The 55296-nt window shown below is 41.5% G+C and overlaps 3 protein-coding genes across 3 annotated transcripts; 1 reads left to right on the top strand and 2 right to left on the bottom strand.

Moving 5' to 3' along the window:
* Window positions 1-1765: 1765 nt before the first annotated feature.
* On the top strand, window positions 1766-8550 carry gtpbp10 (GTP-binding protein 10 (putative)). The gene is made up of 10 exons (XM_072679033.1): window positions 1766-1930; window positions 2563-2756; window positions 2972-3063; window positions 4201-4345; window positions 4699-4772; window positions 5379-5431; window positions 5771-5878; window positions 5959-6036; window positions 6712-6835; window positions 7747-8550. The coding sequence occupies exons 1-10, from the start codon at window positions 1898-1900 to the stop codon at window positions 7995-7997; spliced, it is 1152 nt and encodes a 383-aa protein (XP_072535134.1). The 5' UTR covers window positions 1766-1897; the 3' UTR covers window positions 7998-8550.
* Window positions 8551-17195: 8645 nt separating this feature from the next.
* On the bottom strand, window positions 17196-33357 carry LOC140556649 (meprin A subunit beta-like). The gene is made up of 15 exons (XM_072680724.1): window positions 33301-33357; window positions 33167-33185; window positions 32764-32805; window positions 30917-30948; window positions 30252-30333; window positions 30039-30156; window positions 28617-28792; window positions 28180-28398; window positions 26923-27069; window positions 26768-26803; window positions 25543-25767; window positions 24863-25309; window positions 23300-23461; window positions 21811-21913; window positions 17196-17262 (listed from the first exon to the last, which is right to left on the bottom strand). The coding sequence occupies exons 1-15, from the start codon at window positions 33355-33357 to the stop codon at window positions 17196-17198; spliced, it is 1932 nt and encodes a 643-aa protein (XP_072536825.1).
* A 6704-nt stretch (window positions 33358-40061) lies between these two features.
* LOC140556648 (meprin A subunit beta-like) lies at window positions 40062-51908 on the bottom strand. The gene is made up of 13 exons (XM_072680723.1): window positions 51852-51908; window positions 51724-51748; window positions 50264-50307; window positions 48724-48811; window positions 48503-48620; window positions 47871-48046; window positions 46239-46457; window positions 44766-44936; window positions 43341-43577; window positions 42087-42533; window positions 41759-41935; window positions 41499-41607; window positions 40062-40152 (listed from the first exon to the last, which is right to left on the bottom strand). The coding sequence occupies exons 1-13, from the start codon at window positions 51906-51908 to the stop codon at window positions 40062-40064; spliced, it is 1959 nt and encodes a 652-aa protein (XP_072536824.1).
* Between the last annotated feature and the right edge of the window lie 3388 nt (window positions 51909-55296).

Genomic DNA, 55296 nt, shown 5'->3' with positions numbered 1-55296 from the left:
TTAGTCGATTCCATAAAGCTCCAGGCATAAAGACAGCAATAAGGCTTGCAACTAAGGCCCGAATCATTTCACATTCTGCGTAACTCGTCAGTCAGATGTCTGAGAGGCTGTAGGCCACACAAGGGCCAAGACCCTTCCACTTTCAGTTGGCCAGGGCAGCTTTAGCAAGACCCAGTGTTTCAGACTGCGTGGCTGTACACTTGATGTTCTGCACCGGTCAGCACTGCGTGTGGCTGATAAAAGGCCCAACCCACCAATCAGAGGGGTTGTCCACAACTTTTGGACGTGTAGGGTATCTAGTTATCTATTTATCAAAGGCTGTGCTTAAGCAGGGACACACCTTTTAAAGTGCCCCTTTTTGTCCCCATTAAGCAGAGTGTCCCCTCTGTCCTGTGCTGTGGAATTATTAGAGAGGAGATTAATTAGGTTAGCATGTTATAAAACACTGCAGTTTAATGGGGGTTCCTCTGCACTGTCTGTAATCATGGCTTTATCCTAATGATGGCTGAGGTGAGTTGGTTGAATGGGTTCTTAATTTAGCGCATCAGTAGCTACTGCCCTACTGCCACCCCAACGGGAAACACAGGAGCCCCACTGACCCAAAACAACCTAGGCAGACGTCAACAGTCAGACGCTCGGCGCTATCTTGGCAGTGAATTGTCAACACGGGCACGTGCAGCCCAGCGCTCGTACACCCCCACTTTCCACCATGCATTAGTCAGCAGACGCCAGTGACGGCCAGTACCGCACTGGAGTGATGTGGGGAGAGAGATCCAGCTACCCACCCTGGAGACACCCTACTCTCTCTGGACCCACGGCTGCCGATGGCTAGCAGCATGACCTGGATTCGAACCCAAGTGTCTGGTGTGGTAACGGTAAATACATTCACTCAGGCAATGTTAGACAATTGTGACAAATGTCCCAAGCTACCGTACTGTCAGTAGAGCATCACAGTGATTTTGAAGCTGTTATTTGAAAGTAAAAAAAAACAACAAAACACAAACAAATATGTTGCTTTAGTTGTGCTTTAATGTTGCTTTAGTTGTGCTTTTGAGAATCCCAGCCTTAGCTGATCTACAACATAGAGCAGAAGAAATTTGAATCAAATTAATTGTCAAATTAATTACAGAATTATATTAATATGTTTAAACTAAAGATTAGAGCTGAACGGATCACATCCAAATACAGAACAAATATGATTATTATTAGAACAACAACAACAACAATAATTAATAAATAAATGTCATTTTTTCTCCTGAAAAAATAAACAGGAAGGAAAACTTTTTTGGTGGTTTTGTACTTTGTGTAAATGTATGTAATAAACATACAATATTATTACATTATTATTATTATTATTATTATTTAATATGACTTATGCATTGTTATTGACAATAATAATAATAATAATAATAATAATAATAATAAATAAAATGTCATTTTTTCTCTTGAGTAAAACAGGAAGGACAACTTGTTTTTGTACTTTGTGTAATGTATGTAATAAACATACAATATTATGTATTACTAATAATACATTATTATTATTTATATGACTTATGCATTGTTATTGGAATTTATTATATTTATAATAATAATAATAATAATAATAATAATAATAATACGCCTCCTCTCCTCCTCTTCTGTTACTAACAGACAAAAGGGGGCGTGGACTGGATCATGATTGACACCGTCATCGGCCAACAGTAGGAGCACTCTGTACTGCCTAGACCAACCCCCTCCAAACCGGACTGTTTCCGCTTCCGTTTCTACACACATGGCCGGTGCTCGCACGCTGCTGGGTTCAGCTGAGCGGTAATGTCAACACACCGCCCTTAAGCACGCGCTGCACCGCGCGCGGCCTCTCAGCGAGCGCGTCCAGGGAGGAGCTGCGTGGCTCGGTATGGTCTGGATCAGCAGAGCGTGTTGGCGGAAGGTCGGTAGGCTGTTCTCTTTAGTGGAGAACCCGCTGCGGTTCTAGATAGGAAAACGGGTTTATTAGCCGTGCCCTCTAATTCACTCCCTACAGCTACAGCAGCTTCCTTTTCCAGTTCCCCGTCCTGCGTGTAACCCAGTAAGACACCCCAGTGTCACCACGGGCTCGACTCGCCTACAACGTTGTTACAACGTTATCAGGAGCGGTTCTGTTTACGACGTCTCAAAAAGGTCACGACGTTTTAGCTAGCAACTTCAACCATTAATTAGCAGAAAATACTGGTTCTTTAATACTGGTGTGTTTTTGACTTTTGACCAATTATTATAATAAAAAAAAATAATTTGCACGTAGGGCTTTTAATTTGTAACTCATTTGATACATCCGGAATTTATTGCTCAAGGCAGATTTGATTAATTATAGAAAAAACGAAAAATTGTTCAACCCCCTGTAATGATATGATATCATAAATAATATGATAATAAATATATATTGTGTGTATACATATTTATTGGATTCATTCTTATTGCTATGCATTTTTAATTTATGATTTTGTGTAATTATTTTAATATTACACATTAGGTTTATTAGCAAAATGTACAAACTTTCTGCTGTTTCCTTCTCTCTGGTGACAGTATGGGAACTTTGTGGATAACCTGCGGCTCCATGTGCGAGGCGGGAGCGGAGGCATGGGCTTACCCCGTCTGGGGGGGCAGGGTGGAAATGGAGGAGACGTGTGGGTGGTGGCAAAACAAGACCTCACCCTGAAGCGGATAAAGGACAGGTATCCCCTGAAGCGCTTTGTCGCTGGCGTGGGCTCCAACAGCAGGTTCGTGTGTTCAGTCGTCCCTTTTTTTCCCCCCCTTGTGTAGCAGGAATACCCTTTCTTACAGTGAAACTCATGCAAATTTGGTTTGGAGTCAAGCAGAAGCGAAAGTTTGGGCACCCTTTGTTCTCGTATATTACTCAGTCTGTTCATGTTCTGTTACTGGAGTGTTAACACTGTGCATTTGATGTGTGATCTGGGTCTTGTTGTTTTGTCAGTATCCGGGCACTCAAAGGGGCGAAAGGGAATGACGTTCAAGTCTCTGCTCCGGTTGGAATCTCCATAATAACAGATGAAGGGAGGATGCTAGGTAAGTCTACACCTGTTCATGTAGTGTAGTCAGTTGCTAGTTTCTATGCTAGACTGTGTCTTTGGTAGGGTTGCAAAGGGGTGAAAAATTTGATATATTTACAGTAAATTACCGGTAACTTTCCATGGGAACTTTTATAAACTTTTCATTGAAATTTGGGGAATTTATTGGAATTAGTAAGAAATATTGGATAATTTAAAGGATCACTATCATCTAAGGTACTGTTTTTATTGTCAACAGCAGACATGAAGCATGCATAACAAAAATACATTTACCACAGGAATAATTGAGTAATTAATAGGCATAAAATGGGAATATTCATAGCTAAAGGTAAGAAACTTTAAATATAGTTGGTCAATAATATACTAAAGCATAATCTGGTTAAAAGAATTGATATGATACAAAAACAGAATAGCAAAACTGCTCCTCAATCCCAGGCACATTACACACTGCAGGGCTGTTGAGACCACACCCCCAGCATATGTCCAAATGATTTCTAGAAACCTTCCCATAATTACCCGTTAATTCTCATGGTAAATTTAGCAATCCTAATCTTTGGCATGGCACACGTTACAGGATGACTCTTGGCTTGCACTACTAAGGGTAAGTCGGCCGGTTCTGAGGCCAACGGGCTTAACCATTGGGCCAAAAGTGTTTACACACTTCTGTTACCAGAGAATAGCCCCACCCATTTGTACAGAAGTCCCTGTAGTTACTGAGTAATACAGCTTGGAGTGCATCTTTCCTAATTATCCTGTGATTTGGGGTGAGCATAATCCTGTATGAACACGGTGATTCAGAATCGTTAAAACTCTTGCTGTATCTAAATTTATGACACAGTGGCACAATGAAAGACCATTAAGACCATCACTAGCACCCCAATGGAATTGGAGTGTTGTGTTACAGCCAAGCTAATTATCAGTCGCCAAGAACCCCAGAGCCCAGTTGACTTTGCCCTCTCTGGGTGGGTAGGATGGCCCACCCTCCCACCCCACCACTCATAGTGATACTAGCCATCACAGGAGTCTGTTAGCTGAGCTCCCATCAAGTAGATGGCTGGTTCACGTGTCTTAGAGGAAGCACATGCTAGTCCACCAGGACAGTAGTTCAGGATTTTCTGCTTGTCTTCACCTGTAGGAGAGCTGAACCACGAAGGGGACAAGGTTTTGGTGGCGAGAGGTGGTAATGGGGGATCTCTTCACTCTGGCTTTTTACCCAGTAAAGGCCAGATCCGCCAGATCCGTCTGGACCTCCGGCTCATCGCGGACTTGGGTCTAGTAGGGTGAGAGTAAATGATCACACTTTTAATCCATTACAGCTGAAAGCGGCAGCTCTGGAGCTCTTTATTGCTTTGGGTGCTGGAAATGACCAGAGTACATCTACATCTACTAAGCCATATGAACTCCTGGAGGTTTTAACATTATGCTAGCATGCATGGATATCCCAAAAAGATGACGATATCCTAAGCTTCATCAACTCCTGTAGATTTTAAAATGATGCTAGCTTGGATATCCCCAGGACTAATGAATAGTTATTTGTGTATTTATTTATTCTTTTTTAAATGCTTTCATTTGTCTTTGGTATTTTGTGTGTATACTAATAAACTTGTCTTGTCTTGCCCGTTTATTCAAACAGGTTCCCTAATGCAGGGAAGTCCTCCTTACTGACTGCCCTGTCTCATGCCACCCCTCAGATTGCCAGCTATCCTTGTGAGTACCCCCAAAGTTGCAGCTCTCTCTGCATACAGTCTCGATTTGCCTCGCCGGTTTAAAATTCAACCATTATGTCTGAACACGCCATTAAACTCGATTTAAATAGTTAAGCTTCTCATTTTTCCAAAACGTCTGCATAATTCAATGGTTAAAATGTCCCAGAGTGGTCCAGAGGAAAGAGGCACTGTCGCTATGACCAGAGAATTGCGGTCATGCCACTAGCTAGTCATGAAGAAAGCACAATTGGCCTTGCTCTCTCCAGGGTGGGTTAGATGGCACCCCCCCAAATATCATCGGAGCCGCACTCCCACAGCACTCACTTTCCATGGTTGCCCGGTGACCTCACATCTGCAGCAGTTCGGAAAAAGAGGCGCTGGGTGGCTGCACATGTGTTGGAGGCGGTGTGTGTCAGTCCTCATCCTCCCAGTGTTGGGAGCATTGCATGTGATAGGTGGAGGGCATGCATGGGAGGGTTTGATTGGAGGAGGCTTGGGTGGTGTTCTGATGTCTGGATCCATTCACCACCACTGTGATTTGTTATTCTGAGTTCCTCCAGAATAAACTGGTGTCTTCAGCATCGCTTTCTTCCTTCTTCTGTTTCAGTCACAACTCTGCGGCCTGAGATTGGGAAGATCATGTATGAGGACCATAAGCAGGTAACGGCTGTGTTTGACAGCTGCATTCTGTCAGTCTTATACTTAGTCTTTCTTTATTTACCGCCTGTAAAGTGTTGCAAATTGACGTCGCTATGACAACCAACACGATCACTTGCAGGGTCCTTGTGTGCCCACTGATCAGGCCGCTCACTACGGTTCGAAATCTGGATGCTTTTGCTTCTTCAAGTTGTTCTAGTCGATTCCCTGTATATTGGGTTTTGTAGTAAGGTTGTGATTGGAGGAGGGGGCTTCTTGACGACTTCTTACTGGTTGGAAATGGTCAGCATATGCAGCCATTTGACCTTCTGGGTGACATTTACCCCTGGTTTCCTGTCTTAGGTGTCGGTGGCTGATCTGCCTGGCTTGATAGAGGGCGCTCACGTGAACAAAGGCATGGGCCACAAGTTTCTGAAGCACGTGGAGAGGACGAAGCAGCTCCTGTTCGTGGTGCGTTGGAAGGTCCAGCCTCGCCGAGTTTGTGTAGAACCTGTGTGCATTTTCAAACCTGTCCTTCTCTCCTGCTGCAGGTCGATGTGTGTGGGTTTCAGCTGGCCAGTAACACGCCGTTCAGATCTGCGTTCGAGGCGGTGCAGCTGCTTACCAAGGTGAGGCCAGCAGTGTTGGGTCTGGATGGACTTTCTTAGAGCCCAACACTGAGTGTGTTCTGTAAGCTGTACTTATTGATAGTATTTTGAGCATAGCAGTATTACAGTATAACCAAAACTGTAATCAACAGACTACAATCCACCTTTCCACCCCAGCTACTTTAAGCTGCACCCATTGCTGATACAGATGTGCAAGTGCACACAACCACAGCTTGTCTAGTTGCTGTAGAGAAGTACTGCCAATAGAATAGGACTCTCTCGAGCAGAAGAACATGAACATATTGGCACCATACTGCCTAATGCCAGACGAGGGCTAGAGGGGTATAGAAGACCTCCGGCATTGAGCTGTGGAAGAACTCTGGAATGATGGATGGTGCTCTTTTGGGAGGAGTTGAGGCATCCATAAAGCCCAGCACCCTGACCTTACTAACACTGTTGTCACTGAATGCAGTCAAATCCTCACAGCAATGCTGCTCCAAAATCTAGTAGAAAGCCTTATTCCCTGGACAGTAGCAGGATAGACTCTTGATATCAGGAGAAACTGTTAATAAGCTGGTGTCCCAATACTTTTGTCTATGTTGTGTGTGTGTGTGTGTGTGTGTGTGTGAGAGATTATATATATATATAAATTTATTTATTTATTTTAATTCATGGGTAATTTTGGCTCTTTGTTAGGAGTTAGAGTTGTATAAAGAAGAGCTGCTGGCCAAGCCGGCCATCCTCGTAGTCAATAAGATGGACCTGCCTGAGGCTGAAGAGAAGCTCAGAGAGCTGGAAACACAGATGGAAAATCAGGAGGGTAAGCACAATATTAATATTCATTTATAAGACAAAAATGGCATTTTAATTGAATTAAAAAAGTTATTATAGTTAAATTATTAATAAAATCAGGTTTGATATGAGGCAATACCAGAGTCCATTTACTCTAATAAGCCAAAGCATTATAAAAACTCTTAAAACCAAAAACATTGATGATCTCATAACAGAGCATGTCAGGTTCTAAGTGACCATTCGGTTCTTGTAGTTCATGCATGAGAAACGGTCAAACGTAAAGAACCCGAGTCACTCGAACAAGGACCAAATCAGCCTGCCCAGACGACTGCTCCAAAACGGCAAGGCTTGCAGAGGGCTCAGTGGTCAGCAGTGGTGTTGGACACGCAAGTCTTATTGATGGGCTACTGCTACTCCTGCACAGGTCTCAGAAATGCTTAGGTTATAAGAGGACGGTCCCACAGCACGCAGGACGGGGTCCCCTGCTGTGTATAGGGTTAATTGGTCAGAGAGCCTATACTGACCAGTGCCCACCACTGAAAGTGTCCACATGCGAGTGTCCAACCTGGACAATCAGTTACATGTCTGTTAACGCCTGATAGATACCACCTTCAGAGGTTTTGTAGGCCGAACTGTTTTGGTCAGAGTGAACAGCAGCACATTTAAGCAGGTGATGGGCCTCAGGTTCTGGTGGTCAAGGGATTTTAAGGTATACTCAGATGAATGGTAGCCATGGTTTTTAACTATTGTAAACACTAATTCTAAACTTTGAACGTCAGTGTGGAGGATGATCTAGATCTGTACCCTTTAACTCGTCGAGACAGACCTCAGTGCTTGTATCATGTCAGTGGTCTTTAGCGAATGCTTGACCCCACAGTCCTGTCTGCCATCACCAGTCTTTCCTGACTCACTTCCCTTGTTCTCTCGTCTCGCCCTCAGAACTGAGTCAACTCCTGCCTGAGGACATGATCCCCGGAAGTTTTTACCATTTCAAGCACATCGTTCCCATCTCCGCCCAGACTGGCCTCGGACTCTCCAGTCTCAAAGCCCTCATCCGCCGGTCACTGGAGGAGCAGGAAGCCATGAAAACGGAGAGCCAGCGATCAGAGAAGCTCAAGGAGCTGAGAAAGGAGGTTCCTGCAATTCCTAAGCCCACCTGGGGGCAGCCTCAGTCAGCATGGGAGCCTTAATGAGAGCCCTTAACGTGGAACTGACTCAGTGCTCAGTGGTATTTAAGGGTTCCGTTGTGGGCAAAAAAAAGCCCTCATGTACCTTGAAGATATTTTCTTGTGTGTGTGAGAGAGAGAGAGAAGTGGATGTCTCCATGTTTGTATTTCCTGAAGGCACATTTGCCTGTTCCAGCACTGGATGATTTTGATTTCGACAGAACTACGATACCTGGGCCGATATCGGTGTGGTGGGCATATTCTTTTTTTTTTATATCCCGTTTTCCAAAAGTTTGAAAATTGTTTGTTATATAAAATACATCAAAGTTGTTCTCTACAGCTCTGCACACATCTAACATCTACCCTCTGTCCAAGTGTTTGAACGTGAGTGTAAATACTGATGGCGTACATTTAAGCATGATGTTAAAATGAAACCAAAATTCAGAATTAATAATAAAAACATAGGTAGGCTGGGGCATGATTCCAATTTGTCATTGCTACACTATGGACAAAAGTATTGGGACACCTGCTCAAAAGGCTTTACCATTATTAATAATAAAATATATGTTAAATTAAATGGGCCTCAGAGTTGAGCTCTATCAGAATGTGTTATCACTGGAATGACCAGCTATTGAAGCACCATGACCATCTGAAACCACCTAGCAGCAATAGCTGGTCTTGAGCTGGATTTTATTTTAGCAGGGATGTAATATGAAGGAAAAAGAAGAACGACATGATGCACATGACTTCTTTTGGTCTTGTGAGTAGTCAGTGTTCAGGGTGGATATATACACTTGTGGAACATCTGACCATTGAAACAGCATGACTGCCATCTGGTGGTTAGGTATTATAAGTTCCCAAGTTCTAGGAGACTTCATGAGCAGTTGCTGATAGTGAGCCTCTGTGTACAAAGTAAGACTGACACACGTAACACACCTCTGAAAACTATTGGAGAGGTTTTAATGCGTTCGGCAAAATATAATGATCATATGAAGATTTATCAATCCATCATTGCATAAATAAGAGGGGACAATTGCTTGCACCTGGGGCAGAGCCTAGTCTAGAGTCTAGTATTGACAATAGAATATGACTCCCTAACACATCAACATCTACCTATTGGCACCATTGTTGGAACAGAGAAAATAGGTCAACCGCAACCACTTTTGGAAAATACACTGCTCAAAAAAAATAAAGGGAACTCAAATAACACATCCTAGATCTGAATGAATGAAATATTCTCATTGAATACTTTGTTCTGTACAAAGTTGAATGTGCTGACAACAAAATCACATAAAAATCATCAATGGAAATCAAGTTTATTAACCAATGGAGGCCTAGATTTGGAGTCACACAAAATTAAAGTGGAAACACACACTACAGGCTGATCCAACTTTGATGTAATGTGAGGCTCAGTGTGGCTTGTGTGTGGCCTCCACGTGCCTGTATGACCTCCCTACAATGCTTAGGCATGCTCCTGATGAAGTGGCGGATGGTCTCCTGAGGGATCTCCTCCCAGACCTGGACTAAAGCATCCGCCAACTCCTGGACAGTCTGTGTGAAAGCACCACCAACATCAGCCAGATACATAAAGCCACATAAAACATCAGCCAGAAAGCATAGGTACTGAGAAGTGGTCTGTGGTCCCCCACCTGCAGAACCTCCTTTATTGAGTGTGTCTTGCTAATTGCCAATAATTTCCACCTGTTGTCTATTCCATTTGCACAACAGCATGTGAAATTGATCGTCAATCAAAACCAGTTTGATTTCACAGAAGTTTGATCTACTTGGAGTTATATTGTGTTGTTTAAGTGTTCCCTTTATTTTTTTGAGCAGTGCATGTTGCCTCTACCAATTCTGTCAAGAAAAGTGGTTAAATATCCAACCAGAATTCTGCCAAAATGTTCTGGTCAAGATGCAACTTACTAGGAGAGCTGTGTCCACAAACTTGTGGCTAAAATGTAGGGTGCCAAAACCTTTGCCAAAAAAGCTCATCCAATATGTTTAACTAACAGAGCTGTGTCTACAAACATTTGGCTACAATTTGGAGTGCCAAAACGTTTGTCAAAAAGCTCCTCCAATGCTGTGAGCTATAGAGCTGTGTCCACAAACTTTTGGCTAAAATTCTATTTATTTGCGATATATGCAATAATTTTATGAAGAAAAAAAAAACTAAACAAAAAACACACCTTACAACATTTTGGTTCATGAAGCATAAAAACCTACAAATGTGTCCTGTAGAGAAGTTTACATTAGTGGTCAAAAGTTTATGGACAAATTTTAATGCATTTATATGGGGGAAAATGTGTTTGTACTGTGAAAACCACAAGTCCATTTAAAAAGCTGGATTAAGCCTGAATCACACAACTTGATCGAACAATCTAGACCTGGAACAGTATCGATATCTCCCCCAATTAACAGAAGTGTCCACAAACCTTTCGGCCAAAAGCGCCTCAAACAACTTTTGGCTGAAATTTACAGTGTCTCAACTTTTGGCCAAGAGCTCCTCCAAATATGTTTGGCTAATAGAGCTGTGTCCACCACCAGGAGCTACAGTTTGGGGCACCAAAACCTTTGTCGACAAGATGGTTTGCCCAACAGCTCCACCAATTAACAGAACTGTGTCCACAAACTTTTGGCCAAAAGCTCCTCCAATATGTTTGGCTTATAGTGCGGTGTCCACAAACTCTTGGCTAATATGTGGGGTAGCAAAACCTGTGCTGAAAAGATGATGATCTGCCCAAAAGCTCCAATTAACAGAAGTGTCCACAAACGTTTCTCCAAAAGCGCCTCCAATATGGTGGACTAATAGAGATGCGTTCACAACGTTGAGCTACAGTTTGGGGTACCTAAACTTTTGTTGAAAAGATGGTTTGCCCAAAAGGTTCTCCTGTACGTTTGACTAATAGAGCTGCGTCCACAAACTTTTGGCTGAAGACTTTGCGCTGCCAAAACTCCTCCGACACATTTGACCGTAGCATATTAATTTTTATTTGTATGTGGAATGATTTCCTGGCAGCTACACTACAAAGACTACTTGCCTGTAGATAAACTCCAGATTAGGGAAAGGAAACCGCTCCTCAAACCAGTTGTTCAGGTGCTGACAGGCCTCGACCTAAAAATCTTACCCGCATCCTCCTGTGGTCTGACAACTGCGATTCCTGGCTCAGCTTCCTCGTGCTCTGCCCTCGTCGGAAATGCTTCTCAGCATTCAAAGTTCATCAAGCTGAAACTGCATGACAGACTGCATGTATGAGTGACATGCCATTAAACCTGACCGCACTCACGCACAAAAGGGACCATGAGGGGTCAAAAACCACAACACCCACCCCTTTACTGTCCCCTTCCTTTCAATACAACGAGCAGTGTCTCATCCCACAACACAGTGAAGGACCTTTGACCCACCCCTGCTTGCAGATCTGCTTCGGCTCAGTGACCTTTGTGACCTCTGCATTTCAGTAGGGTTTAAGTACTGGCTTTAGCATTTCTCTTTTTCGGCATGTGCGATCGTTAACTCCTAGAATCATATCGACGGGTTCATGGCTGAATAACCTGACATTTTTTGGTCCAAGGTCATCATGTAACCTTCACAGCACTACATGTTGACCGCTTATAGCCATGGCCAACCTGCCTGAAAAAGAGCGCGAGCCTATTTGGCAACCTTGCACCCATGAGATACCACAGGACATCTTCAGATAGCAGGTCAAAAGCAGGTTCTAAATTTTTGTCCCCGAAACTAGATGGGCGAGACCACCACACGCCCCATCCACAACGTCCGCAGCCAAGCCACACCTCTTTCATGAACTGCCGCCAATGCAACCAGGCGCCATATACCCGGCTGTGACGCACCGGCTAGCAGATGCCAGTGATGTCCGGTGCCTCACTAGTGTGATGACAGAGAGAGAGAGAGAGAGAGAGAGAGCCCAGCCTAGAGAGCCTCTCTCAGGGCTCTTTCCAAGCAGCGTGATCAGGATTTAAACCAGCGACCCTCTGGACCACCCAGGCCCGTCGCCTTGAGCAGATAACAGTCAAGGAAGTCCACCCCTCCTCTCCACCTTCTCCACACAGCCTAGCGTTAGCTTTTTGCCTGGATAGCGTGACGGTTTTGGGAATGTGGGACCGGCTTGTTTCTCTGAACTCATTATTCAACTATGCCAAGATAGCTTTCCATCGTAGGGCACGTTTAGGCCCGATTTTGCTTCCTCATGCTCTTGTCAGAGCAGGGCTGCTGCACGGCTGCTGCACGGCTGAGTGACAGAATAGTCATCCGTGACTTCTGTTGAATGCAGTTTCACTTAGTCCGCTGTCAGTGTGGATGAGATGAATGAATATGCTGATGGCATTTCCACAGGAGTTCCTCGTAGCTCCTCGTAGTGTCTGGCTGGTTTGTGGATAGCCCAGCTGTCTGGCTAGTAGGGCCCAGCATAACAACAACAACCCCAGCCCTTAAATAAGCCTTAAACCTTGCTCAAGACTGACGAATGTCACATGATCTAAGTGAATATTAAGATTTTTTAATTTATTTAATAATAAACCATTTTTTTTTTTTAGCTGAGGGACTCACAGACCCCATCACCAGCAAAGCCCAATGACACTAGGAGGGGGAGAACAAGCCTATAAGCCCATTGCCAAGTACAACATGACTGTCCCCCTGCTTGCAGAAAATTTGTGCACCTTCAAGCATGACCCACCAAGACCCACCCTGCCATCTACCCACCAAGAGAGAGCATGGCTGATTGTGCTCCCTCTGGCTCCGGCTGCTGATGGCGAAGCAGCATGAACTAGCGGTCACTGGGCCTGTAGAATCAGCCATGGTGTCAAAGTCTGCTGAGCCCCTCGGAGCCCATGTCTGACCCTGGGTTTGATCTAGGTGATTGAAAAAAATCTTCAGATCGGATCTTGAGTCCATATTCTCCCTCTCAGGACATGAGCTGTGTACGGTTCGCTCACCTGAGCACTGGCTGCTATACCCATTACTGTACTACCTGTAGGCCTGGTTTACATACATGATGCCGTTCTCAACACCAGTCTGGTCTACCTCAGCACACACTACTGAACTCCCGGTTTAACCCTTCATTTACACATCCATCCATCACCGCTGTCCAATGAAAACCACGTATCTCCATTTTTGGGCTGTTTTGTAGTTTAGTTCGAACCCTGTAGCTGCTTCTGTACACTGTGTAAATGACTCTGGATGAATGAACCAATAGAAGCGCTCTAAACCACTTCAGATAAGCTTGTGTCTTTCATTGGACAGTGAGTCTGGACCGTAATCACCCAGACGTCATACACATATTTGTATATTTTATATTTATTTATCTTTTTGTCTAGGCACCCTGTCTCTGGTTTTGTCCATTGTCCTTGCTCTACTGCCCTATTCTGCACCGGAACCATAGCCAAACAGTGTTTTGGTTGTGCTGTGAAACCCTGTATTAGTATAATAATAATAATAATAATAATAATAATAATAAACCATAACCAAAAATGTATTTAATAACAATAAAATTATGAAATGAGGCCTAAATAAATGGAGTAAATTATTAAGTATTATTAAGTATGCATCACCACAAAAACCTTCCATTTTGGAGTATTTCTATTGGTCCATTCAGCATTCAATTTTGCCACAAAACAAGCAGCAACTGAAGGCGGCTGCAGGCAAAGCATCTCAAGTTTGGGGCTTTCTGTGAAGTCCATGGGTTCTAGACGTGGTTGAGGGTTAGCCATCTGTCGCTACAGCTGCTGCAGCTACTGTGTACTTAAGGCAGTCGAACAGTGTGTCTTAGCCAGGCCGTTAGCTAATTACCACAATAATGTCACCCAAGACACCATCAAGTCCATAAGTATTTGGACAGTGATGCAATTTTTGTGCTTTTGCCTTTGTACACCACCTCAGTTGCAGCTTTAATTTAAGGGCTTCAGTACAAACATGGTATGGGGGGGTATATAGGGCTATGGAAGAGGAGTTCAGGGCGTGGTCCTTCTCCCAAAATTGAGTCACGTCAGAAGTCCACTAATTGAAAATCTATGCCAGGTTGGCTGTCCTATCGGTTTTGCAGTATTTTATTGAATCTGAGCATAAAGAGGTTTAATAATAGAGGTTTAGCTCCACACACACACACACACACACACACACACACACACACACACACACACACACACACACACACACACACACACACACACACACACAGTCCTGCTACTTCAATCAACTGTAACAACATCAATAAACCCCAGTGACCGGATCTATTGGCATAGATGCCCATACCATTATAGTGCCTCCGCCATGTTTGACAGATGATGTGATTTTGCTTCAGATCTGGAACCATTCCCATCATTCTCCATTCTCAAGTTAATCTTGGTTTTGGGGCAGGCATGTTTTTTTTAGTGGTTTTATTTATTTATTTATTTTTTATCTGTCTGACCTGACTTTTCATTCACATTTAGGCTGTAGGCTTTGACAATGATACAGATCTCAGAGTCGTCTTCTGTGGTACAAGATTGCTGGTTTGTCCACTTCTAAAAGTTTCTGCTGTCCCTCTCGGACAGGTTTGTTTGGTTTTTCAGTTGAATGATGCATCGACCCGTGTTTGGACTTGGACAAGCCAAATTCAACATTAGATCTTACATGTCCCTAATGTAATAAAAAGTCAGTGGTCCGCCAGCAGGCTGAATCTTTTATTAAACACTATTACACCATTACCAAAGAATAGCCCCACCAGCAGAGATGTATAGTGAGGAAGTAGAACTATTTCACTGCTGTACTTAAGTACTAAAATACTGTATCTGTATGTACTGGAGGATTAGTTATCACCTACTTCCACTTTTACTTCACTGCATATTTTGGATGAGTTTAATACTTTTACTCGGTTACATTGTTTGTTTATGTGCTGCATCGTTACTCGCTACAGCTATAAAAATTGTGCAAATCATTTTAAACCCATATCATCACCGCGCCAGAGCACTAGATGGCGCTGTCAGCAGGTTCGATTAAGCCGCCTCAACATTGAGCAGAACGGGCGATGGAGCCGTAATTGAGCATGCTGCCATTCTTCCTCTCACTCCGCTGCTGCAGTGAGGACACTAACGCTAGAGCTCTGTTAGTTTATCTCCAGATGGAAAAAGAAGAACCATCAGAAGAAACTCCGCCATCTTCACCTCCTTCAAATACTCGTATGTGTCTGAACGGCCGGAGATCTTTCAGCTGTAGTGAAGCTCAGGGGTTTGAGCTGCTCTCCTCACTGGTTGTACAGATGAAGCTCTTGTATGATGCAGGTCGAGTCAGGTCTGCTCAGCTCTCTCTCTCTCTTTTGGGCGAGTTTGTTTAGAGAGTGAACTGAAGACTCGTGTTCATGAACGCTGTCTTCTACAGTCCTGTCCTTCTACTACAGCCAGAGGAACTGTGACCTGCCTCAAGCAATCTGAGCATTTAAATAATTACAGAACCTAGTACTTGTACTTTCAGTACTTAAGTAGTACATTTTTAGAATAAACTACTTGCAATACTTCCGCTTAAAGAACACTTCTACTCAAGTCCTTGAGTACTTTTACTCAAGTCTGGGTCTCTAGTACTTCAGACATGTCTGCCCACCAGTATGCACACCTGACCATGGATCTGCTTCATTTTGATTGACTCTTAAAATCCTTAGAACCACTGGTTTATTGGGTCCACTTACAACACTGGGCTTACTTATGAGGCTGTGAAAATGGATGGACTGAGTAAACTGCATTAACTGGGTTCTCAGACTCAGTTGTGGTTAAACCAGTAGCTCCTCTACTTGGTTCATCAGTGGAAAGAACATAGCTGAGAACTAGCTGATCCAACATCAGGACATTTTTTCTCAAAGCATCACAATATCCAAGCTGTTACTGTTACAGGGCGGTCAGAGAGCGGACCAAAGTGTAGGACCTTAGTTATCACCTACTTCCACTTTTACTTCACTGCATATTTTGGATGAGTTTAATACTTTTACTCGGTTACATTGTTTGTTTATGTGCTGCATCGTTACTCGCTACAATTATAAAAACTGTACGAGTCACTTTAAACCCATATCATCACCGCATCAGAGCACTAGATGGCGCCGTTACTGTTACAGGGCGGTCAGAGAGCGGACCAAAGTGTAGGGCCTTAATGTGTGATGTAAGGATGTGGCTAATGGGACTGTGGGTGCTTTTGTGTACTGTGGGAGAAAACAGTTGCATCCTCCACCCTGGCAATAGAAGTCCAACACCTTACCACTGCGCCACCAGCAAACACAGGCAATTGGTGGAGTTGCACCCCTTAAAACAACGAAATAAAAAGGCGGGAAAACCAAACAAAGGAGACGCCAAGATGGCATGGCTCAGGCTTAGGACAGTTCCAGACTCTATGGAGAGGGAACTAACTGAAACAGCCCTTTAAACAATTAAACAAAAGATCAAAGGTTTCTGTTATCTTCTCTTCCCTTTGAACCTCTCTTGTTTCTCTTTTCAAACTTCTTTCTTTCTTTTACAACCCCGTTATCTTTTCCTTTGAACCTCTCTTGTTTCTATTTTCAAACTTCTTTCTTTCTTTTACAACCCCGTTATCTTTTCCTTTGAATCTCTCGTTTCTATTTTCAAACTTTTTCTTCCTTTCTTTTACAACCCTGTTATCTTCTTTTCCCTTTGAACCTCTCTTGTTTCTGTTTTCAAATGTCTTTCTGTCTTTCTGTGTACCATACCGGTCACCCCTCTACAAAGGTGTGACAGAGAAGTGCTGTTTGTCACAGCCTTAAATGCTGTGACCACCAGGTGTGTCTGTTTGGCACTGATTCCCCCTAGGATCTCTGGGGACTGGAGTTTCCTTGGGTAAAAGTGCCTCGTGCCGCGCCCTCTGCTGGTAGGTGGCGGCAGACACTGACCCCTTACAGTTACAACGTGTTCTGATATCAGTTTTCCTAAAATTGCACCAAAAGGAACCCTGGAGCATAGTATTTACCAAATTTCCAGAAAGGAAATGTACTGTTTATTTGTTTGCTATTATTTATTTTTTTATTTGTGCATTAAGCCCAGCACCGGGCTAAATCTTCAACAAAATAATATCATGTATTTCTTACAGATTTACAATCATAAGATCAGATAAAACAATCAGAACCGTCTTATTTATTAATTAATTTAATGATGCTAGGTGATAGCTTGATTGGGTTGTCAGTGATAAAGCAATAAAGGTTTTAAAGTGGCACACTGCTGACCGAGCAGATTTGACTGCTAGTTCGCTACCAGAAGAGCCAAAGCCAGCAGCAGGGCAATAGAGGGATGCACAATAACACCTTCCCTGAAAGAGAAGAAACACAGAGAAATAAGAACATGAGGGGGAAGTTGGGATGCCCTACTAACTCAATAGACTGGGTCATTGTCCTGTTATAGAAGCTGGCCTCTTTTCAGCTTCAGTTTCCCCCTGACTGTGTCTGCTGATCTTTATTAAAATCCATTCTTCTCTACCCATGCAACCGTTTCCTTCCACTGGCTGCCACACAACCCCAATGCACCATAGATCCACCTCCACGCTTAACAGTTGGTAGAGTGATGTTTTCATGAAACACAGCTTCTTTTCCCCAAAAAACATGCCTTTGGGAACTGTGGCCAAAGAGTTCTGTTTTTACTTCATCAGTCTACAGCACTTGATTCCAAAAAGCCTCTAGCTTCTCTAGATGTTCTGCAATTTCCCTCAGCATCAATAAACTACTTCCATCAATTCATCCATCCATCCAAATTCCCTACACCATCAATAAACTACTTCCATCAATTCATCCATCCATCCATCTAAATTTTCTACAGCATCAATAAACTACTTCCATCAATTCATCCATCCATCCAAATTTCCTACACCATCAATAAACTACTTCCATCAATTCATCCATCCATCCATCTAAATTTTCTACAGCATCAATAAACTACTTCCATCAATTCATCCATCCATCCATCTAAATTTCCTACAGCATCAATAAACTACTTCCATCAATTCATCAATCCATCCAAATTTCCCTCAGCATCAATAAAGTACTTCCATCAATACATCCATCTATCTAATTTTCCTACAGCATCAATAAAGTACTTCCATCAATTCATCCATCCATCTAATTTTCCTACAGCATCAATAAAGTACTTCCATCAATTCATCCATCCATCTAATTTTCCTACAGCATCAATAAAGTACTTCCATCAATTCATCCATCCATCTAAATTTCCTACAGCATCCATAAACTACTTACACTAATTCATCCATCCATCTAATTTTCCTACATCATCAATAAACTACTTCCATCAATTCTACCCTTCTAGTTGGCATACAAGCCTCTACAGTTCCCCCTAACTGTCATTGCTGGAAAAGTTCTGAAATCTTCTTACCCTTATTCCCTGATGTGAGGCATCAATTAGCTTTACTTTCAAAACCCATGCCTGCTGCTTAGAAGAGCTTCCTGCCTGCTGTTTTATGTTTGTTTTTTGTTTTTTTTTTCAGATTTTTTAGTTGTAGTTTTAATAAGTTATTCAAATGGAAGGTAATACTGCATTACATTTGTAATTTATTTAAACTATAGACGTCTATCGTTGTTTACAATGCACAACATCCCAACTTTTTAAAAGGTTTTTACTTTGTGTTTATCATTATTAGAAAAGCCCAGTGGGAATATGCGTACCCGGTCGTTGACGCCATGGTTGTAGGAGATGTTGAAGAAAGTCTGCCAAAAAAAAAGTAGGGAAAAATCAACTATTTGTTGCCGTGTGTTAAAATGTTTCACAAAGAACTTGTGTTTACCTTGAAAGTCAGACAAAAATCATAGGCCTGGATATTACCATTTGACTGACCACCCAATACAACAATTTTGTTTTATTATATTATTTTAGATTATTTCAAACCACATTCTCGACAGAGTCACATTTATGAGACAGATTCAGTTTGGAAACATCCACTTAATTAACTTTGACTAATTATCTGCAACCAAGTTTTATTTGATTGAAAACTACTTTATTTATAACTTATTCAGTCCAATCTTTTCATTGTTGGATAGCAGTGTGTGTTTTGCTAATCCTTAAAAATAATGGTGACAGCATTAGCAGGTGCCTGTCCTGGTAATTCAAAAAGAAAAGCTCCCAGAAGCCTTAAAGCCACTAAATGCTTAAAAGCTTTTCAGAATGGTGATTATGATGAAAGAGTCAGAAATGCTAATGCTAGTTTTCAACCATTAAAATTAAAATCCATTCTTCTCTACCCATGCAACCGTTTCCTTCCACTGGCTGCCACACAACCCCAATGCACCATAGATCCACCTCCACGCTTAACAGTTGGTAGAGTGATGTTTTCATGAAACACAGCTTCTTTTCCCCAAAAAACATGCCTTTGGGAACTGTGGCCAAAGAGTTCTGTTTTTACTTCATCAGTCTACAGCACTTGATTCCAAAAAGCCTCTAGCTTCTCTAGATGTTCTGCAATTTCCCTCAGCATCAATAAACTACTTCCATCAATTCATCCATCCATCCAAATTCCCTACACCATCAATAAACTACTTCCATCAATTCATCCATCCATCCATCTAAATTTTCTACAGCATCAATAAACTACTTCCATCAATTCATCCATCCATCCAAATTTCCTACACCATCAATAAACTACTTCCATCAATTCATCCATCCATCCATCTAAATTTTCTACAGCATCAATAAACTACTTCCATCAATTCATCCATCCATCCATCTAAATTTCCTACAGCATCAATAAACTACTTCCATCAATTCATCAATCCATCCAAATTTCCCTCAGCATCAATAAAGTACTTCCATCAATTCATCCATCCATCTAATTTTCCTACAGCATCAATAAAGTACTTCCATCAATTCATCCATCCATCTAATTTTCCTACAGCATCAATAAAGTACTTCCATCAATTCATCCATCCATCTAATTTTCCTACAGCATCAATAAAGTACTTCCATCAATTCATCCATCCATCTAATTTTCCTACAGCATCAATAAAGTACTTCCATCAATTCATCCATCCATCTAAATTTCCTACAGCATCCATAAACTACTTACACTAATTCATCCATCCATCTAATTTTCCTACATCATCAATAAACTACTTCCATCAATTCTACCCTTCTAGTTGGCATACAAGCCTCTACAGTTCCCCCTAACTGTCATTGCTGGAAAAGTTCTGAAATCTTCTTACCCTTATTCCCTGATGTGAGGCATCAATTAGCTTTACTTTCAAAACCCATGCCTGCTGCTTAGAAGAGCTTCCTGCCTGCTGTTTTATGTTTGTTTTTTGTTTTTTTTTTCAGATTTTTTAGTTGTAGTTTTAATAAGTTATTCAAATGGAAGGTAATACTGCATTACATTTGTAATTTATTTAAACTATAGACGTCTATCGTTGTTTACAATGCACAACATCCCAACTTTTTAAAAGGTTTTTACTTTGTGTTTATCATTATTAGAAAAGCCCAGTGGGAATATGCGTACCCGGTCGTTGACGCCATGGTTGTAGGAGATGTTGAAGAAAGTCTGCCAAAAAAAAAGTAGGGAAAAATCAACTATTTGTTGCCGTGTGTTAAAATGTTTCACAAAGAACTTGTGTTTACCTTGAAAGTCAGACAAAAATCATAGGCCTGGATATTACCATTTGACTGACCACCCAATACAACAATTTTGTTTTATTATATTATTTTAGATTATTTCAAACCACATTCTCGACAGAGTCACATTTATGAGACAGATTCAGTTTGGAAACATCCACTTAATTAACTTTGACTAATTATCTGCAACCAAGTTTTATTTGATTGAAAACTACTTTATTTATAACTTATTCAGTCCGATCTTTTCATTGTTGGATAGCAGTGTGTGTTTTGCTAATCCTTAAAAATAATGGTGACAGCATTAGCAGGTGCCTGTCCTGGTAATTCAAAAAGAAAAGCTCCCAGAAGCCTTAAAGCCACTAAATGCTTAAAAGCTTTTCAGAATGGTGATTATGATGAAAGAGTCAGAAATGCTAATGCTAGTTTTCAACCCACTTCCCTGCAGCACTCAGCTGCAGGTGTTTGTACACAATGCTACAAGCTGAAGTTGTTGGACGCTCACATTACATTACAGCAAATTTGAGAACCCCGTCAATCATCACGTACAGTAGCCGAGAGCCTCGGGCAAGACGAATATCGCCCCAGATACCAGAAAACATTTACAGAACTTTGGTTAACATTATGCTAGCAGCTGCTTCTGTAAATATTAAAGCAAACTAAATGAACTGAATGCCCCTAATAATGTTAACATTGATGGGGTGTACTTGATGGGAAACCTTCAGCTAAGCCTTACAGTTTGACTGTGGTAACACTCAAACATGAATCCCTGAGGCAGATCTGCAGATATCTGCTCAATAAAGTTCATTTTACTCCAATTTCAGATACACAGAGTGCATTATTAATATCATGATGTGGAAATTGAAGTATCATGATATTTACGATATATTGCAGTATTGCGATACTATGTTTTGCAATACCTGCAAAGACTGGAATTGCATCTGATTGCAAGTAGAAATTGCAATTGAATTGTAACCCTTGTATCATATCACCAGGTTCTTGCCATTAATACACAGCCCTATCGATCACTGGCTCCTGGTGAAACCTGGTGTAAGTATGTTGCAGATTTCTGTCTATATAATATATAATGTCAGTTTTTTTACTCCCAATATCATGCAGCCCTACTTTACACACTGTCACCAAAGGCCCTAATATTTTAAGGGCTCAATATACTGCCTGCTAGCCAAGGACATGGTACATGTACACATTGATGGGCAGTTACGCTTAAATGGTTGTAGCTTAAGTGGGCATTCACCTTGGTATGCAGGCCTTGGGTTGAGCATCCTGAGAGACATTGAAGTTCTTCACCGCTACACTGGGGCAGGGCAAGGAGTTATTCTGCTGCAGTGATGAGATATCTGACCATACACACCACCCACAAACACACAGAGACACATATTTACACTGATGAGCCAAAACATTGATTATCTTGTAAACAAAAGAGCCAAGCCAAAGTCGGGTGATTTGTGCTAGTGACCGTGACACGACGGTCGCTCTTGCAGTTCATGTGTTGGATGAGCTAGGCTTGAAGACCTGAGTGTGACCTGAGACTCTGGGATGTGCTGGAACAACAAGTCCAATGTCCAGTGCAAGCCCACCACACAACTTAAAACAGGACTTAATGGACCTTCTAGAACATACTAAATGGGACCAAGTGTCTAAAACAGGTTAGTAGGTTTAAGGAGATAAAGCTGCCAACACCAGTTAAACAGTGCTGAAAGCTTATATCTTCAAGAGTTCAAGAAAGTGGAGCTCCACCCTCGCTTCAAATCTAGAAATGTCCAGTGCTGCTCTGTCCAGCTCTCTTGCCTGATTGTCCTTCCTCCTTCTATTTGAAAGTTCAGGTTCAGTCCGCCCTCAAAACAATGAATTGTAATTGCGAGCAGTGCACTGCTTAGTCCACAGTCAAACATGCAAACATTAGTTATTTAATATCTTCTCACAACCTGAGGGTTTTACATTTCACTCCTCTGTTAGCCAACATTTAATCACTGCAGGCAAAGTTTTAAGCAGCTATTCACACTAAATGAGTAAACTGGTGTAATTAGGGTATCGAATGAAGCAATGGAATTCCACCATATGTCGTGGCCAGTGGGGTGGGGGTGGGGCCCAGTCTAATATCGATTAATGGGGCCTATGCATGTCTTACTTGATTTGTTTGACATTCAGTAAGTGTCTAAGTATCCACACTGACTTTTGTATTTGCCAGCATCTAGCTTCTCGAGGTATCTTTTGGATCCTATCCTATACAAACTAGCTAAGGATATTTTTAGCGTGAACAGCGAAGCACTTTTTGGAAGTCAATAAGAGTGTCTGCTAAAGGCCACAGGAAAGGAGAAAATCCATTCAGTTCACTTGATGCTATTGGAACTTTGACTGGAACTGGGTTGGGTGGTCAGGTGAGACAAAACAGAGCTTCCTGGAACAAATCCTCAAAGGTGGAGTTTGACTTCGAAAGGAAGACAGGCCTGAACTGGATGTCCGAAATCTGAATCTGGAGAGATTCTGTATTGAGGAAGGGTCACAGATCCCTTTAAAGGGGAAATCTCAGTACTGTTATGTTGGTGCAGAAAGTCAGTAAGCAAGTTCTTCTAGAATTAACATATTGATCACCTCTAGGCATTGATCAGAATATTATGTAGAGTTTGTACAGGCAAAAACACACTTTCACACTTTTGAACAATACTACGTTGAGCTCTACACCTTTGAATGATGATATGTTAGAAGGTAATATGGAGGCCCACCTTGCATGCTGACGAGAACGATGAGAGCGCCGCCTTTGACAAACTCCCTGTCACCAAGCCGAGCTTTTTCAACGAATGAGATGTAACTCCATGCAGTCACATTCACAGTCTCGTTATTGATGAGTGCGGCTTCACTGGGCCGGCCCCACTGATACTTTCCAGCTACAATGAAATGAGGAAGTGTAAGAGACGCATCAGTACCGCATCCCAAAATGACGTGACAGGGTGAAGTTAGTAATGTGCTATCCAGTAAGGAGACCCAAGAGACTTTCAATGAACTGCAGAAATAAAACAAGCTGTCTGAGCTCAGATCACATCACCTAACAGCTCTAATACAGACCATCTCAACATCTGGAACTGGAGCCCAACTGAATTAGATGAAGGGGGCTGGGATTAATGAGATTAAATAAGAAAGGGGACCAGGGTGAGGGGTTGAATTAGGATTTGGGTTAAGGTTAGTACTAAGGTCAGGAAGATGGATTAGGATGGTTAGGATTGGGTTTTGGGTTGAGATTAAGGATATGATCAAGATTAAGACCAGGATTAGGTTTTGGACTGAAGTTAAGGATAGGGTCAAGATTAAGACCAGGATTAGGTTTTGGACTGAAGTTAAGGATAGGGTCAAGATTAAGACCAGGATTAGGTTTTGGACTGAAGTTAAGGATAGGGTCAAGATTAAGACCAGAATTAGGATTTGGACTGAGGGGAATTAAAGAGATTAAGGGGGCCAGGGTGAGGGGTAGAATTAGGATTTGGGTTAAGGTCAGTACTATGGTCAGGATGATGGATTAGAATGGTTAGGATTGGGTTTTGGGTTGAGGTTAAGGATATGGTCAAGATTAAGACCAGTATTAGGTTTTGGACTGAAGTTAAGGATAGGGTCAAGATTAAGACCAGGATTAGGTTTTGGACTGAAGTTAAGGATAGGGTCAAGATTAAGACCAGGATTAGAATTTGGACTGAGGGGAATTAATGAGATTAAGGAGGTCAGGGTGAGGGGTAGAATTAGAAATTGGGTTAAGGTTTGTACTATGGTCAGGATGATGGATTAGGATGGTTAGGATTAGGATTTGGATTGGTGTTAGGGAAAGGATTAGGGCAATGGTGAGGGTTAGGACTAGATTTTGAGTAGAGGTTAAGGTTAGGATTGGAGCCAAAATATTGGATTAGGTTAGGATTAGGTTTTGGACTTAGGTTAAGAAAAGGGTCAAGATTAGGACCAGGATAAGGGTTGGGATTAGATTTTGGAGTGAGGTTAAGGAAAGGGTCAAGATTAGGACCAGGATGAGGGCTGGGATTAGATTTTGGAGTGAGGTTAAGGAAAGGGTCAAGATTCGGACCAGGATGATGGTTAGGATTATGTTTTGGATTGAGGTTAAGGATAGGACTAGGGCTTTGATAAAGGTTAGAGTTTTGGGTAAGACTAGGCCTAATAGTAGTAACATATTAGATCTACTTCATGTAACATACATCTTTAAGACACAAATAAAGTATTTCCATAAAAAGCTTTTGCAGTAAACAATAGATTGTAAAGATGTGAAGTTCATATCTGCAAGGTCTCACCAGTTATTTGAGTTGGGTTAGTTGTAATGCTTGCTTGTTTTGATGTGCGATTTCTGATGTCAGGGTTCTGTTCCAGCACCATGAAAGTTACTTGTCTCCATGGGCAAGGCCACTGTAGACGGTCATCATAGACGCCAGACACCAGACGCACGAAGATGGAAAAGTAGTTAGAATTCAGCTGCAGAATTAGCTGATAGCGGTAGCCTTCGGGTGAGTAATACAGCGGGCTGTACATGTTGGAGCCGAGTGTGGAGGTGTTCCAAATCTCCATGAAGTTCTCGATCTGCCATACGTTATGAGGGCACTCTGACTCTGACAGGTTGATATCATCGACCGAGAAGCCCCCTTTAGAATTTCCGGCCCCTTTGCGTGCCTCAAATTCCACCAGGAACGTCTTACTCGCATCCAGTGGCACGAGGCGGAGCTGCCAGCGATCAGTGGGAGGTCCTGAAAAAACATTATTGAAAAAAATGTGCAATTTTCCAGTTTATTAGTTTTTATCTTGTTAGTTATCTGCTTTCTGATTGGCCACCTTATCAGTTACATCCACTAGAAAGGTGTGCAGTTACTGACTGTAGCCCATCTGCTAAGCAGTCCTCTGAACCAGGTCTATTCAGAGGGAAGAAATACCGTTGCGAAACCCAACTCCATGTAAATGGGCCAAAGAATCAGAAACTCACCTGTGATCTGGTCCATAAGCCTGAGGTTTCCTACGGTGTCACTATTATTCTGGTACTCTCTGATCCAGATGTTGAGCTGATCAGTCTCATTCCCACTGTGATAGTAGAAGAACTCCAGGCATTGGACGTGGCAGCTTTGTCGAGGGGTTATCTCCCTGCTCTCCAGTCGGCCTGAGTATCCTGTCTGTCCAGTCTTTGTGCTGAAGTGCATGAAGGAAGACGGCTCTGTGGAGAACACAACACCCCCCAGCCCAACAAGCACTGTCAAGGTTGTAGCTAAGGGACTGTCTTATGTCTTATGGTGGTGTTCATAAGATGCCCCCTCCCTTTCCCCACCCCCAAAGCCCAAGCCCCAAAGCCCAAGCCTGGTACAATGAACTGTGCCAATGCCTGATTAGTTATAGAGTGTTTTATAATCGGCAAATCTATGAGGCATACCAGAGTGCCGAGTACAGTGTTGTGGGTTCGATTCCCGGGCTCAGCAAGCTGCCAATGTGGGACCCTTGATCAAGGCCTTTACCTTCTCTGCTCCCACCATTCTCTATACACAGGTATGTGTCCATCTGTTCCATCTGTGTCTAACACAAATGGTGAATAAAGACCTTGTCTGAGCCATGGCTCCTTCCCAGGTTTCTCGGGAGTGTTTTCTGGTCTTCGTCACCATTGGCTTGCTCTGGACAGGCTTGAGGACACCAGCATTTCAGCCATGCTCTGGACCTGTGAGCTCCAATGACCAATGTGACCAAGCTGGTCTTTGAGCTTGTCATCCTGCCCAGCCAACATGTAACTCATATTGGGCACACATGGGTGGAATGTGAGCTAGGTGAGTTCCATGTGGGCATGGGCTTTGAGTGGGTTTGCACATGTGTTGTTACTGGGACCCAGTTGGACTTCCATTGTTACAGCACACCTTAATCTCACATTGGTCCCATCAAGGCCCCATATGCAGTAAACAACCCAGATGGGACCCATGTTTAAGCCATCCTGGTCCCATCACTGAAGCTGGTGGGTGTCCATATATAGGGCCAACCCATGGAAAGAATTTTCAGGCTCCTCGTTGGGCTAACCATACTGGCACCACATTGGGATGTTCTCTGTATCTAAGTGTTATTACAAACTAATCTAAGTGTTTTGTCTTGACCAATGAAACCCAATGTAGAAGCATGGACTATAATAGACCAATTTTGTATCTCCCGCAAAGGCAAGCTGAATGAAATAGGTATACCTGATACAGTGTTGTTCTTATACACAGCAGGATCACCTAAAAAATGACAGAAACATATGGGTTAAGTGGGTTAAGAACATTCACATTGGCATGAGAACACCTAAAGCCATTGTTTTTAAACATCCAAAGTTTCCCTCCACAACTGGAAATGTTACCTATGGACAGCAGGTTGGAATGGTCACTAAATGGGCCTCCGGATACATTGCTCGCCATCTGCCACCCATTAGCAGTAGAAGAGCAGTTAGCCATCTGACACATGCTGTTTTCAAAGCTACAGCGGTCCAGAAAGGAGAGGGATTTAGCTGTAATGAATCAGAAAAAAATATTTTTCAATATTTTTTAAAATATTAGCCCAGCCTCGAATCGAGTTCGGAAAAGCTGAGTTCCCCATGCTGTACCTCCCAACAATGACTAGTTTGGAAAGCACAGCCAGAGGTTTACAGAGTACACATTTTTTACAAGAACATGTCAAGACGTATTCAAACCTGTCACCTCTAATACAGAGTCATGTACAAATTAGGACACCCTATGACATCTTTAAACATACTGTTAAACATAATGAAATATATGGATATTTGATCTTCATTTTTATTCCCTGAACCACTTGTCTAGCCACAAACTGGCTCTTCTTAAAGGGGATTGGATCCTTGCGCTTGCTCCTTTTTTCTTTACCCAACCCATCAACTTTAAGAGCTGTGAAAGACTATTCCTGTCACTTCAAGTAAAGTTTCTTGAGAAATCATCTCAGAATATTAAGAAAATGTATATATGTAAATTACTTAGTATCTTAAAATAATGACTTAGTCATTCAGATATCATCCCAAAATAATATCTCACAATAACACCTTAGTGCCCCAAAACTAATAGTATCCTGATAGTCTAAAAATAATGAGACAGTCTCGCAAAACAATGACCTGGTATCTCAAAGTAATAACTTACTATCTCAAAATACTCAAATGTGGTATCTCAAAATGATGACTCAGTATCTCAAAATAATAACTTGGTATCAGAGAAATGACAATATCTTAAAATATTATCTCACAATAACACATTAGTGCCTCAAAACTAATAGTATTCCAGATAGTGTCTGAAAATAATGAGACAGTCCTGCAAAACAATGAGTTATGCGAGTATCTCACAATAACAACTTACTATCTCAAAATACTCAAATGTGGTATCTCAAAATAATGATTTAGTATCTCACAATAACAACTTACTATCTCAAAATACTCAAATGTGGTATCTCAAAATAATGATTTAGTATCTCACAATAACAACCTACTATCTCAAAATACTCAAATGTGGTATCTCATAATAATGACTTAGAATCTCAAAATAATGAGAAAATAAGTATCTTATAGTTAGTATATGTGCACGGTTACTACAAAATACATATCCTTAACGGTACATACTGCAATTATAGAGCTTATTGAGCTCGAATGTGTCTGTAGGGCTCATGTCATTGCTCTGGCCAATCACATCTTGAAACTTAGTGTTTTTGGTGATGATGGTGTTTCCATTTCCGTTGGAAAAAGCGTCTTGTCCATAGTGCATAACAGACATGTAGTCATACGGAGTTCCCTGTATGGTGCTTGTCTCCTGACTCGCCTTATCAAAGTTAAACCTATTCGCTGAAAAAGTACACACACACACACACACCCACACACACACACACACACACACAAACACACACACACACACACACACACACACATTTGTGATGTACATTCACATTTGCGCAAGCTTACATAAAAAAGGTCATTCAGCTTGCATTAAATAGTTAGGCATACTCTTATTCATGAGTAGGGTTAAGGGGTAGGTTAAAAGGCTTCAGGAACAGGGCAATTACCTGCAATGATGTTTTCTGCAATGATTGTCACGTAGTCGTCCCGATCGTATCGGCTCTGTTCATGGAAGAAGCCCAGACAGTGAAGAAACTCGTGCTCCACAATGGCAATGTATCCACACCCTTCTCCGATAGAGAGCTGCTGCTTCCCACCAACCCTCCCAATAAATGACCAGCACCTGGAAACACAGTGAAATAACAAGTTGCATGAAAAGTCTTCCAGACATCCATGGAAGTGCTTTAGTGCTTTAACTCTGAGTAGAGTTCTCAGCAGTTTTCACTGAAGGGCTCTGATGGTGGTATGTGGTAGGAGTGGCCCGGCTGATAGAATCCGGGTTTGTTTTGGCACCATGTTGATGGACATTCATGGGGAATCAATCTGCAACATCCAGCATCTTGTAGAAACCCTGACCAGGCAAATCTCTGCAGTTCTAAAGGCCAAAAGGATGCTACAAGATGGCCAGAGGGGATCTGTTATTCTTGGCAAGTTCCTGGAAACCCTCTTCATGCCAACACAATTGCTTACCGAAAGCATCCTGTCCCGTTCTGCCACATTCAGTTCCTTTGAAAGGCCAATGACTACACTCACTCATTGTATTGATAAAACCAGTTTGCGATGCCTTGCGTGTGTGTGTGTGTGTGTGAGAGAGAGAGAGAGAGAGAGAGAGAGACAGAGCACATTTGCACAATGGAAGCCCCCTTGAGAAGATTCAGAAACTGTGGTCATAGAAGTCAACAGAAGCAACAGTGTGCAGAAAGGCTGTGGTACTTTTTACCGCTAGTATCGGCTACATTTGATGCTCTTATCCAGAGCAACTTAGATGGGAATCATGTCGCTCAAGGATAAGCATTGCCCAAGGAGCATGGTGTGCTTGGCAGTACTGTCAAAATGCTGCTCGGTGGCACATTGAGATACTGAAAGTGGTACAGAGTCACGCAGCAGTGCCGTCACCTCTCTAACAGAACACCAGTTGTTTTTTTTTTACTTTCTCTTCACTCTATTATAAACAAATAATAAAAATATATATACATATATATTTATATAAATATATATTTATTTATATCTGCTGGTTTTAATACTGAATATATTCACATAGTCTGAGCTTGTGGGAAAAGGCCCTCAGATTAAAAAAATAAAAAGTACACTGTTTCAGAGCCAGACGCGGCAGTATGTGGCTATTCAGGATTTCCCTTAACTGATTACTGTAGGTTCTCCTGACAGCTGTCAAGTTTCATGTGCATTCAGAAAAGTTAGAGAATCTAACAGATAAAAGAAAGAAAGTGAAAGCAAAAAAGATTAAGAGCTAATCATTTGAGATGTGAGTCTCAAAAGTCAGCCAGCACTTGTGGTTTAAGACTTGTAATACTCTTTAAGAAGTGCAATAAAGGAGAACCTAGTGCAGAGACGTTTAGAGCTCACTGTACCCGGTTAGCGATTCCACAGAGACGTAGTCTTCTTCTGTTGTCCGGGGCTTAAAGTCGACACATGCTTTCAGTCTCATCTGCTCGAAGGCTTTCAAAATAACCCCTTTGTCGTTCATGCCTGACGAATCATTAAAAAAGAAGAAGAAGAAGCTGCAGTGAATGAGCTCTGCTAACATCTGGAAGTGACGAGAATAGAAGAAGTCATGTTCTTACTGAGGCTGTTATTCAACACGTAAGGGACAGTCCCATTCCACCGGCTCTGGAGATTCAAAGTCGCACTCTTTTGTGTCTTGTCCTAGTTTGTAACAGGTTAAATATTAGCCCTTAGTTTTTGTACAGAGTCATAAGACTATATTTGAATATGAAAGAAAAATACACTATATGTCCAAATAGCGTTTGTGGACACCTCTTCTAATGAATGCATTCAGCTTCTTTAAGTTGCACCCAACCTAGTCCCTGCAGAGAAGTACTGCCAGTTGAGTAGGACCCTCTGGAGGACATAGACCTATGAACCTATTGGCACCCCACCTCCTAATGCCAGGCTAGGGCTAGAGAAGTGTTAAGCCTCCAGCATTGAGCTATGGAGCAGTGGAACTGTGTCTATGGGGCTCCATATAAGTCATCCTGATCATCCTGACCTCACTAACACTATTGTGGCTGAATGCAGTCAAATCCTCACAGCGATGCTTATGCAAAATATAGTAGAAAGACATCTTAGAGACATCACTGTCTCTACTATCCCTGGACAGTGACTCCAACAAAAGCAGGATACACTCCTTTTTTATACCTTTGATTTAGGAAAAAATAATAAAAATGAGCAGATGTCCCAATACTTTTGTCCATATTGTGTACCATTAGATTTTGTATGATGAACTTACCACCATGATGTCACCTTCAAGAAGGTTTAAACCTGAAAGAACGATGGAGGAGTGGATAAGTGGTGTGTTGTATGTTGACTATTGTATATATTTATTTTGCATGAATATCCCATAATCCCATGTTTTATTTGACAAATTTTATGCATTATAAGCCATGCCTAATGACATACAACCCCCATACATACATGAAGCAGAAATATGTGATGAGAAATATGCTGCATGTTTAATAAAACTGTTATGATTATATTATCCATTAGGGATAAAGATGTGATCAAAGGTTTATATAGTCTAAAATCAAATGATATACAATGTAAACAGTGTAAACAAGCTATATATGGAGGGTGAAAAAGCACCTAAAGAATGGCCCTAAAGATTTCCCTTTGTATATTGCTAATAATAAAACCTCTCTAACAAAGTTTTTTTTACCTTTCTCTTCCCTCTATTATAAACAAATTATTTAATAAAACAATATATATATTATATATATATGCTTGTTTTTATACTGAATATATTCACATAGTCTGAGCTTGTGGGAAAAGGCCCTCAGATTAAAAAAAAGAAAGTACACTGTTTCAGAGCCAGACGCCATTCATGTGGCCATTCAGGTTTTCCCATAACTGATTACAGGAGGTTCTGCTGACTGCTGTCATGTGTCATTCAGAAAAGTTAGATAATCTAACAGATAAAAGAAAGAAAGCGAAGGCATAAAAGATTAAGAGCTAATCATTCGAGATGTGAGTCTCAATAATAATTGTAATATGTTTTATTTGACATATTTTATGCATTATAAGCCATGCCTAATGAAATACAACCCCCATACATACATGAAGCAGAAATATGTGATGTGAAATATGCTGCATGTTTAATAAAACTGTTAGGATTATATTATGCATTAGGTATAAAAATGTGATCAAAGATTTATATAGCTTTAAAAAACATGTGAAAAAGCACCTAAAAATGGCCCTATAAATTTTCCTTTGTATATTACTAATATTATAGTATATCAGTGTAAATGTATTATAAATTGTAAATATGTTTGGGAGAAAGAATATGGCTGTTTGGTTATTGTCTGTTTTTACATGACAGTGACAATATGTATATTTCCCCACTGCGGGACTAATAAAGGACTATCTTATATTTCTTATATTTCTTATATATTTCTTATATCTTATATTTAAATTTTGGCAGTTGTTACTTTTTTCTGACATGATATGAATCTGGCAGCTGTCTTTACATTGTGTGAAAATCTCATGATGAATGGAACAATAAAAGTTGAAAGCTGTTGTTTTGGAGATACAAGGTTGTTGCCTGACCATAGTTTTATTTTGAAGCATTTCCACTGATCTATTAATCATGAAATTCTGAGAAAATGTAAAAGACAACTGCCCGGTTATTATTGCCAAAAAGTCAAAAATGAGAAAATAGGAAAAAAGTAGAAATAATACAAAAAATGTTGTCATGTTTTTTTTGTGTGTGTGTGTGTGTGGACCCCAGGATGAGTCAGCTCAGAAGGATCCTATTCAAATCCTGAATCCTACAAATAGTCGCTTTCCAAATAGCTTAAACAGTGTATACAGGTATGTCGTCGCTGTAATGCACAAATCTTGTATCTCCATTTTTGCTGTATTTCATTATTTTATCTAATTTGAATCTGGCAGTTTAAATCTGTTCTAGACATTAAACATAATTTGTCACTATATGAAAATGGTTCACAAGAAATATTGATAAACAAAAAAGCAAGCAAACAAACAAACAAAACAACAACGCCCTCTTGACTTGTTTTTGGGAAACCTGTTTATAGATCATCTGCATAAATTTGACTGCTTTTGGCAGCAAAGTAGGTTTACCTTGGTTTATTTCAGGGATGTCCTTGATATCAGTATCAATGTCTAAAAAGAAAAGATGACCAAAGACAAAAAGGTTATCATGCTAACAAGGTTATCATTATATATTTCTCATCCAGTCTGATTGTAACCTACCCCAGATGCCAGTTTAAATAAATGGCCTGTCAAACTAATGAGGCCTACTAACATTTCTCATTGTATTACTGTTTCCCCCCCAGACCAATGCATCCAGAACCAAGGGTTAACTGGTAACATGGTGGAATTACTTGGAAAAGTAAGTAATGAAAATGTTTAGTTTAAAACATAGCTTAGTAAAAATGTGTGGTAGTGTCCTAAAGTAAAAATATTTACCTATTACAGGTTATCTGTAGCAAAAAAATAAATTAATTAATACTGATAAGCTCACCTATTACTGTTGGTTGAGGCTGAGGTAAAAAAGAGCACAGAGGTTTACATATTAAACACAGAAAATAGCTTATATACAACTGCATAACAGATATATGAAATATAGAGTCCATATGTTTACTACAGCTCACTCACCAGTAATGAGGCAGGGGAGATAGCCAAGCTCAGCAGAAGGACAATTCGGAGAGCCATTGTGCCTACAAATAATTAATCAACCTATTAACAAATAGCTTAAACGATGTATACAGGTACAGCGTTGCTGTTATGCAAAAATCTTGTATCTTCATTTTTGGCATTTTTCACTTTTTGATCTAATCTGATTCTCTATTCTTTACATTGTGTCCAAATTGTAAAATAACTGTACCAATAGAAATGCTCCAAATCAAAAACAATATTTTTGAAAAAAAAAAGAAAAAAAGTTTTATTTCTTCTCCTGTGAAGTTGATATTTTGGAGATACAAGTTTTTTAAATTACAAATACAATATGCAACATTCAGTTTTGTCAGTTATTACTTTTTTTGTCATGATATGAATCTAGCAGCTGTCTTTACATTGTGTGAAAATCTCATGATGTATGGACCAATAGAAATTCTCCAAAATGATTGGGAAAAAAATATTTTTACATTGACTTCCACTGAAAAGTCGAAAGCTGTTATTTTGGAGATACAAGATTGTTGCCTGGCAGCAGTTTTCAATGGAAGTCAATGTAAAAATACTTAATTCCAAATACTCAATTTCTATTCAGTATCATCATAACATTCTGAGAAAATGTGAAAAACAACCGTCAGATTATTGTCAAACGTGAAAAATGAATCTTTCTTTTTAGAAATAATACAAAAATATAATTTTACATTGACTTCCATTTTAAGTTATTTTTCCCCCATTATTCTGTAAAGCTGTTGTTTTGAAGATTCAAGTTTGTTGCCTGACAGCAGTTTCAATAAAAGCCAAGGGAAAAATACTTTTCCAAGTTTTTTGAACATTTCTGTTAGTCTGTTCATCATGAAATTCTAAGAAAATGTAAAAGACAATTGTCAAATTATTGTCAAAAAGGTAAAATTGAAAAATAGGAAATATTATAATTGAATAAATAAAAAAACCCAATAATTTTACATTGACTTCCATTAAAAGTAAACTAACAATTAAAAGTTAAAAGTTACCACTAACGACACAGATTTAAATGGATTAAAGTGCCACAAACCTGATCCGCTGGATGGCGTGTAGGACTGCTTACCGCTGCTCTTTCTTGCATCTTATATACTCTTCCTGCACACCCACCTCACGTGTAGTCTGTCATCACAGAACCGTGGCTCTGGCCTTTTCCGCACAGAAAAAAAAAATGTACCTGTTTCTCCAGTATGGGAATGTTTAGATAAAAGTTGGCATACAGCAGGCTATTGTCAGCGGAAAACAAAAGCCACTGCAGATTCCTCAACCCCGCAGCCTAGTCTAGATACCTTACTGCTGACAAACGCTTCGGAGAAAAACTCCAAATTATTACATTCTTAAAACTCATCACAGCTCATTAAAACCAAAGATGGCGTTATGGATTACAGCAGAGTTCATTTGCATCTCAGAACACTGATTATATACACTGATCTTCATCTCCACAGCCCTCGTGTGATGCTCAGTCAGGTAAATCATGTAAATCATGCAAATCATGCAAATCATGTTGGATATGTAGGCAGCTGTGTAGTTTGGAGTCATACCCAGGACTTCAATTGGTATATTGTGGTGTGTTTGTCCAGCTACGGCTGCAGACACCACCCTTTTTTCATCTTCAGCTTTTTTTTGTTGCCGTTTTTGCCGGACTGCCTTGCTGGCCTAGAGGAGGCAATTCCGCTTAGCTACTGGCTGAGTGAGTGACTGCCTGACTGATGGCCTTTCTGGTACTGTATGTGGTTGGTGTGGCGCAACCGGTAACACCACTACCTGCCACACCAAAAGGTAAAGGTGCACATATTTGTCACTGTACAGTGCACAGCGAAATGTGTCCTCTGCATTTAACCCATCTGTGGTAGTGAACACACACACACTAGTGAACTAGGGGCAGTGAGTACACACACACTCAGAGCGGTGGGCAGCCAACTCCAGCGCCCGGGGAGCAGAGAGGGTAAAGGGCCTTGCTCAAGGGCCCAACAGTGGCAGCTTGCCAAGCCCGGGTATCGAACCCAGTATCGAACCCACAACCCTGTTATCGACAGCCCGGCACTCTAACCGCTGAGCCACCACTGCACCATGTGGGAGACTGGGCTGCGTTACACCAATAAGAGTCCTTGGGCAAGACTCCTAACACTACACTGGCCCTTCTCTGTATTATAAGAACCCTTTGCAAGTCGCTCTGGATAAGAGCGTCAGCTAAATGCCATAAATGTAAATGTAAATGTATGGTACTGACGGTCTGAGGACTACATTTAGCTACAAAGCTAACGAGTAGCTGTGCTGCTAAGAGGAGGTGTAATCTTAGGTAAGCTGAGGTTGGGTCTCCTTGCTTGTAATATTACTGTAAGGGGAAGAGGTGTGAAGACGGACTGTGGCATTAATGGGTGTGTCAAAGTCCATGACGATAGCATGTCAACTACCATTAGTTAGCAGCATTAGCAGCATTAGCAGCATTAGCAGCACGCCGGCCTGGTGCAGCTTCGCTACCACAGTGTTGCTTCCCTTGCTGGTATTTTATTGAATCCATTCTTCCCTCCAGCAGTGAACTGTTCTCCATGCCACTGGCTGCAGCACAAACCCAAAGCATGACCGATTCACCCCGGTGCTTAGCCCTTTAGACCCTGTAGCCCACACTACATTACTGTCGTAATTACCATCAGCGCCATAGGTCCTAACATAGAACCTTGAGGGACTCTTTTTAATGAAATTGTGCAGCCATGATCATTGCAGCCGAATTGTTCCATATTAACCTCATCAGTCCACGGGACTTGTTTAGGTGTTCCTTAGGCAATGTCTGATGCTGAATTTTGGGGTGAGGATGCAGGGAAAGATTTCTTCTGATGGTGTTTAAAGGTGTTTAACTAAGTTTGGAAAAATTAGTTGAGCTGAGTTATCGTCTTCAGGGTTAGCGTTTTCAGAATATGATCGACCCATTGGACACATTTCCACATTTTTCAGTGTAAATAATAGAAATGAGAAATCATGAACAGATCAAAGATGGACAACTCCTGAAACACACCATGTACAACCTCCAACCGGTCTTATAATTGTTTAATGGGACATAAAATTGGAGCCCATACGTGCTTTTTGTTCCAGGAAACAAACGTTTAGGAAACGTTTCTTTTTCTAGCCAACTATATGGGGCACGGGAGGTTGCAGGTGTAGGACTCAGCAGGATTTTCTTGTTTGCAAACTGACTAATCCTGCTGTGTCTTTTCCTCCTGCAATGAAACCTAATATTCCTTTCTTCATAAGTGACGAAAAATCTGCATAATTTAAAAAATGTTGCCAACTACAAGAAGCACTTTTAGTTCCTTGTTCAACACACGCCCACATCTCCATTACAAATAGCTCAGACATGTCCATGTAGGGCCTGTATGGTTAGCCCAACCGGGAACTAGAAAGCCATGTTGGCCCCACAGATAGATGCCCACCAGGGTCAGTGATGGGACCAGGATGGGTTAAACATGTGCCCCAACTGGGCTGTACACTCAACTCTGGGCCTATGATGGGTGCGCTATAACGATGGAACCCCGTCTGGGCTCCAGTAAGAACACGTACAGTACAAAATGTTGGTAGGTAATGTCCGCTGCACCCTGGGAACACCCCACAAGGCCTGCCTGATGTTTAAGACATGCCTCCTGCTTCCAAGGTATCAACTTCAAGAGCTGACTGTTCACTTGCTGTCTAATTTGTAGATCCAACCCCTTGATAGGTGTCATCAGAACCAGATCATTATTGTGTTATTCAATTCACCTCTCAGTGGTTTTAATGTTATGGCTGATCGGTGTATGCAACCTTTGACGTGACTTTAAAGGCAAATGTGGTCGAGGTAGGAACATTGGCATGTTTTACAGTCTGAGCTTTTCCCTCTATTTATATGTGGTGTTGGTGATACAATTTTTTTTAACCAACCTTTTCCTGGTAAGAAGCAAAACTGATTTAAATATGTCAATAATTTTAGGCTGGTAGAGCCAGTTTACACCTGGCATGAACATGAGTTTCGTATCCGGATACTATCTGGATCTACTTTCTGTTCACTCTTTCCGCTAAAATTCATCCCCAGCGTGACCAGATCAGATCGGAGTTCACTTCTGGATGTAAAAAGCACACGAACATGAACATAATTTCTGCTTTACTTTCTGTAACTAACGGTTTTTCATCATGGTGGTCCGGACAACACACATCAATGCAAGCTTGTCTAGTAAAGTAGGCAAGATCTGATGCACGTACACACTTAGCTGGTTATATGCAGAGTCGATATACACCGGTCAGCCATATTACATGACGAACGGACCAATAGAAACGTTCCGAAATGACCAGGAATGAAATCTTACAAATGACTGTCTCTCTAGCAGAAACAGTCACGACCAGCCATCGCCTCTTTGCGATGCAATGTCACCAGTCAACCAGTCAACCTGGAGGTAGACATTTAGTACTCTGATAGCTCTGATGCATCGGCTAGCAGACACGCGTGCCAGCTAGCCAGCGGGGAGAAAGAGGGATAGAGCCATCTATCCTACTGGAGATAGCAAGGCCAGCTGTGCTCTCTCAGGCTCCGGCTGCTGATGGCAGCATGACCTGGGATTCGAACCAGTGATTCTCAGGTCACAGTTGCAGCACCTTGACCCGCTAGACCACTTTAGACGGTTCTTTGAGCAATGCCATGGTTCCATAAAGAAAACCATGTTTGTCGTAGATGTATGTGACGGGGAAGAACCCGGGAAGGGTCCCATTTTCAAGTAAGTAGCAAGTTCTTAAGACCTTAAGGGTTTTCACGGACACACATCACATTAGGATGTTCGGCTGTTGCAGCAGAAGGCAGTCTACTGATCAAACCTGAAGTCCAATGGAAACCTATTTTTCTGCACTGAACTCCGGGCAATTCCGGTCCTGGTGAGCCTGGAGGTTCCTCCACAGTTTGGGGCCTTTTCTGCTTAATCACACCTGATCCAACTCGCCTGTTAATTGCCAGGTTTAGGAGGTTTCTTAGAGCAGAGAAAGCAGCAAACTGTGCTGGACTCCAGCCCCTGATGCCCATCTCGGACTCATAAGCTATGGAACTGCAAATCCCTACTTAGAACTGAGCCATTCTTGAGGTAGGCCTTGTAGTAATGAACGGAAGAGAAGGATTCCATGGATCAGTGGCTTCAGTTTACTACAGTTATTTATTAAGCAGTTAAACATCTTTGGAAAATGGAATAATGATGTCTTCCTTTTCCTCCAGAGAAATCTGATCGGTCCATGGTGGCAGACTGCCATCTGGTGGTCCTGGGCTGTAACATATGCAGTACTCTGGGAGATACAATATTGGGCTTTCAGTGATTTCCTTAAACCATACTTTAAGCCAAACCCATTTTAATGGAATAAAAACATACATTTGAGGGTTTTTTTTTTTGTTGTCTGAACTGTAGAATTGTCAGAATTGTACATACAGTGTCAAAACAACCCAAGAACCACCAGGACACAGGCCTGCTATGCTTGCTGCTGGAACACTAAGTGGCTAGAGGCTGCCATCCAAGAAAGAAGCTCCTGCACCTTCAAGCTCGTCTAAATTTGGCAGCTGAACCACACTGACAAAGAAAAAGTCTTCTAAAGGGAGCATTTAAATCCTAAGAACACTGTACCAACTGTTAAGCACGGTGGTGGTAGCATCATGCTCTGGGGGCTGCCAGACACCACCTGCCAGTGGAGGAACTGGAGTTCAGAGTGGCCCATATCTTTTGACATCTTTGCAATAATACAGCAAATTTCCTGGATCCATAGAGCCACCCCTTTTGATAGCATTTCATCACTCTAGCAGACTCAGGTAGTTACTGGAATACGGGTGACTGTGTCTGCAAAAGCAGAGCTTAAATTCGGTACGTATCAAAGCAAAAGCATGAGAGCAAATGGAGATCTGTGCTAGGCTAAAGGCTAACGCTAGCCGAGGCCTAGGCTTTTACCATCTCTTTTCTGCATTGTACGTTCCCTCGAAAACAAACTGAACTACCTGTACCAGTCTGGCTCAGCGGGTAGAGCTCCAGGCTGTTGATGACAGGGTTGTGGGTTCGATACCCAGGCTTGGCAGACTGCCATTGTTGGGCCCTTGAGCAAGGCCCTTTACCCTCTCTCCTTCCTGGCTGTTGGCTGCCCACCACTCTGGGTCAAATGTGGAGGACACATTTTGCTGTACAGTGACAGATACATGCATCTTTACCTTAGTTGAATCAAACTGGAGCTAAACTCAAGTATTTTTTTACTAGTTATGTTTTTTTTATTTAAATTTTATGTAGAAACTATTAGAAAAATAAGCATTTTATTTAGAGGTGAAATAACAGGGTGGTAAGTAGGAGCAACTCAAATACTCAAGACATTTTCATTATTTGGCACCTTAAAAAACACTATTACCCAAAGGTCATTCACTCAAGCCTCTAAAATCAACAGGAAAAGCCATATGAGTATGCAGTGTAACTTTAATCTTGAAAGCATCAATCAGGTGGGAAAGGAAATGTGCTATTTTTGATTTCAAGAAAATAAAAGAATCATATTTTATGTATCAACTTCAACACCAAAACCCACCACATGTCCTGTAGCCTATATTCAACAGAGTAGTTTTCCATGAAAGAGTAACGCAAACAGATCAAATCAAGTAAACCAGCCAGAACCACATTATTAACCACAGTGATTGGTGCATAATGGCTAATGGGTGGCCAATAAAAGCTCTACTGGGCTGGCTTTGCAGATTTTGGCTGCTAGTTCACTACCAGTAGAACCAAAGCCAGCAGGAGGACGACTGAAGGGTGCACGATGTTAGCGCTGGAACAAAAGAACCCCCAGCACTCACTGCAAGAGAAGAGATAAAGACAATGAGAACGCCGCCAAGAGAAATCCTGCCCTACTCACCAATTCACATGAGGCTGAGGATTTTCCACAAAGGGGTGCTCCAATAGTCCTCCAACAGCTTTCGGACCTTCTTTATTTTTTTTGGTTCATTTTATTAAGTGTGTCAGGTAGAGTAAGCCAAACGTTGGCCAGAATTTCTGGTATCACTTTACTTGAAAGGTCTATTGTACGATGCCTCGTAGATGAACTGATGAAGCTGAAGAACATTCAGCTGAAAACCTATTAAATTTAACGGAACCCTAAGTTGAATGTAAATGACTGTCTATTGAATGTAACCCTAACCTTAACCGTGCCATTAGCCTTTAGGGTTAGGTGTAGGATTAGATTTAAGGTTTAGGTCGAGGTCAGGGTTAAGGTCGGGGTTCAGACTTAGGGCTGAATCAAGGTTAAGGTTATGGTAAAGGGTTAGGGTTTAGTAGACAGTCAGTGACATTCAGAGTTCAGCTGTATTTAATAGGCTTTCAGTTGAATGCAAGTTCAGTGTCAGGTGAGCATCTAAAAGGCATCTGTAATGGACCATCCAAGAAAAGTAATGCCACATTTTTTGGTGAAAATACCACAGTGGAAGAAGGTGTACCTGCTGTACGTGCTCGTGGTCACTATATATGTCGTGACAGTTCTGGAGGAAAAAGAAGGGGAGAAAGGTTTGCTTATTTATTGCAGTCATATATCTTATAAGCCTGCATAAATGCTCCTAAGTGGTTGCAAAATACTTAATAAGAGTGGAAAAATGAAAATTACAGGACTCTCAACCTTCTCAACTTTTTATTCAGTTTTATTTCTTGTTTTCATAATTTTCTCTCTTTTTCTTCCAATTTTCTTGTTGAAAAAATACACTCCTCTTATAAAAATACAACCTGCAGTATCTCATTTAATTCTCAAACTCAAATTAGCATAAAAAAGCACAACACTTTTTAAAAGAATAGTGAGTTGTTTTAGTGCCCAAAATACTTAAATACTGAACTGAAATATGTATACAAATCATATCTTAAATTGCTTAAATTGTGAGCAGCAAAAAAGGTCATGGGCGCCCAAGGCTCCCTGATGTGATCCATGGAGGTCTCACTTCACAACTTACAGGACTTAAAGGAATTGCTGCTAAAGTCTTAGTGCTGAGTGCAGAGATCTTGTAGGGTCAATGGCCCTATGCGCGAGTTCGAGCTGTTTTGTTGGCACGTGGGGGGCCTATTTAATATGACTGTTATGACTGATGGGTGTTTACCACCTCACCATTATACACACTCTAAATGCATTACACAAACAGCAAAGCTTGTTTGGGCGCTCACTGTGTTGAGCAGGGTTGGTCCTGAGCATCCCGATTCAGAGAGACATTGAAGTTCTTCACGATTACGTTGGGGCAGGGCGAAGAATCCCTCTGCTGCAGTGCTGAGATATCTAAACCACAATCACACCAACACAAAATACTTTCATTATTAGTAGAAATGTGAAAGATTTTAATAGAAACAAAAATAATATTAAACATACATCCTTAGAATAGCACTAAAACGGACATTTCTAAAAAGTAAAGTGTAAAGTGAAGTCCTACCTTGCATGCTGAAGAGAAGAATGAGCTCACCACCTTTGTCAAAATCTCTGTCTTTGAGGCGTGCTTTTTGCACGACCCTACTGAAGCCCATCCCAAAAGACATGTATACAATCTCATTATCTTTGGTGGTTACTTGAGTTCCAACTTCACTGGGTTTGTCCCAGAAGTAAAATCCTTCTGAAATGCAATAGTAAGTACGACAGTTGAACAGTTGTACAACAGTTGTACAGACAGTTGTACAGATGTACAGCGCAGTACAGTTAAAAGCTAAATTGGGCTTTTACACATCAAGCAGCAAGATGGTCTAGCAAAAGGTGAAAGTTCTCACCGAACATCTCAGCCGGGTCAGTTGTGAGGCTGTCTTGGATGGACATGCGCTTCTGGATGTCGGGGTTCTGGTCCAGCAGCATGAACGTCACTTGTCTCCATGGGCAAGGCCACTGTAGCTGCTCATCATAGATGCCAGACACCAGCCGCACGTAGATGGAAAAGTAGTTAGAATTCAGCTGCAGAATTATCTGATATCGGTAGCCTTCGGGTGAGTAATACAGCGGGCTGTACATGTAAGAGCCGGGTGTGGAGGCGTTCCAAATCTCCGTGAAGTTCTTGATCTGCCATATGCTATGAGGACACTCTGACTCTGACAGGTTGACATCATCCACGGAGAAGCCTCCACTGGAATATCCAGCCCCTTTCCGCCCTTCAAATTCCACCTGGAATGGCTTACTCGCGTCTAGTGTCACGTAATGGAGCTGCCAGCGATCAGTGGGAGGTCCTAAAAACAGTTTATTAAGATTTCGGAATGACTGTAGATACATCAGGCCATAAGGGCTCAGTGCTAACAGCCTTGGGTTATTGGTCACAGGGTTGTGGGGTCCATACCTACCAATACTATGAGTAGGGCCCATGAGTAAGGTCCTTAACCCTCCCTGCTTCAGGGGTGCAGTAGCACGGCTGATCCTGTGCTCTGACCTCAGCTTTCTAAGCTGCGCTATGCAATGGGGAGAGCTTTTGGCTGTGGGGGTTCAGTGGTTAGAGCGCTAGGTTAGTGATCACAGGGTTGTGGGGTCAATACCCACATATACTATGCTGCCGCTGTTGGGCCCTTGAGTAGGGCCCATGAGTAAGGTCCTTAACCCTCCCTGCTTCAGGGGTGCAGTAGCATGGCTGACCCTGTGCTCTGACCTCAGTTTTCTAAGCTGGGCTATGCAATGGGGAGAGCTTTTGGCTGTGGGGGCTCAGTGGTTAGAGCGCTGGGTTATAGATCACAGGGTTGTCGGCTTGATACCCTGATTCACAAAGCTACCACTTTTGGGCCCTTGAGCAAGACCCTTAACCCACTTTACTTCAGGGGTGCAGTAGCATGCCTGACCCTGTGCTCTGACCTCAGCTTTCTAAGCTGGGCTATGCAATGGGAAGAGCTACAGATGTTTACTTTCCCTGAAGAATTTAACAGTAATTAAGGGGAAGGGTTCAATTGGCACCTGTATTATTTTATTGTCCCTTATGGAAGCTGTGAGACAACACCCTTTTGAGGCATGTAAATATTTTTAAGGTTTATCATCAGCTAACTGGAACTCACCTGTAATCTGACCCATAAGCCTAAGGGATCCTTTGGTGTCACTTCGATCCTGGTACTCTCTGATCCAGATGTTGAGCTGGTCCGTCGTATTCCCACTGTGATAGTAGAAGAACTCCAGACACTGGACGTGGCAGGTTCTTTGAGGGGTCATCTTCTTGCTCTCCAGTACACCTGAGTGTCCTTCCTGTCCACCCTCCGTACTAAAGTGCATGAAAAAAAACAGCCCTGCAGACGACAGTACACATAAGCAGCATCCACAACAAGCAGTAACTTTAGGACTAGAACTAGGAACCCAGCCATGTGGGAAAGATGGCTCTCAGGTGGGCATTGGCTCTGAATGAGTTTGTACATGTGTTTTTACCCATCATTACATCCCACCTTAATCTCACATGGGTCTCATCCAGGCCCTGTATGCAGTGTACATCCCAAATGAGGCCCATGTTTAACCTCTCCTGCTCCCATCACTGACCCTGGTGGGCATCCATATGTGGGGCCAACGTGGAACCCTAGAACAAAACTATCTGGTTCACAGTTGGACTACCCTTACAGGCCCCACATGAACATGTCAGCTGTGGACCCAAAACATACTACTAAAGCAACTGTGGAAGTCTTCTGAGTCTTCTGAGAAATAAGAATTTCCCTTGATGGGATCACTGAGCCTTATTCAACACTGATTTCACTAAGACTAAAGTCTAAAGGCAAAATGCCACCAAAGCCTCTCCTATGTGGTTAGATGGAAATACTCTTAATATTAACAGTAAGGGCCCTATCTTACACCCTGTGCAAGGAGCGTTGCGATGCTCATTGCTATCTTACACCCCGCAAACAGTCTATTTTCATGCCTTCCGGCTGCGTCGTTTAAATGGCAGCGGGGCTTTTCAATACATCTACGCTGATGGGCGTGGTGGTCTCAAAATGAGGTGTGTTCAGGTAAATTTTTGGCGTGGCGCTATCTTGGCAACGGAAAACACAGGAGCTCCACTGACTGAAAACAATCTAGGCAGACTTCAACAGTCAGATGTTCGTTGCTATCTTGGCAGTAAATTGGCACCACAGGCGTGTGCAGCCCAACACATTGAAATAGCAATCTGCCAAAGTCAGACCGCACCTGGCTCTTAAAGGGAATGGCTGAATGGGTTATTGCCCATGATTAATTAGGAGTCTTAGTACATGCCTTTTGCTCGTTTCTAGCTGCGTGGTGCATGGTTGGCGGCTCGCCTAAAGACCGCTAAATTAAGACCCTAGGTAGTTTTTATAAGCAGCATCCTTTGATTGGGCTTCATTATCTTTGATAGTGAAACAGGAGAAAATGATTGTAGTAAAAAAAAGAAATGAAAATCAATGATAGGGACCAAGGGATAGGGATCAAGGTTATGATTGAGTAACACATATCTGATGAACCTGAACACAACAACATCTATGAATTCCCTCTACAACTGGAATCCTCACCTGTGGACTGCGGGTTCGAATGGTCATTTAATGGACCTCCAGATACCCTGTTTGTCATTTTCCAGCCATTACCAGTAGAAGAGCATGTAGCCATCTCACACAAGCTGAGTTCAAAGCTACAGTGGTCCAAAAAGGAGATGGGCGAATCTGTTATAAGGCAGACAGAACATTACTCTGGAACACACAAACACAGCAACAAATGATAGACACTGAGAGCAGGCAAAAGTAGTACTGCTTAAACCTTTAAAAACTGATTAATTAAACAAGTATCAGCAAATATCTGATCATGTTATTGATACATATTCAGTATATCTAGCTAGCATTTCTGCTAGAGAGGACACAAAGCCTTCATGCCTTAATTCGTTTTAGTTTTGACATAAAAAAAAGTCTTGAAAACTGATTCTAATTGTAGGCATTTAGGTAGTAATAAATGTGGAGGTGTATTTCTGTATCTACATTTCAGTTTAATTTATGTTTTTGGTTATATTATCAAATTTCCAGATGTTTAAATATGTTAAATAAGACAAAGGTTTCCATTAAGGTGTACTTACTTTTTCACATGACTGTTTATATATTCCACTTATTGAATGCATGGCAGTTTCTGACACTTACTGGCTTCTTCTGCCCTGCAGGACCGAACACAATGGCCTGTGTTCATGATTTTGTAACTGTATATCATATTTTATGTCAGGACCATGGCTTTAGCTATTGTAAGACGACACTCCACCAACAGTTAAGCATGGTGGTGGTAGGAACATGATCTTAGGGAACTGTTACAGTGCACAAAGTGGATGGAATAACGTAGAAGGAAAACAACCTCTTTTTGGGGGGACCTAATTGGAGTTCCGAGAGGACAATGTCCCCAAACACACAACGCACAAAGTAGGCTAACATTGTAAACGTAGTGCTAACATGCAAAAGTTGTCAGACATGCTCCTATATCTCTTTCAGTTCGTTTCAAACAGACTCACCCAGCATTATTTGGCATCCTGCATCTATGAAATGGCCTCCCTGGCATAATTTGAGACTAGTGTGATTCATGCATGCAGATTTTACAACACTAAAGGATGAATAGCTAGTATTAGGAAGCTACATTAGCTTTTGTAGCAAGACTAAAGGACGAAACTGCTGCATAATTATCATGAGGCACCATGCACTTCCTGGTCCTGATTAAGCAACAAAGCAAATTGAAAAAGAAACTGTAACTGGTCTACAGGACGGTACGGCACAGCCTTAGTAACCATTTGGGCCTGCAGTGGAAAACAGAGAGGCCATTGATAAAACTCTGTTTATTTCCTATTTGTAACTGCTTAACAGCTCAATTCTAGACCATAACAGACTGAAATGATGAAAAATAAGATCAAGGCATAGCGATATGCCACAGCTCAAGACAGGCATTAATTTAAAGTTATTAATAATTACTACAAAATTAGCATAAACGGTACATACTGCATTTATAAAGCCTGTTGAGCTCGAATGCATCTGTAGGGCTCAGGTCATAGCGCTGACCGATCACACCTTGGAACTGAGGGTCTTTGGTGATGATTGTGTTCCCATTACCATTGCTGAAAGCATCTTGTCTATAGTGCATCACAGACCTGTAGTCATACGGGGTTCCCTGAGTGGTGCTTTCCTGCGCAGGTACCTGAAAGAAGTTGTTCATCATTTCTGGAAACACAGAAATGCAGAGAAATATGTAATGTAGATTCAGTTATACAAGTGCAAGCTTGTAGAAAATGGTTAACTGTGGTATATTCATACTCTCCATGTAACATGACTCTCCCCAAAGTAGGCTTAAACTTGGTCTTCCTGATATGGGAGACCAGCACTAACTGACTGAGCCATTTGTTGTTATAATAGCAGTAATGATAATGTAGTGATAATGTCAAGACAAACACAAATTCAGAAGAGCCTGCTACCTGCTTCTCTGGTAAGTCCAGACGGAAATTGAACTGACCTCAATCAAGTCACACCAAGTTGGGAATGATCATCTGTTCAAACATAAGTTCAAGTTGTTGGATGTGTAGCTACTTTGCCAAAGTCAGAAGACCCAAGAAGACCCAAATTGTCACCCTTAGCTGAGAGCAAATTGGTTAGATGGTCAACAACAACCCAAGAACCACCAAGGCCATGAACTGGAAGCTGCTGGAACACCAGTGTCACTGACACCATGGACTGAGAGGCTGTCGTCCAAGAAAGAAGCCCCTGTCCCAAAAATGACAGCTTCAAGCCCGATTGAAGTTTGCAGCCGATCACACGAACAAAGAAAGAGCCTTCTGAAGAAAGACATAGATGTTTGGAGTAGTAAAGCTGAGACGACACTCTACCAACAGTTAAGCATGGTGGTGGTAGCAACATGATCTTAGGGTTTCTGGACCTGTTCCAGTGCACAAAGTGGATGGAATAACGAAGAAGGAAAACGACCTCTTTTGGGGGAATCTAATTGGAGTTCCAACAGGACAATGTCCCCAAACACAACAACAACAAATGTGCTTGTGGAATGAATAAAGCAGGCTAATAATAAGCTTTGAAATGGCCTTCCCAAAGTCCTGACCTTAAGCATGTGAGCTGTGCTTAAAAGTGAGGTCCATGCCAGATAAACCAATAAGTTTAACTGGATGCAACCAATTCTGTATAGAAAATATTTGTACGCTATGCTGCAAAAAAAAAACGCCCGGCGCAATGCTCGTTGCTATCTTACACCCACGCATTCCACGTGCGTTGTCTAAAGGGAATGGCGAGCGACACACTGATTGGTTTATTACTGGCTTATTATTTGCGAGTTTCGAGCCGTGCGAGGCGTAGTTTTCTCGTCGTTACCATAGCAAAGCCACACCAACACGCCCTAAATCAAGCTGTGTGGTGCATGGTTGGCGGCACGCCAAAAGATCGATAAAATAGGGCCTTTGGTGTTACTAGCAATGTAGTAACGTCATGCAAGCTCGTATTAAAAGGTCGGTTAGTTCGTAAACATGCTCTCATTTACCCACACTTGGTACTTATATGATAAAGTACTTGGTACTTGGTAATGATAAAGAAGAGTTAAGACATGTTAAAAGGTTTTAGGAACGTGGCAATGACCTGCAATGATGTTTTCTGTAACGATTGTCACGTAGTCGTCCCGATCGTAACGGCTCTGTTCGTGAAAGAAGCCCAGACTGTGAAGAAACTCGTGCTCCACAATGGCGATATATCCGCACCCTTCTCCGATAGAGAGCTGCTGCTTCCCACCAATCTTCCCAATATATGACCAGCACCTGAAAAAACAGTGAGTGACAGCCATAGTAAAAGAAGGTCTTCAGCACTTCAAACCTTTTTAAAACTTCTTGTCTGCAGGCCTCCCTAGCCTGTAGCCCTCCCCCAACCCTGTAGCCAACCCAAAGTTTGCTAGCTAGTTGTGTAGCTAGGTAGCAAACTTTGTAGGTCTAGCAGGTTTCTTGTCTGACATATTACGCTGGGGTTATCACACAAGGTTGTGGGTTTGAAACCCTGGTCTGCTAAGCTGCCAATGTTGGACCCTTAAGCAAGGCCTTCTACCCTCTCGACTTCAGGGGTGCTGTAGCATTGCTGAGCTGGGAAATGTGAAGAGCAGAATGTAATAGTATTGTGTCCTTTAGTGAAAGGACAACTGGTCTTTCTTTCAATGATAAATCCCCCCACCCCCCGCCACCCAGTCCCTCCTTTAGCAACCTGCAGTATCTGGCTTACTGTACCCAGATTGCGATTCCACAGAGATGTAGTCTTTTTCTGTTGTCCGGGGCTTAAAGTCGACACACGTTTTCAGCCTTATCTGCTCGAAGGCTCTTAAAATAACACCTTTGACGTTCATGCCTGAAAGAGTGATCCATCAAAAACAAGGCACTTTCATCCACAGTCAATACAAACATAGTTAAATGTCAAAGTAGTGCATTTAGCAAACCATTCATTTCCTTACTGAGGTTTCTATGGAGCACATAGGGGACATATCCATTCCACCGGTACTGGTCCCCTAGAACTGCACTCCTTGAAAGTCCAATATTGTCCTAAGAGAAAGGTTTAACATGTTTCAATAGCGTTTGTTCAAACATGAGGGAGCTGAAATGCATGATATGAGTCCTCCCCAATTTGGATCGCCAATTAACCAACTCGTACGTTGTTCGACACTAGTGAGTTTGGAGCAAGACGCCCCCTCTGATTCATGCTCTCATTTCCCGAACTGCTACCCATTCAACATCAACGGGCAATCAGTGACGGCAAGTGATGGCCAGCACGGCAGCGAAGCGATGTGGGGAGAGAGCAAGGCCAATTGTGCTCTCTCAGGGCCTCTGCTGCCGACCAGCGTTCCTCTGATCATAGTAACAGCACCATAGTCCTCTGGACCACTCGGTGCCCCAGCAAATACCATTTCTTAAAGAGTGATATCAGCATTTTTCATCAGTACATGACCAACATGGCATTTGCATCTAAAATAAATTGGTAACAGTTTACTTGAATGGTCCATTGTAGAGGTCCATTGCATCGTAGAGGATAACCTGACATTCTGCTAACACCAAACTAAATATAAATACAGTGGGGCTAAAAAGTATTTAGTCAGCCACTGATTGTGCAAGTTCTCCTACTTAGAAAGATGAGAGAGGTCTGTCATTTTAATCATTGGTACACTTCAACTATGAGATTTTAGGCCAAAAGATGGAACGTGGCTGGGTCTTCCAGCATGACAATGGTCCCAAACACAGCTCAGGCAATGAAGGAGTGGCTCTGTAAAAAGCATTTCAAGGTCCTGGAGTGGTCTAGCCAGTCTCCAGACCTCAACCCCATAGAAATTTGTGGAGGGAGTTGAAAGTCTGTGTTGCCCAGCGACAGCCCCAAAACATCACTGCTTTAGAGGAGATCTGCATAGAGGAATGGGCCAAAATACCAGCTACAGTGTGTGCCAACCTGGTGAAGACTTACAGAAAACAAAGGTTATGTTACTACAAATACTTATTTTCCACCATAATACACAAATAAAATCCTACAATGTGATTTCCTGTTACCTATGATGAAAAATACAGACCTCTCTCATCTTTCTAAGTAGGAGAACTTGCACAATCAGTGGCTGATTAAATACTTTTTGGCCCCACGGTATATATTCATTTTATAAATATATCATATACAAATCCAAGTAAAGTGATCCCAAATAAATGTAATATTTGATTATGCCTTTGTTCATTTCAGAATTATGTATGTCCTCAGTTTACATAAGATTATAGATATTTATTTAAAATAAAACCTTCATTTTTGTATAATTTATGATGTGTGCTTCCCTCAGTTTGACTTTGCCACCCTGTAATGCTAAATAGTTTTGTCTATAAATAATGCAGTGTCCATTTAAGTGTTTTGTAGAATAACTATATATATATATACACACACACACACACACGCATACACACACATATATATCATAATTTTTTATTATGATGCAAAGCAATATCCTCTACTGAAATCTGACTTACCCCTCTGATATCTCCCTCCTGAAGGTTTAACTTTTCTGTGAAATCTGTGAAAAATAGACGAATAAATTAATAAATAAATAAATAGTAGCATGTCTAAAAAATTCCCAATATACTAATATTGGCTTCTATTATTGGGGATACAGGCTCTCTTTAGGAGTGTTGATGAAGGCAGGAGGCTCTTTGTCAAAGAACCCTTGTATTTTAATTAAATCAGTGACATGTTACGCTAAATTCTCAACGGCTCTCAGTGTCACAGTGTCTAGCGCCTCTGCTGGCTGGTTGCAGCATGATCTGTTGCTCCGCCCATCCCCATTTGTTTCAATGGCCAAACCCAAAGTCCCACTGTCCATCTCATTCGTCTTTCCGACTACGGTGTCTTCACTGACCCAGACATATTGAATCGGCCACCAGTTCCCATATCAGTGCATACAGTCCAGATCGTACATAAAACCATCCCAGATAGCATAGCAATGTACGCCAATCAGCCATTAGATTAAAACCACCTGCCTAATATTGTGTACGTCCCTCTCGTTCTGCCAAAACAGCTCAGACCCGTCCGGTCTCCACAAGACCTCTGAAGGTGTGCTGTGCTATCTGGCACCAGGATGTTAGTAGCAGATCCTTTGGCCAAATCCTCAAAGTGAACCTTCGATGGCCAAGACCCTGTTGCCGGTTACTGTTACTCTGAGCACTTTTGCGTAGGTACTGACCCCTGCATACTGGGACCACACCGCAAGACCTGACTGGTGTTTTGCAGATGTTCTGAGATGCCCAGTCGTCTGGCCATCACGATTTGGTTCTTGTCAAAGTTGCTTAGATTCTTACGCTTACTGCCTAACATGTAGCTCCCAGACAGGAGCCATTACAGCCAGAGAGCCAATGTTAGTCACTTCTTTTGTCATTATTTCACAGATTTAGTGCTTATTGGTGTATAACAAGGCCTGTATAGACCTGTAAATGCCTTCCCAGTGAATGTAGAAGATGTACTGAATGGTACATTACATTTACATTTACGGCATTTAGCTGACGCTCGTATCCAGAGCGACTTACAAGGTAACTCGTATTACAGAGCTGGGCCAATATAGTGTAAGGAGTCTGGCCCATTGACTCTTATTGGTGTAGCGCAGCATAGCCACCCAGACCGCTAATCGAACCCCAGTGTCCCACATGGTATGGAAGCTCACTGGCAGGTACTGGTGTTATCTGTTGTGCCACACCAACCACCAACCATTCCACTGCTTTTAGTAGCGAAGTAGGTTTACCTTTGTTTATGTCATGGATGTCCTTCACAGCATGAACATCTAAGAAGAGCAGATGACAAGCAATGACTACAGGGAAGCTTCTCAAACCTTCACCACACTGCATTACTGCTCATGTTACACATGTTAACCTTTGATACACTGTAGGAACAACTGGAATAACAGTATAATAAATGTCTATACATGAGATATATACCTTACCCACTAGTCTCGGCTGAGGCTGAGGCTGAGGAGAAGAAACACAGTTCACATATGTAACCCCATGCAATGGCTAACACTATAAAATACTACATGTTAAACATCGAGTAGATGTTTTCCAGTGTACTCACCATTAATGATACCAAGGAGATGCCCAAGCCTAGCAGAAGAACCGTAAGGAGACCCATGGCGCCTGCAAACAGTAATCAACAGACTGTTCATCAGCCTAAAACTTCAGTGATCCATAAAGGCAAGCGTTTTATTAGTAGTAGATGAGTATAATCTCATGCAACATAACTGTTATTAATGAGAGCATCCACAAACCTGTGTTTCCCAGCTGGCAGCTCTGCTTCTGAACTTATATACTCTTCTATATCTCACACCCATATAGCCAGCAGGCCGTCATCAAAAACATGCAGTATAGGAAGTGTAAGTACTTCCACTTCCCAAGTCCATGTTTGGTTAAAAATCTCCTCTATATGTATGAATAACGAGTTCAGTCTCGCTGATTTTCTCACATACACCACACACTACTGGGAAATCAGGAGACTGTTTGTGAGAACATTGAGGAAGAGCAAATCAACCTTAACATCAGGCCCGATTCTGGGCCAGGCATTGGGAAACTAGACCATTCACTAAGACTCACCAAAATGTTAACAGTAAACGCAGCAGGGATTAAACTGAAGGTCTTTTTAAATATAGTGCCTTCAGACCTTTTAGGAGGTTCCAAAACTCCAAAACTACTAACTACTGGAACAGTCCTGACTTATTATATTTACAGCCCCAGAATATACAGAGAGAAAGCCTGCCAACACCTATAGCTACGACACAGTCAAACACAACGACACACCGGTGGGAGATTAGGGTGTTGTTGATACTAGAGAGCATCTACTCACAGAGACAGGAGTTGCTGCAGGGACCAGACCTTGCAGACCTATCAGTATTGATGAGTATCAGTAGAGATGGTATATCAGTACTGATGAGTATCAGTAGAGATGGTATATCGGTAGAGATGGAATATCAGTATTGACGAGTATCAGTAGAAATGATATATTAATATTCATGAGTATCAGTAGAGATGGTATATTGATATTCATGAGTATCAGTAGAGATGGTATATCGGTATTGGCGAGTATCAGTAGAGATGGTATATCAGTATTGATGAGTATCAGTAGAGATGGTATATCGATATTGATGAGTATCAGTAGAGATGGTATATCGGTATTGACGAGTATCAGTAGAGATGGTGTATCGGTATTGACAAGTATCAGTAGAGATGGTATAGTGGTATTGACGAGTATCAGTAGAGATGGTATATCAGTATTGATGAGTATCAGTAGAGATGGTATATCAGTATTGATGAGTATCAGTAGAGATGGTGTATCGGTATTGACAAGTATCAGTAGAGATGATATATTGATATTCATGAGTATCAGTAGAGATGGTATATCGATATTGATGAGTATCAGTAGAGATGGTATAACAGTATTGATGAGTATCAGTAGAGATGGTATAGTGGTATTGATGAGTATCAGTAGAGATGGTATAACAGTATTGATGAGTATCAGTAGAGATGGTATAGTGGTATTGATGAGTATCAGTAGAGATGGTATAACAGTATTGATGAGTATCAGTAGAGATGGTATAGTGGTATTGATGAGTATCAGTAGAGATGGTATATCAGTACTGATGAGTATCAGTAGAGATGGTATATCAGTATTGATGAGTATCAGTAGAGATGGTATAGTGGTATTGATGAGTATCAGTAGAGATGGTATAACAGTATTGATGAGTATCAGTAGAGATGGTATATCAGTACTGATGAGTATCAGTAGAGATGGTATATCAGTACTGATGAGTATCAGTAGAGATGGTATATCAGTATTGATGAGTATCAGTAGAGATGGTATAGTGGTATTGATGAGTATCAGTAGAGATGGTATATCAGTACTGATGAGTATCAGTAGAGATGGTATATCAGTATTGATGAGTATCAGTAGAGATGGTATATCAGTATTGATGAGTATCAGTAGAGATGGTATAGTGGTATTGATGAGTATCAGTAGAGATGGTATATCAGTACTGATGAGTATCAGTAGAGATGGTATATCAGTACTGATGAGTATCAGTAGAGATGGTGTATTGGTATTGACGAGTATCAGTAGAGATGGTATAACAGTATTGACGAGTATCAGTAGAGATGGTATATCAGTATTGATGAGTATCAGTAGAGATGGTATATCAGTACTGATGAGTATCAGTAGAGATGGTATATCAATATTGATGAGTATCAGTAGAGATGGTATATCAGTATTGATGAGTATCAGTAGAGATGGTATATCAGTACTGATGAGTATCAGTAGATATGGTATATCAGTATTGATGAGTATCAGTAGATATGGTATATCAGTACTGACGAGTATCAGTAGAGATGGTATATCGATATTGATGAGTATCAGTAGAGATGGTATATCGGTATTGATGGATATCAGTAGAGATGGTATATCGGTATTGATGGATATCAGTAGAGATGGTATATCGGTATTGATGAGTATCAGTAGAGATGGTATAGTGGTATTGATGAGTATCAGTAGAGATGGTATAACAGTACTGACGAGTATCAGTAGAGATGGTATAGTGGTATTGATGAGTATCAGTAGAGATGGTATATCAGTACTGATGAGTATCAGTAGATATGGTATATCAGTATTGATGAGTATCAGTAGATATGGTATATCAGTACTGACGAGTATCAGTAGAGATGGTATATCGATATTGATGAGTATCAGTAGAGATGGTATATCGGTATTGATGGATATCAGTAGAGATGGTATATCGGTATTGATGAGTATCAGTAGAGATGGTATAGTGGTATTGATGAGTATCAGTAGAGATGGTATAACAGTACTGACGAGTATCAGTAGAGATGGTATAGTGGTATTGATGAGTATCAGTAGAGATGGTATATCGGTATTGATGAGTATCAGTAGAGATGGTATAGTGGTATTGATGAGTATCAGTAGAGATGGTATATCGGTATTGATGAGTATCAGTAGAGATGGTATATCGGTATTGATGAGTATCAGTAGAGATGGTATAGTGGTATTGATGAGTATCAGTAGAGATGGTATAACAGTACTGACGAGTATCAGTAGAGATGGTATAGTGGTATTGATGAGTATCAGTAGAGATGGTATATCGGTATTGATGAGTATCAGTAGAGATGGTATAGTGGTATTGATGAGTATCAGTAGAGATGGTATAGTGGTATTGATGAGTATCAGTAGAGATGGTATATCGGTATTGATGAGTATCAGTAGAGATGGTATATCAGTACTGATGAGTATCAGTAGAGATGGTATAGTGGTATTGATGAGTATCAGTAGAGATTGTATATCAGTACTGATGAGTATCAGTAGAGATGGTATATCAGTACTGATGAGTATCAGTAGAGATGGTATATCAGTACTGATGAGTATCAGTAGAGATGGTATATCGGTACTGATGAGTATCAGTAGAGATGGTATAGTGGTATTGATGAGTATCAGTAGAGATGGTATAAAGGTAAAGGATAAA

Source organism: Salminus brasiliensis, chromosome 5 (assembly GCF_030463535.1).
Source record: "Salminus brasiliensis chromosome 5, fSalBra1.hap2, whole genome shotgun sequence".
NCBI classification, from domain to species: Eukaryota; Metazoa; Chordata; class Actinopteri; order Characiformes; family Bryconidae; genus Salminus; species Salminus brasiliensis.
Note: the sequence above shows the minus strand (reverse complement) of the source record. Positions and strands in the feature narration are given on the sequence as shown.

Excerpts from the sequence above, each read along its gene's own strand:
- gtpbp10 (XM_072679033.1), top strand. The coding sequence starts at position 1,898 with ATGGTCTGGATCAGCAGAGCGTGTTGGCGGAAG. Across the intron at positions 5,432-5,770 it reads TGTATGAGGACCATAAGCAG|GTGTCGGTGGCTGATCTGCC; the intron begins GTAACGGCTGTG and ends TTCCTGTCTTAG. Across the intron at positions 5,879-5,958 it reads CGAAGCAGCTCCTGTTCGTG|GTCGATGTGTGTGGGTTTCA; the intron begins GTGCGTTGGAAG and ends CTCCTGCTGCAG.
- LOC140556649 (XM_072680724.1), bottom strand. The coding sequence starts at position 33,357 with ATGGCTCTCCGAATTGTCCTTCTGCTGAGCTTGGCTATCTCCCCTGCC. Across the intron at positions 28,399-28,616 it reads TGCAGAAAACATCATTGCAG|CGAATAGGTTTAACTTTGAT; the intron begins GTAATTGCCCTG and ends GTACTTTTTCAG. Across the intron at positions 23,462-24,862 it reads TAACCCAACTCAAATAACTG|CTGGAAAGTATCAGTGGGGC; the intron begins GTGAGACCTTGC and ends ATTTCATTGTAG.
- LOC140556648 (XM_072680723.1), bottom strand. The coding sequence starts at position 51,908 with ATGGGTCTCCTTACGGTTCTTCTGCTAGGCTTGGGCATCTCCTTGGTA. Across the intron at positions 50,308-51,723 it reads GCCTCAGCCGAGACTAGTGG|ATTTCACAGAAAAGTTAAAC; the intron begins GTAAGGTATATA and ends TATTTTTCACAG. Across the intron at positions 43,578-44,765 it reads GGATTCCAGTTGTAGAGGGA|TGTCGTCTGCAGGGCTGTTT; the intron begins ATTCATAGATGT and ends GCTTATGTGTAC.